This window comes from Pseudoliparis swirei, chromosome 2 (genome assembly GCF_029220125.1).
Source record: "Pseudoliparis swirei isolate HS2019 ecotype Mariana Trench chromosome 2, NWPU_hadal_v1, whole genome shotgun sequence".
Taxonomy (NCBI): domain Eukaryota; kingdom Metazoa; phylum Chordata; class Actinopteri; order Perciformes; family Liparidae; genus Pseudoliparis; species Pseudoliparis swirei.
In genome coordinates, this window is record NC_079389.1 from 16,310,330 (window position 1) to 16,381,248 (window position 70,919).

General features: G+C 42.4%; 4 protein-coding genes and 1 long non-coding RNA gene across 6 annotated transcripts in view; 2 read left to right on the forward strand and 3 right to left on the reverse strand.

Moving 5' to 3' along the window:
* Positions 1-2,322: 2,322 nt before the first annotated feature.
* On the reverse strand, positions 2,323-9,708 carry umps (uridine monophosphate synthetase). The gene is made up of 10 exons (XM_056437365.1): positions 9,496-9,708; positions 9,131-9,284; positions 6,998-7,122; positions 6,659-6,846; positions 6,481-6,578; positions 5,055-5,215; positions 4,183-4,300; positions 3,906-4,081; positions 3,691-3,805; positions 2,323-3,339 (listed from the first exon to the last, which is right to left on the reverse strand). The coding sequence occupies exons 1-10, from the start codon at positions 9,643-9,645 to the stop codon at positions 3,161-3,163; spliced, it is 1,464 nt and encodes a 487-aa protein (XP_056293340.1). The 5' UTR covers positions 9,646-9,708; the 3' UTR covers positions 2,323-3,160.
* Positions 7,831-9,119, forward strand: LOC130208329 (uncharacterized). Its single transcript, XR_008834399.1, has 3 exons — positions 7,831-8,306; positions 8,443-8,493; positions 9,106-9,119. It is a non-coding gene; the product is annotated as an uncharacterized LOC130208329 (long non-coding RNA).
* Positions 9,709-10,488: 780 nt separating the features above from the next.
* On the reverse strand, positions 10,489-40,882 carry LOC130202043 (fibronectin-like). Of its 2 annotated transcripts, XM_056427336.1 has the most exons (49): positions 40,618-40,882; positions 39,446-39,571; positions 39,207-39,344; positions 38,758-38,889; positions 38,391-38,528; positions 37,558-37,716; positions 36,768-36,965; positions 36,386-36,568; positions 35,509-35,685; positions 31,880-32,035; positions 31,364-31,492; positions 30,938-31,081; positions 27,652-27,773; positions 27,349-27,517; positions 26,999-27,184; positions 26,647-26,775; positions 26,332-26,421; positions 26,027-26,221; positions 25,317-25,595; positions 24,909-25,172; positions 24,676-24,770; positions 24,136-24,304; positions 23,900-23,986; positions 23,501-23,692; positions 22,605-22,877; positions 21,853-21,967; positions 21,605-21,681; positions 21,434-21,523; positions 20,967-21,233; positions 20,749-20,865; positions 20,493-20,657; positions 20,227-20,382; positions 19,991-20,104; positions 19,627-19,896; positions 19,187-19,398; positions 18,811-18,898; positions 18,421-18,606; positions 18,199-18,288; positions 17,781-17,972; positions 17,572-17,661; positions 17,140-17,248; positions 16,782-17,001; positions 15,978-16,148; positions 15,749-15,887; positions 15,326-15,493; positions 14,308-14,433; positions 14,005-14,111; positions 13,712-13,831; positions 10,489-11,803 (listed from the first exon to the last, which is right to left on the reverse strand). In XM_056427336.1, exons 1-49 carry the CDS (start codon positions 40,745-40,747, stop codon positions 11,708-11,710), a joined length of 7,545 nt encoding a protein of 2,514 aa, XP_056283311.1. In that variant the 5' UTR covers positions 40,748-40,882; the 3' UTR covers positions 10,489-11,707. The 2 variants fall into 2 exon arrangements, with proteins under 2 accessions (XP_056283311.1, XP_056283318.1); XM_056427343.1 differs by lacking the exons at positions 10,489-11,803; positions 13,712-13,831; positions 14,005-14,111; ... (9 more) ...; positions 18,421-18,606; positions 18,811-18,898 and having other exon boundaries at positions 19,306-19,397.
* A 23,947-nt stretch (positions 40,883-64,829) lies between these two features.
* Positions 64,830-68,956, reverse strand: LOC130207423 (melanoregulin-like). The gene is made up of 5 exons (XM_056436031.1): positions 68,817-68,956; positions 68,511-68,721; positions 66,033-66,123; positions 65,753-65,919; positions 64,830-65,585 (listed from the first exon to the last, which is right to left on the reverse strand). Exons 1-5 carry the CDS (start codon positions 68,882-68,884, stop codon positions 65,451-65,453), a joined length of 672 nt encoding a protein of 223 aa, XP_056292006.1. The 5' UTR covers positions 68,885-68,956; the 3' UTR covers positions 64,830-65,450.
* Positions 68,957-69,796: 840 nt separating this feature from the next.
* Positions 69,797-70,919, forward strand: part of LOC130202207 (carboxypeptidase O-like) — a 5,397-nt gene continuing 4,274 nt past the window's right edge. Inside the window, exons 1-5 of the mRNA XM_056427580.1 lie at positions 69,797-69,843; positions 70,201-70,264; positions 70,450-70,551; positions 70,696-70,806; positions 70,887-70,919. The exon at positions 70,887-70,919 is cut by the window's right edge and continues 84 nt beyond it. Coding sequence (XP_056283555.1) covers positions 69,797-69,843; positions 70,201-70,264; positions 70,450-70,551; positions 70,696-70,806; positions 70,887-70,919 — 357 coding nt within the window. The remainder of the gene's footprint in view (positions 69,844-70,200; positions 70,265-70,449; positions 70,552-70,695; positions 70,807-70,886) is intronic.

Below are 70,919 nucleotides of genomic sequence, written 5' to 3' on the forward strand. Positions count from 1 at the left end.
AGCACCCTCCCTCTTTCCCTCCCTCCCTCCTCCTCCTCCTCCTCCTCCTCTGTGCCAGGCAACGTGTCTGACCTTTGTGCCTGCGTTGATCTGCAGAAAGCCGCATTGTAAGGTCGCTACCTGTCGACTCAATTTGTTCAGAGCCTGTTCAGACGTTATTTCCATATCATATGCCTTGCAAATCACTCGCTGCTGATGGGTGGCTCAGCTTGCCCGACAACTTTGTAGGGGAGAAAGAAAAAAGCTCTCTGTGGAATCTACCAGGTGTTGTGGAAGCGAAATGCTCCGGGTTCAAACTGCCACTGAAGAGATGACGAAACAATGATTTAGCCAAACGCACGCATACTTACCCAAACTACTGTGTGACGTTCAGTTGGCAGTTTTGGGAGTTGGCCTTGGTCCAACGACAATGCATCTGACTCTGTGTCCACATGTTCTTTCACTGAATGGCCTCTGAATAAGTCATGGAATCATGGAATCTGGATGTTTTTTCATGGTTTCATAATTCAGGAGCCTATGTATGTATTTAATGATTCAGAAAACTATTGTAATTGTAATTGTAAGGCAAAGGTTATTTTCTGACGGACAACTGAACGTGAACAGTGATAGCCAACCAATCAGGATCTCTCCCGTTACTTACTGCAAGTCTTTGAATTAAAGTTGACATATACAACGTGTAGCGACTCTTTATTAGTCAGAGTGAGAGCTGCGCAGCTCATAAAAGCAGATGTTTAATGTCTTTTTTTTGCTCCGGTGGAGTTTTGTCAAGTCATCAGGGTCATTTATTCTAAATTGGGCTTTATGAAAAATAAAACGATAGAATTAAACAGGCAAGGGAGGTCTAATAAAAGATCCAATCGAGTTGCATTATGGAAATTGTAGGTTCCACATTTGGCTAATGCTCAGGACTGAAAGTTTGGATATTTCAGCCTGTGCTGCATTTGGACTGTTCCCACAAGCCCCACCATCATGGAGGCACAACACAGAGAAGATGAAGGATAGTTTAGAATTGAAATGTGAAAGAGACAGAACATAAACATTCAGCCAAAGTTTTAAAGGAAGAGTAATTACATAGAACTACTTGATTTTACAATGTTGAACACATTTTCTTTATTTCATGACATATACTGTGGATCAAAAACAAAATATCCTCGACAATATTGTTATATTAAATTCAACCATTTGTAGTGATCACAAGACAAGGTCTTTGTGAGACTAATCATCCACGTTGACTGTTTTATTGTGATTGTTTCACACTGGATGTGTACTCTGGCTCACTGTCGAGTCAAAACAAGTTTTTTCATTCATAATACACAGCTTAGTAGACTCTTCTCTCATATAACTTTGATGGAGCCTTATCTGGAGTTATATGTCAACACACATTGGTTCACAGTCACACTTGTGTTAATGGAGCAGCAGAATACGATTTGAGATATCATAGAGAAATGAAATCCGAGTGTTTGCTGTGCTTCGTTAGTGTGGCCGGCCCCCCCGCCCCCACGGTTAACTGACACCATTGTTTGCACTGCTTTTTCTGTTAGCACTGTTAGCTACAAGCTGCTGGCTCAGTCCCACAATCGATACTCTGAATTTAGAATTGAACACCTTGTAGGCTATACGAAAGAGGAAACCAACCCAAATGAAATGTAATAACCACTGAGGTTATGTCATGGTTTTTTTAGTTTTTTTTTTACGGAAGATCTATTGAAGAATTCAGTCTCACTTAACAAAAAGTATTCTCAGTGCTAATAGGAATGCACTAGGAGGGGAAAGAGCCAAACAGGATCTCTGCTAGACATCTAACCATTAAACCAAGTCTGAGGAAACCATTAAGAACGTTATGAAATGATAGAAGTGCATGTAGGCTTAGTAGTAACAGCACAACTGTCGTGGCTCCGGGACATGCCGTTGATTAAAAATGTGTTTGCTTTTAAAGGGAGTTGTCACAAACTGAAGGGAATTTTCTTGTCTTAAAAAAACATCTACCTTCTTGGAGACACCGACATTAAAATGGAGAACTGAGATCACCGATCACATTATGACTGAATCTATATCTCTTTACCCGAGTGTTTGCTATTTTAAGCAATATGGAAAGCAGACATTCGACTCAATCAAGACAGTTGCATTTCATCATCTTGTAATATAAAAATCGACGGTTGTTGAAAAAATATACATCCCGCATGTTAAATATGGTCCCAATGGTCTATGTTTTTATGTCATTGCCTCTAAAGGCATTACAATCAAATCAGGCGAATAAAAAGCCATCATTTAGGAGCTTATTTCTGTAATTCATTCTAAAGTGTTTCTCTAAGAATTTAAAAAAAAAATGTTTAACCATTACTGAAGTGTGAATCAACCCAATACTGCTACTTGGTGAAGCTGGAGTTCATTAATGACTAGCAGAGATTTGGTATATAAAGTTTAAAATTCTGATATGAGAAAATTATGCTTGAAACCCAGATTGGAGAATTCCCCAAATTTCAACCTAAAAATGACACAACCACTAAAAAGGTATTAGCCATACAGACTCTTATTAATACAAAGAATCATGGTCTAATGTTGCAACAATTAGATGAAATCATACACAGGAACAGCAGCATTGTGGCAAGGAAAAACTTCATCCAGACAGGAAGTCTTCCTCAAAGGAATGACAACTCGTCATCCTTCTTCAACAAACACATCCTCAGGGGACTTCAGGAGTTAGGCAGCAAATTCATTAAAACAACTTTAAAGAAAACTAACATTTCAGGATAATCCACATCCCATCTCTAACTCTGCACGGTTTGACCTACATAGGAGGAATGAGCCATTTAAAAAAAGATTACTGAGACATTTTCACGAATCTGGTCGGGGCTACGGCAGCAGACGGACTTCAGGTCAAGACGAGCAGTTTATTGATACGAGGGAATCAGAAGAACACAATTAAAGCGGCTGATCAATACGAACGAATCAAAAGTTGGCATTTTCACATGTTCGACAGTAAAGTGTGCGGTTCCCCATACCCGTCAGGTAACTCCTGCGAATGACGACATACGCATCTATGTATAAAACAATGTGCACACTGGTGAAGAAATTAATTCATAAAGGTCATTCTCAGACGTCCTTATCAAAGTTGTAGATTCAATTTGAAATGAGACGCAATGCGGATGCCACTCCCGACCTATTGGCCACTCCGGCACAGTCTCTTTGTGTAAGACTCCCAGCCTGATTTTCTGTATAACTCGGCAGCTTTCAGCCTATCAGGGGCCTCCAGGATACCCCGACCGACGATGATGACATCAGAGCCTCTGTTGTAGAGGACTTCCTCTGGGGTGGTGTACTGCTGGCCCAACCCATCACCTGTCAGAGAGGGATGGGGTGAAATGGGTGAGGAAGGTAGACTGAGAAAGGGGAACTTGTTGAGAAGCAAGAGGACTAATATAGGTGCCCAGGAATAATGAGTTATACTATAGCTCCCCCTTGTGTTAAAGAGGAGCCACAACACCAACAAGACATTCAGTTGAAAGTCATCAAACTATTGAAAGGACAGTTTTGATGGTAGTTACATTACAACTAGGCGATGCATGCGAGAGTAAAAAAATATATTACTAGGTGACGACGATAGCGTCATAAGACCAATTCAATTTTAATAATCTAGAGACTATTTAAAAATCAGGACCTATTCCTTCAATGTTCATTACAACAATTTACCTCCGGCCTGCAACTGCACCCCAGGGGTCATGTGGATGAACTCTGGCCTGTTGGTGATCTTAGAGCCACAGATAAACCCAATCACAAAGTCGGACTGCTCCTCTGCCATCTTCAGCTGGGAAGGGAACAGAAAAGGGAGATGAACTGTAAACTCACAACAATGAACCGTGGACTATATATCTGCGTAAACAAAGAACATGCAGAGACTTGCTTACCACAGCCTGTGTGTATTCACCAGTAGCCAGTGACCCCTGGGAGCTCATTTGTGCGATGAGCAAACAGCCGCGGCCCAGAGGCTTTCCTACAGCACTCAGGCCCTTCACAACGCCGGGCCCCGGCACCGCGTGGGCATTGACTATGTGGGACCAAGATGAGATCTGGTACAACCCACCTGTTTAGGACGAGGAGGCTCAAAATACAAACAAAGCACCGTTTCTCAAATGTCACGATGAAGACGGGGGCATCTCATACATGATCTTTAAATCCTCTCACCTTCATACTGACGCTTGACCGTGTTCCCAATGTCGGCAAACTTGCGATCCTCGAAGATGAGGAAGTTGTGTTTCTCGGCCAACGCCTGCAGTTCCTGGCCGAAGGCCGCGGTGTAGTCCTGTTGGCAGACGCAAGAACCTGACATGGTCAACGAACACAGACACTCTGGTGAGAAAGGCAAGGCAGCGCCTCTACCACCTCAGGCAGAGGAAAAAAAATTTTTTCCAGAGGATCCTTCAGTCCTCTTCTCTCTGGAGGCGGAGTCCTGACAGGAAGCATCACAGCCTGGTTTGGCAACTGCTCCGCTCAGGACAGAAGGGCTCTGAGAGAGAAGTGCTGCGGCGTGAGCTATTGAACCACTCTCCACTCCCCTGCTGCAGGAGGAGGAGGGAGGGAGAGGAACAGAGAGCAGGCAGGATCATGGCAACAGACTGTTTCAGCTGCTGCGGTCAGGCAGGCCCCTCCGTCACACGCTGCAGAACAAGAGAGACTGACGGGTTTCTTTCCTCAGGCCATCAGGACTGTGAACTCCGACCTCACCAGGACCCCCATAGACCCACACCAACTGCCTCTCACACACACACACACACACACACACACACACACTTACTGTAAATATTGTGTTGTTTTTTATTGTAAATGTGTACTGTTTGCTGCTGCACATTCCTCTGAGCATTTGCACTTTCACTCTCTGTTTTTTATTGTAAATAGTGTGTACTTGTTGCCTTGCACATTCTGAGCATTGCCACACATTTCACTGTGTGTATGTGACAAATAAAACATCTTGAATCTTGAATCTTGAAGAACAACAATCGGACAATCGTCCCGAATCGGCGTCATTCTCGTCAGACGTGAACCGGTTCCACTCCGACCTGCAGGATGTCTACGTGGGTCTTCAGCAGGCAGACGGAGGGACCGAGAGAGTCCGCCAGCCGCAGGAGCTCCTCGCTGCTCGTCACATCGGCGGACACGCAGAGGTTGGAGCGCTTCTCCTCCATGGTCCTCAGCAGCTTGGACGCCAGGGGGTGAACGTCTGCAGAGATGTTGGGTGAAGAGCTTCACCTCGCACACGCAATATTCACGATTCACTTCAATGCGTTGGACTAAAGCGCTCAAATCATGCCGCTGGGCCACGAGAGGGGAAAGTATTGTTGTGAAGTCTTTTAAAAACACATGACGTAACTAGCAGGGTTCATACCCGTTGTGATCAATAGATTTACATGACTTTAAACCAAATTTACGTGACAACACATTTTGTGAAATCTTGGTGTATCCATGAAAAAGTGAGAACATTTAGAATCTAAACTAAGAATGAGAATTCCAATACAGTGACGCAAATGAATGAGACAATATTTTGATTAAAAGAATAAACATTTCTATAAATGTTGATTCATTTAATCAAACTATTGTCCCTTAGGTGCAAATCCATCTGTTTGGAGTGTGCTTTGGTCAGCTGGAAAGACATCGGGCCTTTGCTTCAACACAGTGACAACGTGAGATTCTTGAAGTGAAGGAGCCTGAAGGAACAGAGGTATAAGCATCTGCTTTTCAACAAGCTATCGGGGGAACATTCGTCAAAATAGCAGGCTGGCATCTTCGGATGATTTAAAACAATAATGCGAATTGGCAACCTTCAGTGACCACATTACCTCCGCAGTTAGCACTTTTCGTTTACAGCGTCGGTTATCGACGCCTGCTTGTTACCGAAGAGAGTGACGTGCTGCTCGGCGAAGCAGTCGCCCTCGCTGTGGTGAGACAGCCGGTGATGGGGGTAGCTGTAGCATCGCTAGCTGTAGCATCACTTTGATGTCGGCTTCCTTTAGCATGGCTCGATAATGTCGCCTCTCCCAGGTTTGAAATGTTGAATCTTTTGCCACCAAACAACCCACATTGTGCTTGTCCCAGGTCTTTAACTTCTAACCCATGACATGTACTTTTCCATATGTAGCCACGCATGGTTCAATCTACACTTCCCTGGTGTAGTGGATTATATCCCGACCGCTCCTCTGAGCTACTGTTGCTACGGCCACCGAACTTTTCAGTTACGGTGCGTTCACTTGCAGCACGACATCTTTTTTGTGTATGCCTGCTTGTATTTTGAGCGTCTTTCTTTGAAAAGCATATTAATTATTTCAAACTCAGTGTAGATGAACATATGAATACAACACATCTGGGGATTTTTTTTTCTTTTTTTTAAAGGACGTTTGGAAATAATCATTTTAAAATGTGATGACTTTCCCAGGTTTTCCATGACCGTAAGAACCCCGACGAGTGCTGTGAAGTCGGAAGACTACATACTTGGTAGTTTGGCTCTGTCTGCGTAGCTCAGCTCAATGTTCTTCTCCCCACACACCTTCTTGGCAGCAGGGACCCCGTTTCCATTATCATCCTTGGGTCTGAAAGAGGAAGGTTGCAGTGTTACTATGCATTTAGACTCACACACACACACACACTCACTCAGACTGTGCGACTGTACCTGAACGTGTTGTTGTCCAGGATGAACTTTTTGGTGTTCTGGGCGGTTTTGGCGTCGATGCGTTCGGCCGCCTGCAGCACTTCTAGCAGCTTGAACATGGAGACGATGGAATGGAGCCTGATTCCCCGAGACGCCAACATCTCTACGGCGCCTTGCTCTCTGTCCATTAGCACAACGGCATCGGTCACCTACAACAAATAAAAGATTTCAAAAGACAATTACAGCCACGGTAACATTACTCCAGTACTTAATGGGCTCATATGACCTTTACAGTGATCAAAAGCAATCCACGCTATAACATCATCATCATCGCCACTGTCATCTCTTCTGGTAAAGCACCTTCAGGCCCTCTTTGTAGAGCACTTCAGCGGTCTCCAGGATGCTGCTGCCGGTGGTCACCGTATCCTCGATGATCAGACATGTGTCCCCCGCCCGAAACGAGCCCTCCACCAGACGCTTGGTTCCTAGAGGGGGGGGGGGGTCACATAAGGAGTCTCATCAGTCCATTTTCCTGACAAACTTTCCCTCCAAATGCGGACATTTCTGCTGATTCACAAGAACGCGTAACCAAATATGCATAGCCAGGTTTAAAAACTACCCTTTCAGGACATTTTCTAGAATTTGCCTGTCAACTCTGAAGGACTCGAGATGAGTCTACGGTGGTCGAGCAGGTTTGCATTGCATGGTCAATGTCCACTGTTCTTTAAGAGAAACAATTCACTTATCTGAAGGCAGTTGATATGTTTAATCAGCTCTCGATCACACGGGTCAGAAAACGGCTTTGTCTTAGATGTTGCCACTTGTGTATCTGGTGTGAACCGGCGCTGTAGAAGTTACGGTCTTTGACAGCTGAGAGAAAAGACTTGCTATAACATCAGATAAGAGTTGTGGCCCTGGTGACCATTTAAACTCATATAGGCTTCATCATGTAGTGTCAAAATGTCCTACAGGGAGAATATCATAATCTGGATATGGTCTATAATTGAGAAATAGATTATTTAAGTGAATATTATTTGTGCTTTTTTTAATGATCTTAGGGCTCAGATACATATCACCATCCTGATTTAAGAGCTACACAATGGGACAATTAACCACACCCAGTGTTGCCAGGTCCGCGGTTTTCCCGCGGAATTGGGCTACTTTTGAAGTGTTACCGCGGGTTGAATTTCTTGTCCGCTGGTTCGGGTAGACCTATTTTGCATGCAAATTACATGAATATCTTTAAATAAAAATCCATATTTTAAATGAAATAATTAATTTCTACCCAAATCCTACCAAACTGACTCCAGATCAGCACGTACACACATGGACATGGGACACGCCCACATACACACACGCACCTAAAGCTCTCGCCGCTCTCAGTCTCCCGCGACCCGCTCGATCCCAACTCTGGTCTGGTAGTTAGTGTAGCTAGCTACACTGGAGAAACATGCCACCCGGTAAGTGGGCTAAATACGGGAAGAAATATACAAAAGAATGGGAAAGTGAAAACGGAATTAAAGAATGGATAGAACGTGTGGCTGGGGATGATACCAAAGCTTTTTGTCGGTACTGCAAAACCGAGATTCGTGCGCACCACAGTGATCTCCAAAACCACAGCAAAACGGGGAAACACATTCGAAATGCTGCTCCGTTCTCCAGTTGTCGAGTGCGTACATTGTTTGAACTATAAGTATATGATACAAATATAGTGAAGCAACATAAGGTGTTTCAGTTGAAATAAGGTATTGCATTAACTACAGTAAATGCATATGAAGTCAAAACAGTACATTCATGTTGTCCAGGCAGGGAGGAAGAGAGAAAAGGGAAGAGAAAGCCTCAAGACAAAGCAACAGGTTAGTTTGTCCGTCAGTGAATTGGTCTACACCAGGGCTATTCAACTTCAGTAGCAAGTGGGCCGAATAAGAAAATCACGGGGGGTGTGAGGGCTGCACAGGAGGGGGGGGGGGGTGCTAGTGAGAGTCGCGCGCAAGCCGAGAAGGATTGTTGACGGGGGAGGGGGGGAGTGAAACTCGATGGCTCTGGGTTAGATGTCTCAATGTATAAAAGAGGCGTGTCCGTCAGTTTTATTTTTTCTTACCAAGCTATAGTGATTTGCAGGCAGTCTTGCGGGCCAGAGTTAAACTCAAACAGGCCGCTAGTTGAATAGGCCTGGTCTACACCTTCACAGAGCTATATTTTATTTATGATAATATACTGTATCTAATTACACAAGGCCATTTTAGGACCTAGGTGAAATAACTGTTTCGGGAAAACTGCTTTTAATGCTGGCATACTAACCATTTGTTGTTACTTTGTAGATATTACAATACATTTGGAAATGATAGCAATGTTGTTGGACTTTAAAAGCAGTGTATATGGTTTGGCACGGGCATATTTTGAGTTCTGATATTGGGCTTGTTTTTTGGGCTTGTTTTATTGGCCATTGGGCTGGTTTTGTCACACAGACCTGGCAACCCTGACCACACCCACCATAGTCCTTCGCCTCCTTCCTCCTGATGAGCATGGGCAGTTCGTTCCTAGAGCAGATGATCGTGGCCAAAGGCAGGGCTGTGTAGGGAACCCCACACACGGTGTCAAACTGTAGTCCCTCGTCTTGCACCCGCTGGTAGAGAAGACTTGACACCTGCGCATTAAAACCAGAAAAGAACAGAAACTTCAATGTGGCAGACTTGTAGGTGAGGGCCAAGCGACAATCACGCGTTTACACCCTATGAATGAGTGGTTAATGACTGGTTTATTAAGGAGATTAACGCTGCAACTTCTCAGTCGCTCCTCTATCGCACGTGACGTCGTTGGTCCGGTTGCGGAGCGAGGCGAACCGCGCACGTGTGTACCTGGTTCATGAGCGCGGGGTGGGACACCAGGACCCGCAGGTCGATGTAAATGGGCGTCAGCAGGCCGCTCTTCAGCGTGTACTCCCCGAACTTCACCCCGTTCACGTCGTGGAGCTTCAGGACTAAACTTTCGATGGGTATGTTGTCCATGTCTGTATTCCGGAGTTCCGTCCAAGTTGCTGGCTGGTCTTACCCGGGGAAACAGCACTTCCGCTCTGATATCGTCAGAATAAAAGCATCACCCACCGCATTCGGATGTTGTTACAATATACAGGTTTTTTTTTTATCTCAATAATAATCAACCCCGGGTACTAAATCAGATGTAAGTTCAGCAAAATTGTTTAGGGCCTTTATTGTTTTGTTTTTAGGAGGTCTGTATAGGCTAATACAGTGCAAAAGTAAGCTAAAGTGCTAGCCTGCAGAAACTGGAACGTCAACAATCCGTTTAAAGAGGAAGGTCCTCAATAGTCGACACATTACACATCATATAAATATACTATAATTGGGGGTTATGGTGCCATGAATAACAGTACCACCAGAAGAGAAGCAGATTGGTAATGTGTTATTTCCCTGCCCTGGCATTAAGTTAAGCTTTTTAGTGCCCATTTCTACTCGAAAAATATGTCCTGCAAATCCTATTCTGAAGGAAAGACGGTTAAACCGGAAACCAGGCAAAACCAATAAGAACTGGGAGAGTGAATTCCGTTGTATGATTCATTTTGATTTTCAGAATAAAAGCGCAGATCTTTCATTTGTCAAGGACTTGTGAAATCGAAAGCAGTCTAAAATCCTTATTTTATATTGTATGTGAGGTTGTTGCAGGTTATGATCGACGTATATGTTCTGTCAATCAATTCAGATTTAACAAAAATCACAATGTTGTTTCTTGTACACCTGTTCAAACCTAAAGTCTGGATATGAGCTTCACTTAAGAACTAATCAGGAAAATATTCATTATCTCGACAAAAGAAAAAAAATCAATGGACATTTGGCTTGTGTTTTTCAGTTTATTAAAAAGATTCAGTCCACAGTAGTTCAGAATTTGGCAACAACAATATAAAAACAAGTGAATCAAAAATAAAGTGTACACCCCAAAAAAGCATTGAACAAAATGCCTGAATAAAAGGGATAAATAAAAGAAATTAAAAAAGAAACTAAAAATACAAACATGTATGCAATTGAAATACATTTCACTTGGAAATAAAAAAGGCACATTTTCCAATCGGCCTACTTTTGTTGTTGTTAAAAAAACAGTTTTACTATTGGTCAGTCAGATTTGACTTTATAGATTTCATAGGTTCTATACCAAATCTATTTTTAAATTATCCACACTACAGATCACATAATCACATCTACATGTTGACTTCAAGAGCCTACTGCAATAATAGCAAGGCACGTTTTGTCATACCAGCTCAAAAGTAACAGTGCTTATCTTTTTTAGGAAAATGTTTCTTTTGATAATCTTGTAATCTAAAGAGAACTCTTGGTGACCCGTTGCTCTGCTCATCAAAATAGCAGGACACTGATGGCGGAGAGGCAGACAGGACACTTGCAGTATTGTACAGCTGTTACCACTGTAATCTCTTCCATTCCAAAAAATGTTTATTCAAGTTAATAAAAACTGTCTCGTGAAAATCTGACTGTCGTATCCATCTCGGGCAGACAAGCTGAGAAAGGACAACTGTAAAAATACTATATGGCATGGAGCTTCTCCATAATCTCCCACTTTGCTGATTTGGAGATGTCTAGAGAGCCAAAAAATGCATTGTACCATTCGCTAAATTTGTTCTTAATTTTCATTAGTCACAGTAAATGTTTTAGAAATACTCCAGACAGTCAAAATACACAACAACACTGCATATGGTATGTGTGAGTGTGTCAACAGTTTGTTCAGGGGTAGGCAGGTATGAGGTGATAAAGCAGCAGGATTTGTGCTCTAGATTTGATGTAAAAAAAGAAGAATTCCTTGGATGAAGAAATACTTTTTTTCCAATGAAGAAGAAGAAACACAACCAACGTGAAAAAGTTGAACACATCTTTGAAAAGGCACAGAGGTTGGTGTAGAAAAGTCGTGTTAAGGCACTTAAATTTGGTGAGGGGAAAACTTTACGGCAAAGATCTGATGGAAATGTCTTCTTTTATGAAAACAGGAGTAAGCTTCCTTCTTAAAGTGATATCAACGCTGTCATGGTTCTCACTTCTTCATCCTCCTTTACTCATGGTCGCCTCTTCTATACTCCAAGGGGTTGATTTTGATGGCGTCTGCAAGCAGCTCCGGTCTCAAACATTCAATCGGACATTGGATGTTCTGGAGAGCAGAGAAGGGCAAGTCGAGAAGAGATGGAAAGAGAGATGTATTAGTTTTGACTGGATTTAAAGCAACATCTTCTCAATCAGTCATTCCCAAAGACTGGCTAGGGACCCACAGGTGGTATGCAGGACATTGTATTGGGTCACCAAATAAGTTAGCAGAATTTATTTCCTGGTCTTTCATTTAACATTTATGTCTGCAGTACACATTTAAGCCACATGAGGGAGCGTGAATGTTAATATTGTACTGATATTTGTAATGTACTCATAACATTGAATACAACTAGAACGGGCACTCGGTAGAGCGCATACCTTCGCATATCACAAGATTGGGCATTGAATTATGAACATTGTGGCATTAGTTGCATGCCAATTGGACAAAAATGTATCGTGCTATGGTAAAAAAAAGATGTTGACCTTTCCATGACCTTGACCTTGACCTTTGACCCGATTGATCCCAAAATCTAATCAAATGGTCCCCGGATAATAACCAATCATCCCACCAAATTCCATGTGATTCAAGAAGATTTGACCTGTTCATGACCTTTGACCTTGACGTTTGACCCGATCAATCCCAAAATCTAATCAACTGGTCCCCGGATAATAACCAATCATCCCACCAAATTTCATGCGATTCGGTTCAATACTTTTTGAGTTCTGCGAAAGATTTTGACCTGTTCATGACCTTTGACCTTGAGTTGATCGATCGATCCCAAAATCTAATCAACTGGTCCCCGGATAATAAACAATCATCCCACCAAATTTCATGCGATTCGGTTCAATACTTTTTGAGTTTTGCGAATAACACGCATACAAATAAATAAATAAATAAATACACGGCGATCAAAACATAACCTTCCGGCATTTTCAATGCGAAGGTAATAAGCAAGCACATATTCTGTTTGTTTTACGGATGAGAGGAAAATAGCATTTTAAATGCATTAGTCTCATTACCTTCACATTGAAAATGCCGGAAGGTTATGTTTTGATCGCCGTGTATTTATTTATTTGTATGCGTGTTATTCGTCAAAATCTTTCGCAGAACTCAAAAGGTATTGAACCGAATCGCATGAAATTTGGTGGGATGATTGTTTATTATCCGGGGACCAGTTGATTAGATTTTGGGATCGATCGGGTCAAAGGTCATGAACTGGTCAAAATGTTCTTGAATCGCATGAAATTTGGTGGGATGATTGGTTATTAACCGGGGACCATTTGATTAGATTTTGGGATCAATCGGGTCAAAGGTCAAGGTCATGGAAAGGTCAAACTCTTTTTTTACCATAGCACGATACATTTTTGTCCAATTGGCATGCAACTAATGCCAAAATGTTCATAATTCAATGCCCAATCTTGTGATATGCGAAGGTATGCACTCTACCGAGTGCCCATTCTAGTTTATAAAGTATTGAACACGTTTCTATGTTTTATATAATACGTGCATAAAAACAAGTTGTGATTCAGTACATTTGAAATGGCTTTTTAAGATAACATACAGTAATGTGTAATTGGTCAGGAATGTTCATTTTTGCAAGAATTCGCTCTTCTCACAAAAAGTGTCTCTCGAAGAACTGTTTGGGAAAACCTGCTGTAAATATATATATTTTTTATATCACCCAAACGATGTTGAATGTCATACTTAATGCTTATGGAACAAGTTTAATAGTAGAGAGTAGATATTACATTTTCAGTTCGCGGAGAACTAACATACATTGGCATTAAATTCAACAATATCTGGTTTATCTAAACATGTGGAAGTGGAACAGCATATGCAAAGGTGAGGGCTCAGTGGAACATCTACGGTGTGTATAAATGTGAAACTAAATTATAATATCAATGTCTAGTATTTTTTATATTCCAGTTAAGAGCAGATTATTAGTAGTACAACTCATAGTGAGACACTCACCAGTTTGCGTAGGGCGTTTTCTCTGTACCGGTCGAAGACATCTGAATGAACGGGTTGAATGAGGTCAGCGTCCATATCCGCATGTCCTCCCGGCCTTCTGCAGTTCTCACAACGCCAGCCCTGAGGAGGTGGAGGGAGACGACGACGCACAAATAATCTGATCACAAGGACTCCATAATGCAGTTCTGATGGTACACATTACCCAGGAAGCAGCAGTGAATAGGTTTGAGTGCACGCACACACACACACACACACACACACACACACACACACACAGACGCAGTGTTACACACCTGTTGTCCTCCATAGCAGGTACAGGTACAGATGGCGCCCAAGTATTCCTTCTGCCACTGATTTCCCACATGGTACATTTTCCCATCATCATAACATGTAGACTCATCTGGAGGGTGAGAGTTGCATATTAAAGATTTTAAAATCTTTAATAATGTTGAAGCATTCTCAAGTCTTTTCATAATGGGCAGGTGAAAATCCTTTGGAGCGGATTTAAAGAATAAATATACTAAACATAACTCCTGAGAGAAAGTTTAAGTGTACTTGTGTGTGGGTGTTCACATACTATATAGGTCTATACTTACGAGGTTCACATTTGAATTCTCCCTTGCCATTGCCCAGGCAGGTGCAGCTCATCATGTGACCGTTCTCAGCCTGGCGATCCCACTTCTCTCCGATGCGGTAGTTATTATTGTTGTCATGACACCACTCTGGAGGGGGGCAAAGAAGTAGCATGAGAAAGAGAGCAAAAAAGAAGATTCAGGGAGCAAGAGTGTAAGAAATGCAAGAGGACAGTATGGAGAAGGTGGAAGTGGGATTGAAATGGCAAAGATGGGGAAGAGCAAAGAGAAAGTGAAGTGGATATGCGAGAGAAGTTCATTCGAGAGCGCCCCAGCAACATTTCCAAAGAGGTCAAACTTTCTCTCTTCAGACTGCAGACAAAGATTCACTTAAACAGACATTTCACATTTACAACCTCTGTAAAGCGAGCATAAAAAAACCGGGAACAAAAAATTGTATTTCAAACAACACGTGATCACATCCTTTAAGACAGTACCCCAGTAAGTGTACTGGTTCCCAGTTGAATAAAAACATTGTCCCAATGGGGACACACAGGCATATACATACAGACAGCGTAACGACATTGACCTTTGGTGAGTGGGTGGTGATCTGCGTTTCTGGTATTGTCGTGTTAGCTCTATGGACAATACATAAAACTGAGATCGCCGCTGGCCAGTTAGCTTAGCTTAGCTTTTTGCTGTCTGTGGTTTTCACAGCAGGGAGAACAACATGGGCAGACTACAAACAGACTTACATTGTAAAGCAATCATCCTCTTTATGATTATTTCATAAAGTAACTTGCAGTAAATGATCTAGTTACACTGCTAAGGCTGCCCATGCCATCAGGTGCATAGGTAGCTAAGGAATTTATAAAGTGCACAATGTAAAATATAGTTATGATCGTCTGTAGTCTTTTCAGTTTTCATCTATGATATATTGGTTTTGTCTTATAAATTCCTCTTGAGTAAATCACATAGAATTATGTATAGCATAATTCCATGGTGTGTTTGCAAAGCATGCTGGGGTTATTAAGCCACTCACTGGATGAATCGCATCTAAAATGGCCGCTGCCCAGCCCAAGGCAGCTGCACCACAGCTTGAAGCCCGTCTCAGACATGCGTTCCCACTCTGAGCCCACCTCGTGGTACGTCTGTGTGAATGTGTCGAAACACACATCCCGGTTGGTGGAAATGGGGATGTCACCTGGAACTAAGGGATGGACACAAAAATATGTTTAAAATTGAACCGACTCATTGGTTGACCTCGAAAAAGACAGACGATACACACAATATGCTCAATTTTTCTTCAATGTTACATTTATATCTAAACATTATTATTAAAGTGTCTCGATACAATTACTATTCATTGTGATATTTTATATAATAATGACTCTGTGTGTATACATGTGTAAGATAGGAATGCATGTTAAACTTTATTGTCATTGTGAAGTGTGGACTACTGTACCAGCATTGCCAACGGTCACGACTTCTTCCAAAACCTTCTCTTTAGACCCGCCCCTCATGGCCTCTACTACGATGTTATAGGAAGCTCCGGATGTCAATCCAATCAGTGTGGCACTGTTGGAAGTGCCGGGAAGACGCATCTATGTGGAGAAAGAGAACGTGGTTCTTACATCTCTAGCAGTAAATATAGATGTGTGTGTGTGTGTGTGTGTGTGTGTGTGTGTGTCTACCTGAAAGCCCTTTTCTTCCAGGTGTGTAATAGGATTACAGGACACTTCATACTCTGAAGTCTGAGGAATGCCAGACCAGGAGATGGTTGTGATTGTCTGTGCTTCTTGGGGAAACTCTGTTTCATTGTCAGGGAAACCAAATGCGAGACCAGGCAGGGGACCCTCGCTCACCTACAGGATCAAACGTACAGTAAGGATGTAATGTTAGGTCATAAAACCACCAGAAAAGTCACACATAAGCTTTAATGTTGAATGTCGATCGACAGCTAATGCATTAGTAAACCTGCCGTTTAGCTTCTTTTTAAGTTCTATATTTCTGAAGAAGAAAACAGAGAATTATCATTGTGGCAGCTAGGGGGTGGGGTCTCAGCCAGCAGCTGACGCTGCACCCATAAAAGAGCAGCAGAGAGTGGAAGTGGGAGGGAGGTGAGCAGAGCAGAGGCTCTGTGGCCTGAAAGCAAATAAAAGATGTTGCCAAGTATCTCTCGTGTGTCGAATCTCTGGTGCTTTGGGGGGAAACCCGCGGGTGACGGTCGCAGGGCTGTTACAATCATGTACCGGAAAGTTGAAGTTACGTGCGACAGAAACAGTGAGATCTGATCAGCTGAGATTTTATGATTCAAACCACAGTTTGGTGTGGCCAGTTATTTGTGATCAGCTACAATCCTAAACTCAAGATTATAGAAATCTATTTTCAAATTTAAATAATATCATGAGGTACATTAGAGTTACAGATAATTGAACGTTTCTTTCCTTTTTCTCCCCGTGAAAGTTTTTTTCTCCTAGAATTTAAGTCTTACACACCTTGACCAAGGGTACTCTGTTTCCATCAGGGCCTGCGACAGGAATATAGATCAGAGGTTCTCCGAGAGTCGGTCTCTGGCCTTCTCTGGGTCCACTGAAGGGCCCATGAAGTCCGTTATTAGGGCCTAGACTCTGGTACTCAGTATAGATGTGCTGGCCCTGCTGGCCTGGTTGGTTCTGGCCCCCAGTGCCAGCCAGGTGAACATAGTTGGTGTCAAAACTGCACACAGAAAAAAAAAGAGGGTTGAGGAAGAAATAACAACAGCGGATGTGAAGCACATCTTAATTGCATAGACATGTTAGGTGTGGTTGGTCGTGCATTTTCCTCTGAATAAAGTATGATTACGCAGGTGCTCACATCTTGTCATTGAAGGACTCTGGAACATCCAGGATGTCCGTGGTGGGTCGGTGAGGAACAGGAAGCTGTGGCAGCTCGGGGACCAATAGCTGATGATCTAGAGCTGGCTCTGTTGAACAAGAGACGTATGTATGCGAGCTGTTATAAGCAAGCAGGGCAAAGCGGATGTAAAGATCCATGATCTGAACTCTCAGCGGTTAAAAAAAGATGGTTGTGTTTCCACTGCACCACGGGAGAAACCCATGAAGCAGTTATTTGTCAAGCACCGTTTCTCAAAAATGACTGAATGTTGAATAGCAACACTCAAAATGTCCCAAGATTTTCAACAAAAAGGAGCAAGCTTCACTTAAATAAAAAGAAAAGTTGAAGTTATAGATCTACGGTGTGTAGGGGCCATTGGTTCTGGCAGGTGGATGATGGCGCTGTACTTACGTGTTTTGGCTTTGCCCACTAGAGATTTGCTTCTCAAAGAATTCTGCAGTGCGACAATCTTAATGACGTACTCGGTTCCTGGTTTCAGACCTATGGCCAAACACAAAAAATACAAACAAAGGTTATTAGCATTTTTTATTTGCCACAATTTGCAATCAATACATTTGCATGTACATATGTGTACAGTAAATCTCATGTGCCACACTCACCATTGATAATGGCATAGCTCTGGCCTGCATGGGGTCTGGGGAGAACCTCTCGAGGCAAACCCCCGGCCTCCTCATAGGTGACATAATACCCTGTAACCCCTGGACTGCGTGATGGCACCCAGGTGAAAGAGATGCTGTTCGGGTTCAGGGAGGTAAATTGGATGTTGGTGGGCGGGATGACTAACGGTTTGGCTGGAAGAGAGAAACAAGAAATAATACTCATATAAACGTAACTACATATCTTAATCTTGTTGTTGTATAATTAAGCTGCCATCTTCATTTTCACGAATAAATGCTGAAATGTCTTCCACATTGATAAAGTATTTTGTTGTCACCGTCACGGCAAAGAAGAAAAATTCCCCACTCAAAGTAATGTCCTACCCTTGACTGACACTGTAGTCAAGAAATGAATAGTTACCTGTGGTGGCAGTGAGTGTGAGAGGTGCGCTGCGTCCGTTCCCTTTCAGTGTATAGATGTTGATCTTGTAATTGGTGCCTGGCTCCAGACCTGAAGTTAAATCAGAATGACAGATTAGTGAAGGGTTGTGAGCTGATGTTATTGAATTATAACAAATATTCTTACGGCTGTGGGTTTACACTATATCTTTGTAAACGCTTGTACATTCTCATATCTGTGTACCTGAAAGAACGAAGGAGCGCGACTCAGGGCCGGTGGTCCTTTGAATGGGTACATAGCCTGTAGAGGAGGTTGTGGGAGTGGCCTCAACCAGGAAGCCAGAGATGGTTTCTGTCTTGGAGCGCCATGTCAGGGTGATGGAAGAGTCGTTAACGTCAGAGATACGGACGCGACGAGGGGGGCTGATATCTTGAGGTCGACGAGGAAAGAGAGTAAGTAAGGGTGAGAAGGACCAAAACCAGGAGTGACAGAGTCTACATTTAGGAAGTTAACTGGGCTAAAACTACCTTTTGCCCAACACATGACATTCCACACCAATATTACAAGAATGCCATCTCTCTAGTTTCATGCATCAAAGCGATCCATTCATTTGTCAGAATTTCACAAACTCACGCTCCAGGGTGGTGATCTCTCCTTGGACTGGCCTGCTGGTCAGAGAGTTTTTCAAGGCATAGACATGGACTTCATAGGCAGTTGCGATCTAAGGGAGATGGAGAAGCGACTTCAGTCTCTCACAGTGTTGTGCAGCTTAATTGTACTTTCTGCAGCTACAATCAGAACTGTTTGTACATGTGTATGCAAGTGTGCAAGTCTGCCTGTATTACATGTTATAAACATTCTACGTGTTCTTACTAATTCTGCTTTTGCTGCAAGGTAATGGAGGTCCAAGACGGGAGAACATTCACTGTGATGGACGTCATACTCTAATGTAGAAGGCACTACATGAATAAGTCCCCCATTCAGACTCACAGAGCCACATGAGACTCACCATGAGACCAGATATGTGGGCCTGTGTGGCGTCTGGGGCCAAGTTGATCTCCTTGGTAGGGCCGCTCTTCTTCTTTGGGTTCACCACCACACGGTAGCCTGTGAGGCCTGTGAGGCCAGTTAGTCGGTTTTCCTGACCTGGCACCGCCCAGCGCATGGTGAAAGAGGTAGGGCTAACCTGGGAGAACTGGAGGTTGGTGGGGGATGAGATGGCTGTGTGGGGGGAAGAAGATTAAATGAGGATGAGACGGAGATGGTACTCACAGTATCAGCACACGGAGGTCCTCATAAAATACTGTCATGTCAGAATAAAGGATATTCACCTTTACACAATGTGCCCAAAATGTGCTTTTGTTTGGTTTCTGAACTTTAGCTTTCACCTTTTCTTGTCTGTATCTCATTTCTTACCATCTTGAATATATAACTGATTTCCTTCCGTACCTGTAGCTTGTGTCCCGACCAGTGGTGTGCTGGCTGTGTCATCATGCACAGCGATGACCTTCACTGTGTATTCAGTGCCGGGTTGCAGACCATAGATAATAGTCGACTCAGCGTCTCCTCGAGGAGCAGGGCGCAGCTCTCTCTCGCCCTCCTCCGAACTGGAATACAAGACCCGGTAAGATGTGACGATTCCCTCAGGACTGTCCCAGGTGATCCGCAGTGAGGTGGAGTCGATGTCTGAGAAGGTCATGTCCTTGGGACGGTCTATATCTAAAAGATGGTGAGAGTAGAGAGAAGCCAGGCAGGGTGGAGGGGTTAGAGAAGTCAGGAGGTTGTTTGTTGTTCAAGAAAGTGTTTCCCTTACTTGTTAAAGCATTCACCACCACAGGAGAGCTCTCTCCATTTTGTCCAAGAGCATACACACTCAAAACGTACTCTACTGTGGGCATCAGTCCTGAGAAAGTAATCTCAGTCTGGTCTGGAAAAAAGGAGGAAAAGGATACAAAAACAGAGTAAAAAGCCGGAACAAATTTTAAATCTAGTCCAGCTGTAAAATACTGATTAACACTAAATACTGGAGTATTTGGTCAAACCCCATACCTGGAGCCACCACCTCAGTGAAAGACTGCCCCTGTCCATTTCTGGGGACCCCAGTCACCCTGTAACCCTTGATTGGACCCTGGGCAGGGCTCCACCTCACGGTGACACTGTTGTCATTCACCTCCATCACCTCCATTTCAGAGGGAGAGTCAACACCTAGAAGAGGAAGGAGACATGAAGAGGAGAATATCATGAGTGGAAATATGGGAAAGCAGGATAATTACTAAAAGTGGGTTCCTGTGCTATGACTCGAAGAGTGTGTGTACCCGTCTTGTGCATGACATAGATTGGAGTGCTGGAGGCGGGGCTGTCTCCTCGACCAGTCACAGCGTAGACGGTGACGGTGTAGTCGGTACCGGGCCTCAGGTTAGTGATTTTGGCGGTGGACTGAGAGCCAGGCACTGTGAACTCCTTAGGATTACTGTGACCTCCTGGATAGAGAACGATAATGTGATGCATGTTTGAGAAAACCAATCCTAATATAATAAATAAATGCATATTAAGCCATTAATACGAGCTCACCACTCTCTCCATGAGTGATCCTGTAGTAGCGCACAGTGACAGGTGGAGCGTCCCAGCGGACGGTGATGCTGGTGGGGGAGGATTCGAGGACTTCCAGGTCTGTGGGAGCATCAGAGACTGGAGGGAGAGAGAAGAGACGGAAATGAATGAACAACATGACGATGATGATAACATGGCGAGTAACTGAGGACACAAAGTATAAAATCAGGATTTCATACTCGTCTTCTGTTTCCCGCTGAGCGGCAGACTCTCTTTGGACCCTCTCACTGTGTAGATGTTGACCGAGTATTCGGTGTCTGCAGTGAGTCCCGTCAGGGTGAAGTGGTTCCTGGACGGGGGCAGCCTCTCGTCCTTGGTCCTCCCGCCGCTGACCATCTGGTAACGGATACGGTAACCGGTGATTTTGCTCTGGGGAGCGAGCCAGTGGAGGGTGAAGGAGTTGGTGAGGATCTCAGAGAAACGCAGACCAACTGGGGAATCCAGAGCTGAAAAAGGGTCAGGAGACAGAGAAAGAATCATGAAGGTCCTCCTTCAAAAGCCATCAAAACACATTTTGAAAAAGAAAAGAGCACCTAAATAATAACATTTACAGCATCAGCACCATCAAAAATAAGCCGTTTTCGTTTGGACGGACATTTGTGGACTGATTTACACCCGTTGTTTAATTAAAGCACACCAGACTCACCTGTTGTCTGGGTGCCGACGAGGGGCGAGCTCTCTCTCTGCTCGTACACACACACCACGCTCACCAGATACTCTGTGTTAGGCAGCAAGTCTGTGGACAGCGAAAAAGACATGAATAGTCATTTGTGTGCCAGGGTGTTGCTGTGTATTTTAGTTTTTTGCTGTAACTTACTCCTTAGCACCACGTTGTTACTCCCGCCTTCTGCACTGGTTTCTGTAATGTCATCTTCATCATCAATGGGATGATATCTGAATAATAAGGAGACCAACAGAGGAGTCATTTGTGCTCTTTTGTTTTTTTTACATGTGGCTGTATTAAAATCTGTGTGTCCTCCAAATAACATTTGAATCAGAAATAATAACAAAAAACAACAACAACTATATATAAATATGTATATATGTGTGTGTTTCTTCTCGTACCTGATGAGGAAGCTGTTGATGTCAGCTATGTTAGGGACAATGGGATTGACCCAGGTGACTTGCATAGTGTCTGGCCCAACCTGGGCAAAGCCCAAATCGGTGGGTGCTGGTACAGCTATTGAAAAGAGAGCAGCTTTGTTCAGAGTGTGTTCAAAAGGTACAAGTGGTGTGCAAGTAAAAAAGGGGGTCAGAGAATTTAGATGGTTTTGTGAAAGAGTAAATTACGGGAGGAAATAGATATGAAGACAGAGAAACAACAAAATAGTGAAATGACTAAACTCGAAAGAAATCCACACGATTTAAGGGAGGAGTCTGTGTTTTATGTGCATGTCAGTGTAAATCCATCTGAAGTTTTACGACATCTTAAAAGTAAGAGAACAAGCAACGTTTGCATTGGGGGGAGAAATTAACCTCAGTATGAATAAACCCCGAAACTAAAACCAGATGGTCCTCACATACACAAAGAGGATTATTAAACTGACAACACAACATGCCGTGCAATTACATCAGCAACTTAAAAGGTTTGCTTCAAAGAGTAATGTCTTCGGGTTAACAAGTACCGTATTACTTTATATAACTCAGCACACACAATGCGATGTGTGACTCCCTCCCTGGCAACTGAGATCACACTATCTGCCTAAAGTGTAGTTTTTTTATTCTTATTAATGCCTGAATGGCTCCTCCAGAAAGAGCATGTATGCACATATCTTTATTGGTCGTAAAATAAGTGTATTTGGTTCAGTGGCTCTTACAGGTCTTCTGAGTGACTGTGGTGGGCTCGCTCTCGCCGTTCTCCGTCACAGTGATCACACTAATGTCATAGTCGATACCAGGTTCCAGTCCGTAGACGGTATACTGGCCGGTCGTTGACAGAACCATGTCTTCAAAGATGGGGACGCTGTCGCCGGCTGCCACCACTGTGATCCTGTAACCGGTGATGGCTGTCGTGTTGAGCGGTGACCAGCTGAGACTGATGGTGGTGTCGCTCACGTCCATGAAGGTGAGGTCCGTCAGCTTTGGGACTTCTGGGGTGGGTGGATAGAGGATTGGAGGGAAAGGGAGGCGACAACAGAAACACCAAAACAAACGACAGGCAGAAGGGAAGGGGTTTGGACATAAGGGCCCGAAAGAGGGAACCAACAGACACAGAAAGACAGGAGCAGTGGTCAGGGCAAGCAACACAAACAGCCTACTTCCAGTAGGGTGAGATATTCAACATATCACACCAATAGAAGGGCTAATGCAAAGCTGCTTTTCCAGGTATATATTAATATCATCAATGAAACGACTACATTGAGGATTTATAATATATACACAGGAAGTATAGCATTAGTGTTGCAAAACAGTCTTATTGCTGTTTTGGACAGTGCTTCAGCAGCTGGTGTTAAATTAGAGCAGTGATGCTAACACAGCGGCGCTAGTACCTGTTAAATGTTGAAAGCTATTGTGTGATGTTAACATATTAACTTTCAATATAATATGTTATGTATAAATGGGGACAGCTGGCTCCTACCGGCCACACAAATGTTTCCCTAATAAAATGATCATGAGAATCAGAAAAGAAATAATGGTTAATTTTGCTTTCGCATGTTAAATATCCAGAATTCATGGTAAAAAAAAACTCCTGGATTATGGGTTGTCCTCTCACCTGGCGTAATGGTAGTTGATATCGGAGTGCTCTCCATGTCGTCCTTTACAGTTACCACACTGATGTTGTATTCCACTCCTGGACTGAGATTCTCCAGGGTGCAGGAGTTCTGACCAGCCTCCACAAACTCCTCCAAACTGTTTCCTTGCTGCCCATTGGTGGGAGTGCATGTCACTTTGTAGCCAGTGATGTCTTGGAGAAAGAGAGAGAGAAAGGAGAAAGATTTACATGGCGTGGAAAATACGAAAATGAATGATGCTTCAATGTGGAACAATAAGAAGCTGATTTAATTAAAAACACAGAAAAGAAGCTTTCTCTTAAGCTGTTCAGTTTGAAGTGTTAAGTGTGGCTAAATCCTTTGTGTTTTAAGCACACCTGGGTATGTAGGTGTGTGTGTACCTGGTGTACTGGCTCCGTTCCATTGGACTATGAGCTCTCCGGTGCTTGGGTTAGACTGCAGGTTGAGGTCAGTGGGAGGAGACAGAGCTGGAAACGAAGAAAGAAAGAAGAGGTTTCAGAGAAAAAGGAAAGTGTAAAATAATCAAAAAGAAGAGACGTTGGAAAAATAAACAAAATAGCAGGCAAAAAAAAAGACAAGAATGAACATGTGGCAGAGTCACTATTCTTATTCTTACGTGTGACAACACGCCGTGTGATTGGGGTTCCCTGCTCGTGGCCGTTTATAACTGGCTGGACGCTGTAGGTGTACTCCACTCCCGGAGTCAGGCCAGAAACGTAAATACTTCCTGAGTCAGAGGTCACATCTCTGGGGGCTTCTCCGCCCTGACTGGGGCGTACCGTCAACTGAAAGATAAATTCACCCAATGTCAGAAAGAGAGACATGGACTGGGGGTACAGGAGGTTAAGGTCAGAGGTCAATGTTTTCCCAAGAACATGCAAGGCAGTAGAGCATTTTCAACTCTGGTGTGACATATTCTGACCAATCAGATTTAAACCCCGAGGTCTGTAGTTCCTATGTCATTCAACTCCAATGGGGCCGACACTAAATTAAGAACAAGTGCACTTTCCACAGCAAATGTAAAGAAACGGTTTGCATCTGAAGATGATCGCACAATCCACACAATATTTTTTCAAATATATTAAAAACATTTATACATTTGTGGTTGGTGGGATATTAAAATATGTTGCATTTTGTGCATTAGCAAGAAGTATACCTTGTATCCAACGTTGGGAACTGGAGTCCAGGAGATAATAATGGAGGTGTCGGTCACATCAGTGCTGAAGTGAGGGGCGTTGCCCATTGGCAGATCTACACACACAAGGAGAGGAAAAGTGTCTTCTGATCAGTTTTTGGGTCGACTCAGATTCCAAAACACTTGCAGCCGTTGAGCACATCCACAGTGACCACAGTGCTATACACTCATTTGTATATGCATCAGACACTCACTCGTGGTAAACACGGCGCTCTCTCCTTCACTCAGTGTATTCTCCTGCTCTGCGTGCAGCGTAGCGGTGTAGTCGCTATCAGGCTTCAGGTTGAGAAGGGTATACTGAGAAAGGCGGGCAGGCAGGCGCAGCTGCTTGGGGTTAGAGCCCTCAATGGTGAGGAAGAGCCGGTAGCCGGTGATTTTGGCACGAGGGGCAAACCACAATATCACAGCACTGTCCTCAGTCACATTGGCAAAATGAATATCTGTGGGAGCATCAGGCTCTAAAAAGGAAACAATCATACACAGTTAGATGTGCACCATTTGATTTGAAGGTGGAAAACATTGTGTGAAAATCAATCTTCAGAGACAGATTTGTGCTCGTGCAGTCATTTCCCTGAAGGGCTGAGGGCTTCCATCATACTCACTTGTGGTTTGCTCCCCGATGAGTGGTAAACTTTCCTCTCCATTGTGAATGGTGTAGACGTTGAAGCGGTACAGTGTGCCAGGCAGTAGGTGCGACACTTCAATGTAGGAGTTTTGACTGACGGGCAGAGTCATCTCCCTCTGTGGGGAACCAGACTCATCGACTGGGAAGGCGGTGACCCGGAATCCGGACACGGCGCTGGCTGGGCCGGTCCAGGTCAGAACAATTTTATTATCTGACACCTCGAAGAACTGCAGGTCTGTGGGAGAGGAAACTTCTTCTGTTGACAGGGGGAAAGAATGCATTTAGTTTAGTATCTATTTCGAGAAAAAACTTCTCACAGTGCTTTAGTGTCTTACTGTGTAACACAAAAAGCTGATGCCTCTTACCACTATAAACAGACTCATTGAGTCATATTTTTATATATTGTATGCTAATAAGGTTAAGTAGGTGGAAATTAAATTCAGTTTCTTGACCTCATGGCTGGATATATATATATATATATACACACACAAGCCTTTGTTCATTTGTCATAGTGTACACGTCGACAGAGGGGGGTTCACTTGTCTGTCCGAAGACGGCAGCACACACACCGAGTCTCATCTAGGTCATGTATCCATGTGCATGATTCCAGCACACAGACTGTACAAACAAGTATACACACACACACACGTATACACACACAATCTGACTGACGTCTCAGTCTCTTACCTGGCTGTGGAACTCCAGCAGTGTTGACTTGTACAAAGATAGGCTCGCTCTCCAGGCTGTCCTCCACCGCGTAGATACTGATGTTGTACAACTTCCCAGGTAGAAGGTCACTCAGAGTCACAGATGTTGCCGTGTCAGGGAGAGTCAGCTCCGTGCTTTCGCCTTCCAATGATGGCGTGTAGACGACGCGATAGCCTGCATGGAGGAAGAGACCGTGCGGTTCGTTGTCTCAGATGAATACGTACAGGTTCAAATCAGCGACAGACTGATGATAGATTTTGGCTGTGAAATGTGCCATAACATACCAGTGATGGGAGCCAGTGGTTTTTCCCAGCTGATCACTATGGAAGTTTCTCCCACTTCCTCCACGTCATGCTCAAGGGGAGCATCAGGTGCTATGGAACAAATGGGGTGTAGAAATTACAACCACTGCTATTTCTTTACTGGACCACTTGATTTATAGTCCCTGGCTTGTGCTCATTCGGCCGCATGCAGGTCTGGGATTCAAGACAACATTTTAATTTTATTCTAGCAGCTGTAATTTTTGTGCGAACTAGAAAGAACATCAGAGAAGAGACACGTGAATATAAACTGGAATGAGTGTGGATGTGCCTACTAACCAGTAGTTTGTGAAGTAGTCAGAATGAGATTGTCATCGCCGCCATCTGTAACCTCAAAGACGTTAACAGTGTACTTCCTTCCAGGTAGAAGCTCATTAATGTTCACCGAGGTAGCTGTATGGGGCACGTCTGATTCAAAAAAAGAATAAAAAAAGATTGTATTAACAAATCGGTTTTCATACGTTGAAATATTTTAAAGACCTTTTATTCTCTAAGAGTAGTCCGTCTTGGTAAAATCTACATTATTTTGAAATCAGGCCAAAATAGAAGGCACAAAATGTTTGCCGCAATCGGTACAGAAGCCAACATTGTGAATGTATTCATCTTTGTAGAAGTGTATCTCTGCACTTACCGACCACCAGGGCATGTCCAGTTCCCTGCCCATTCTCACTGAGCTCATACTCGACTCTAAAACCAGAAACTGTGTCGGAGGCGGATACCCAGGAGATGACAAAGCTGCTGGAGGTAATTTCGGTCACCGACTCTGAGATGTCAACCACAGGCGGAGGTTGAGTGGTTTCGCCTTGTGATGTCGCCACTACAATAAAAACAGAGATGGAAAATAATAGAGTTGGTTACTTGAGATCAGAACTGGCAACACTGTGCAGGAAATGTTTTTAAACCTCAGCGAGGAGATTCTGGTTCATTAAAAGTTTAATTTTAAGGAGCTAGCATTGAGATCCGTCAACGCCCTCAACTCACGTGATCCATAATTGGTGGTGAAGTCAAAGCGTGTGAGCTCTTGGCGTCCAAACCGCAACACGCTGATGAGCTGACCCTCGTAGGTGATGCCCGGCTTCAGACCAGAGATGGTGTAAGAGTTCAGATGTCCAGGGATCATCACCTCTCGCCATGAGCTACGAGTGTTTTTCTGGAAAATGTCAGAAAAAGAGAGAGAGGCCAACGTGGCATGCAGAGCAAGGGTTGAAGATTAGATAGGTCGATAGAGGTTAGTCACCAAGTCGAGGCATCATTTCTTTGTTAACCTTGAGGCAGAAAACTCACCACTTTCCACTTGAGGATGTACTGGGTGATGTGAGCAGATTGAGGGGCGTTCCACTGAATAGGGTGGGAGTTTGTTTGCTTTCCAGATTCAGTTATGATCACCTGGACAGGACGATTACCACCTGAGAGAGAGAGAAAGAAAGAGAGAGAGAGATACAGAAGAGACCAGGAGATTCACTTTGTATTCTAGAGTCATCATCATCATCATAATGGTATAGTGTACACAGAGAGCAGGATTACTAACACATCATATATCTCAGTCAGATCTTAGCTTTGGGAAGCTGACATCATGAGATACTGGCTGTTGTATTTCAGTTGTACAGAACCCACCTCAACAGTGAGAGAGTATAAGGGAGTGTGCAGCAGTATTTTCCTGAACAGAACACATAGAGGGAAAACTAGCACGTCTCTGTGATATTCTAGCCCAGATGTCAACAGCTGGAGGGGAGGAGTCCTTGACTCTACGTTTCTTCTCTTTAACCTTTTACATTTCATACATGTTAGAAAACCCTTTCAGAAGTACCACAAAACGGTATATGACACGTTTCTACAAACAACAAGCGTTCAAGAAGGAACGTTTGCAGAAACAAGACAAAGAGTTTGAAGCACTGAAGAAGCATGAGAGAAAAACATTTTGAAAACAAAATCATGGAATTTACTGTGTGTATACGCCGCTTTCAGTCCTAGAAACGTGGGTTTTGCTGTTTAACTGAGCACCTTGAGTTTAGGTACATGCTGCCAAACAACCTTTAACAAGTTACAATTAACGACGATGCACGTTTTTTGGTAGGCTTCCTTGGAAAACCTTGCGGTGGTGAGTTGTGCCGCTGAAATGAGATTAAACATGTGTATTGTGTCATTAGTGCGTCTGACAGCACATCGACTTCAGTTGGTTCGGTGTTGCAAACGGTGGCGGTCCAGGCTTAAGAGTAGCTTAGCAGGGAAAGACAAATTATATCTGAACAACTCAGAAATATTGTAATTCTACTGGTTTCGGAAGTGAACAAAGGAGATCAAGTCGTCTTTAATGTCAACATAAGTCATGTGGCAAGCAGACTTCTGACATAAACTGTGCTGATAGAAACTGGTAGCTTCTATAAAGAACTGAGGTTTTCTAACCACTTTTTCAAAGAAGCAAACCTGTAATCAAAGTTTCTGAGCAAGTGGCTCGGTTAACCAGAAGTTGCTTGCAGATACACCAACCTCAAAAACAATCTGGGACCAATTACGGCCTATTACAGACCCACAGGCCACAGGCGAGGGTAAGGGTTACATAGAATCAGATGTGGGAAGCAAATGAAAACAGATGCACACTTGCAGTGGATAAACTGCATGTACACAAAATGTCCCAGCATAACACACACACACACACACACACACACACACACACATCTGTGTAACATACAGGCACGTTCATGCAGACATCCCCCTTTACTTTCTTTACACAGACACAACATTCATGCATGCTACAGACGAGAAAGGAACAGCAAGGTGGTGATAACGACCACATTAAAGGGAAGTACTGTTGAGTCTTCCCAACAATAAGAAATACCCAGAAAGAATAAAGATTACATTACACTCCAGACAAGGGGAGATAAACACAGCGGGTACAAAAGAAAACAAACTTTTTTCTTTCTTTTTTAAGATTGTATCAATGTGGGCTAAATCTGAGACTTGTTAAAACCCTTAAAATATCCTTCACTGGGATTTTCCATTTTTACCTTTTATGGTGTTTTCCCCAGTAAGCCAACTAACACGGAGTCTGGATTTGCTTCTTGCTACCCTTATATCTGAGCATGTTGTATTGTGTACGCCTATTACAGCCACTTAGGGAGGAAAAGTGCCCTAAATTTAGTATCTCCCGACAACCTGCTTCACACACAGGGCAAACAAGTAATCGTTCAGACGTTCCTTTCGACAAGACTTGTCAAACCTCGTGTTCTATCACCTCGAGGATAGATTCACAGCCTCACTCGTTTTAAAATGCAATGTTAAATACAACATAAAAGCCTGTCATACTGTACAAGTGCATCACTATCTTAACAATCAGCGGAAATGGGAAAGGAACGGGAACAACGGTGCATGATTTATTCGGGGGTTGCCATGCAAGAAGGTGAAGAACGTGATTAGTTGTAATGAGGAAGGGGGCAGAATACTAAAAGGTGAACACCAACGGCTGTAAAGAGAGTCTGATATGAAGGAGAAAACTTAAAAAAGTCAAGACAAGACTGTGACAAAGCTTTTGTTTGTAAAAACGGTGTGCAGCGTTGCCGTCCAGCCCAGCTCGCTTTCTAGTCAGCAGGAATGAAGTAACTTAACCATCACGGCTGCATACTGTTGTGTAATTAAGCAGGACTTTATTCGAAATAATGCTGACTAAATGATCTAAGACACAAGGTTAAATTTAAAGTTTAAACCACATAATCGAAAACTGTTGTTCAACAGGCTTTAAATGTGTGTATGCGGTAGGTGTGTGTGTGGGGGGGGATCTATACACACACACAAGTGCACTGTGATGTTGTGTACAGCTGTGGCAAAAGCACAGGGGATGTACCACATGCTGGCAAGAACAAAGGCTCAAAGTAGAGGCTGTATCTCTTAAAGAGGAAATCACACCCCCTCCAACCGCTGTCTGTTTCACATCAAAGTCAAGGGCCTCATTTTCAAGGTGACTTAAACAAACACATTTCCCTGCAGGCGATGGAACGTAATTTTCCAGCTCATATTACCATCACTGAACACTAAATATATACTTTAAGCTACAGTGAAAACTTCCACAATTCATGCAGGCATCAACCTGGCTGCACCATTTTAAAAAAGACCCAGAGCCTCAGGGAGGGCCGCATCAAACTCTGAAACCGCAGTCAACTAAATAAAATAGTACCAGGAACTGAGACAGGATTGGGAGGTTTTTTTTCTCCTGACAAAGGTGACTAAGTGGAAAAGGATGAACAAAAGAGACAGGAAGAACATTTCCTCAGTGTATATTTGGAGTTTTGCGTTCGGAATAAATTCTTGCAACATCGATGAAGGCCAGATGGCAGATAGATATAATGATGTTTTGTCATTAGTGTGCAACCCTCCTCTGTCATGATAAATCAATACAATAAGGATTATGGACTCATTTTTTAGAGCAGGGTGTAGACTCTACATGCTAATTGATTTGCAACATTTCCCAGCGAAGTCTTTAAGAACCAAATACTGCAAAAGGCACAGTTTCCAAAGACCGGTGTCAATCTCTCAGTGGTGACAAATGAATATTGTCTTAATGCGTTTCAGATCTTACCGGGGTAAGACTGCTGGGGCTCGCAGCTGAGCTCTCCGACGCCGTTGCCATAGCAATAGCACTTGTACATGATTCCTTGAATGACTTTATCCCAAGACTCTCCAATCTTATAGAAGGCTCTCGTCTCCGGCTCCTGGCACTGATCTAAAGGGCAGAGTCAGAAAACCAGGTGATGCAACAGGGACTCTCTGCAGTCAAATGTAATTCACTGTTGTGAATTAATAACATGTAAACAAGCTACGCAAGCCAACGTGGTGCATGTCTACGTATGTGTGGAAGCGATGCAAACGTATAAAGATCGTGAATGATCAAATAAGTTAGCAATTGCAATTTCTAACTGGATTTGGAGCGTTAAACACGATCGAAGTTTGCATGTCATGGGAGACTGAATGAACACGGATCAAACCTGTAACGCGGTAAACTCACCGATGGCGTCACACTTCCAGCGACCACGGCCCTGTCCAAAGCAGGTGCAGTTCATCGTGTAGCCCTCCTCGTGTTGTTTGGTGAAGGTTTGGTTCACCTCATAGTTCAGACCGTCCACAATACACTGGTCTGCAACAGACAGACAGATATGCATTGGCATGGAGGAGAAAATGATAAATGTAACTTATTTTCTAAGCACCTCCCGGCTTCGGCACAGCTGCTCTTCTAAACACTGTGTGTGTGTGTGTGTGTGTGTGTTTCTCTGGGATGCAGGTGCAGCTGGAGCCCCATAAAGTGCAAGTGTACAGCCTTGCTTTCAACCTTTTGGCAGGTGAGCAATTATATCACCATTGACCTTTCACCACTTCACTCAGAGTATTCTAACATCACTAATTATTACGCCACACACAAGGACCAAAACACGGCCAGTTCAGCAACTCTGAATCGCCTATTCTTCCTCCATTTAACCTATTCCGCCTGTCGCTGTTACACGCAGACACACACACAGAAACATACCTTTAAGCTGGGAGTAAGCAACACAACTCCATTCTCCTCTGCCATTGCCGACGCAGGTACATCGCATCATGTGCCCCAGAACATCGTGCCGTTTGTCCCACTGCTCTCCCGTGCGGTACATCACCCCTTCACTGGTCGTACACACTTCTTCATGGTCTAGAAGACACATAAGACAAAAGAAAAGTTAAATGAAGCGCCAAAGTAAACAAAGTACACAACACACAATAATCAGATGCACAGACGTGCTACCAGACACATCACACACCTTGTTAGTAACACAAGCAGTGCATACAGAGTATAAAAACACACACAAACACAAACGCACTACGATGAATGATCTTCCTTGGAGATCCTACACTACAATGACTGCACATGGCTGTATAGACACAACAAACACCTGTGGCCAGAGACAAAACTATGGACTTTCCTGGATTTTAAACAGCTGTCTTGTGTCCTTGTGTGTATGAACGACTGTGTTCACCACATGTTCCCCCGAAATTAAAAAGAGTCAGTCATTTTTATTCAGGAGAGGTAGAAAGTTTGTTTCGTAGACACTTCTGCTCGGACTGCACGCCTGGTGCAAAACTGATTTCAGTCGTGGGAACATGTTTGTGAGTGCTGACCGGTATCCAAATTACACAAACGGAGCAGCTGAGCTCGAAAGGAAACTCTTGAGTTTAAAATGGTGGCAAAATTGCATTCGCATTGCATTTATTGTTGAAACGCACAACTCCGTTGCAGACTAGACGACTGCTTCAGTGGAGACGCTGTAGACCAGGCTGATGTGCATGCATGCCCACGTGCATAACGCTTCAACACTCCCTACAGAGGAGGGAGGTGGAGGTAGAGATAAAAAGGGCAGATCTGTTGTCTTGGAGCTCAGCCCAATTTTTCTGGACCAGAGACAGACCATCTGGTTCCTTGGACTAAAGAACATTTGGACTTGGTTTGGTGGCTATGCACCAAGGCTGTGGCTTGGGGCAGAAATGCAGGGGCTGGAGATTTTTTGGACATGGTAGGGAATAGTCAAGTACCTGGGCGGTGGTTTGAGATGTGCAGCAGCCAGGCCTGGGGCGCAAACTACTTTAGCATTTGAATGATCTGAGCAACAGCTGCTGAACAAGGTTGAACGGTTATTGTATTGCCATTGTACATTTAATACGTTGTAAATTGTCACTTTAATTGCTGTACAGTGCTTCTCCTGTGCCATCAGTATGGCATTGTGTTTCACATGATTGGAGACAATGTCTGGATGCATTTTCACCCCATCCTTCCACATTGTCCACAGCTGGAGGGTAACCTGGTGCTTTACACAAACTCCTACGAACTCCTTAAATCTGGCATCAACTTAATTATCTTTTCAAAACCAGTCGATGTTTTCTTATGGTTATTAAACTACTCTTTTAATGACTGAGAAAGAGCCCATTTAAAATTGAAATGTAGGGCCAATGTTCGCCAGGCAAGGTAGAGCAGGGCTTGATGGCATGTTAGGACGCAGAGGAAAAACCAAAGCTTTGGTGATATTGTTGAAGAAGGACTGAAACTAATAATGATGGTCATGTTTCTTTAATTGAAATTTAATTGAAAACAGTGGACCTAATAATTTAAAGGGTGTAGTTTGCATAATGGTGGTGGAGACCAAGCCCCTACCATCCCAAGAGTACACTACACCAGATTAGGCTAGCCAGTCTCTTCCCGGAGGACTGCCACAGGTGGAGCAGAAGGGGCTTCAGACTATCACCGTTCTTTAAACACCGGCATTAACATCTCAAGTAACATGTTTGTTTTGACAATCCCTGTGAAGCCATTAATGTCAATATCAAAGCCCCCCAGCTGCTTTGATTGCTGGACCGAGTTTAACACAGACAACCTGCTCCGACACTGGCTAAAGGGCATGAACGCAGTTCTTCCCACCCCCTCCTCTTTAAATCTTGACAGGGTGTTGTTAACAACAGGGTGTCGGTCCAAAAGGTGGGTCCCAGGATTGAAGAAGGCATATAAAAGGGCATTCTGGAGAAAAGCATAGCTTTGGAGAAATCAAAGAAATCAGCACAATCCATCAACCCATCACTTGCGATGTGTTAAGTCCAAAATAAAACAAGGGTTACTGTTCTTAAGGCTGTGCACATTCACACACGCCAACTCTTAACCTGCGCACACATCCGAATTAAACAAATTTGATCTTCTTAAAACGATCGGCCATCTTTCTTGCCACAGAGCATAAAAGAATACAAATAATAAGATGTTATGAGATTGTTAAAAATCTAGTGCTCCATTTTTCTTAGAATTCAAAAGACTGCTGTCTCAGATGAGTCTTGTAGATGTTTCCACTTTGCACCGTCTATATTTTAGAGACTGTCCATTTTTATGTAGACAGCAGAAAGAAGGATGTTTTGTTCAAATCAGAGCTAATATTTCTTCCCATTTGTGGATATTGTTTTATATCCGTCTGTACTTAATTCATGTGCACACTAAAATCAAGCAATGCCTGAGATAAACATCAGTGTCCATCTACAATTATGTGAGCTGGCCTGGATCCTGGACATTCACAGCAACGCCAAAGAATGTCATTTGTTGAGACTACGCAGCTATGTTTGGATCCACCAGCTTTGGCAGTACTCAACATGACTATGCATTGTTGTTGTTTGTTTGTTTGTTTTTTAAATTAGACTATCAGGCATCTCATTCAGTATCTCTTTGTTTAATGGCATGTTGGTGTCATCATTACCATACCATTACTCCTTCACAGACATTAGTGCTGGGTAAATTACCCCCTAGTGTTTCAGCCTCCTTTGTTACCCACAGAGACCTAATTGACACCTAAACAACACAACAACACATTTCTCACAAGGCAGTGACTTCAATGTGAATTTGACTCGGCTACAAATAAAAAAGGTGTAAGAACTGTAAATTAGATGTTGTCTGCGCCATCAGCCCTGGCTCCCTTTTGAACATCAATCTGATTATAGCTTTTATGTAAATTAAATAAGGTTTCCCATCTCTTCATTGCCAAAGAATAGTCTTAAAACAAAAGGCTATGCGCTGAATCAGACTGGGCGGAGACACATGTGACTTCAGAGTGGGAGGGACTTTGTAATTAGCTGTGCTAATCACATTAGCAGCCCCTTTGGCGAGAAAACACTTCTGGCTTGCAAACATATACTTTGGAAACTAATGTGTGTATAAAATAGTTTTTAAAAGGTCTTTTGTATCGTTTCCTTTAAAAAAATCATCTATAGTGTGTGGCCGACATGTGCTTTCAGTACCACAACGCCACCACCTCAACCCACAACATTTGGACTGAATTACAAAATCCCATACCTTTTTTTACTTTCAGTATATCCTGCAGCTGTCCTTACAAAGAATGGATCTGTTGCATGCAGTATACATACAATCGGGACATGCTACTTCATCATATATCTGCTGCACAAAATAGGAAGAATTCCGCTTGCTTGCAAAATTCAACCTAATGCCAAAGACATCCTGCATTTGACATACTATGTAGTGGGACATACTAAATATTTTCCTGGCATACTAAATATTATGGTCGTATGGGTATTGGAACACAGAGTTGGAGTCTCTGTCCCCCTTCCTCTCTCTCCATCACGCATCCACACACACAGACTTACCAGCCATAGGACAGAATCCAAAGCGCTGTTCTCCATCATAGTCCGTTGTGGTGCCGCACCACTTCATGCCGTCTCTACGACCATCTGCAGTACAGTCGGTGTAGTTTCGGCCATTATAGAGGTAGGGGAACTGGCACAGAGCACCATTCGAGTTACCGCCTCGTGTCCCCATAATTACTGTTAAAAGAGAAACACAGCCATATAAATTGCTATCACTATATAGTTATAAACATCCCCCCCCCATCACAATTCCTTATACTACCCTAATCACACACTTCAGAGAAGAAGCAGGTGTTTGTTGAGACATTGCCAGGGTTCTCTTTTAAACTTGTTTTATATCGTCTAATTTAGCTCACATTGATTTTACGGTAGTCATATCCTCCTTTACTTTGCAAAATAACAATAAAACAATTATGTTATTCTTCTGACAACATATAAACTCACTGACAACATGCAACGTTAACGTAGGCTACTTATGTTAGCTTGTGTCACACATGTTAGCTGACAGGGCGAGCTAGTTCACGGCCCTGAAGATAACAGGTCTTGTTTTAACTTGAACTGTTGTTTCATGTGTAGAAAAGACTTCTGGACATAAGTGGGCAGTATTTTTTTTTTAACTTGTATTTCCACACAACTAATATCACCACGTGAGGCTAGGGGCTTCCCCCCCCCATGCTAGATGCTAGCTAGCGTTAGGCATCTGCAGGAGTGAATTGAACACTTTTTCTGGGGAAAGACATCAGCATACATTTTTAGGCACTCTTCTCAATCAAGGTTGTGAAATAAAAGCAATTGTTCATCTCTTGTTCACGACCAATTTTACCCCAGCATTCCTACACATGTACCGCATATAATAACATTCAACACGTCTGCTCACCATTCCTTTCTGTACAGAAAGAATATTTCTGGTCCGTCTCAAAGTCAGAGGAGATGGAGCACCACAGCTGTCCATCACTGCGTCCATCAGAGATACAGGAGTGGTAGGTCTTCCCCTTGTAGAGAAAGGGAAACACACAGGGCTGACCATCGGAGTTGCCACCATACACTGGAGCCGGTCCATCTGTATGAAGACAGAACACACACACAAAGACATTAATGACAAAACATATGACAACAAAGGAGGTAGGACCAAGAGCTCATCACCTTAGTTGCAGGTTGTTTTTTGTCCTTATTCATACTGAGCTTGCTGTACACCAGTTCACAAAATTCATAATAAAATGATGGCCACTAATGTTGAATGCCATTTATTTGTCTCTTACCCCATTGTTCGCAGCTGACTCCATTGCCAAGACAGGTACAGATCAGCTGCTTGGTTCCCTGGTTTCTCATCCAGCGCTGGCCAATAAAGTACGAAAGTCCTGCGTCCGTCCGACAGGGACCGTTCTGGGTAAGCTCAGGAACAGTGGCGGGATGGTAGACCGCAGGGTGGATGTTAGTGACCACACGAGAGCCAGTGCCTGGAATGAAACATTGGATCAAGGTCAAGGGTGACATCACATTAAAAAAACTTTCTATATTAAAAGTTTCCAATCAAATGATCATGCCGCTAAAACATAAGAAATTAACTTCATCTTGGAACATGCAACTGTCACTGGAGTCGGGGTCTATGCATGAAACATATTGTTGATGTGTCGGACTGTATAACATACAACATCAAATAAATGTATGGGTTTCATTTCAACTTTAAGAGGACTGTACCGCGTTAGCTCCAGTGAAGCCTGAGACGATTTTACTGTCCCCAAGTCACGACAACCGGGTGTTGCCGTCTCACATCCAAAAATCACCTCAAACCACTTCAAGCACATTTCCCCCACTCAGTTTCCCCATGTTTCATTTCTCCCTCTCCGCGTTTCCTTGTTCACCTTCTCATGAGGTCATGGGCATGAGTTAAAAGACACGTCTTTCTCACTTCAACACTTGGCACTTCTTATCTCTCCCTCCTCACAGCATCTGTCTCTGGTATACATTCTTCTCTTCACACACACACACATATCAGGAGGGGGAAGAAAAAAAGAGAAAGGGACAGGCATATTATCATTAATTTCTCACCCAGGCCAGTGGTACGAAGTGAAGCATGTCGCTCACACTTCCACTCCCCTCGGCCGTTCCCAGTGCAGAGACACTGGAGCGTGTGGCCTTGGGTGTCTGTCTTGGTCCAGGTATCTCCAATACGGTAGGAGGTCAGAGTTTCCTGGTCGTTACAGCGATCTAGAAGAGAAGTGAACGAGAGGGATTCATTAAAAAATAGATGGAAACTGTGAGACAGCATTGTGGTCCATTTTGGTGGGAAACATGGCGAAGCCTTTATGTTAATGTGCAGTGTTTAACAGTCTGCGGCGATCCTGTAGGGAGTAATTCCTCCTGGCAACCAGCTGTGTCCATGTTTGTCCCTTGAGACCATGTAGATAACTTCCTGAGCACATGCATCACAATTTATTGATAACCTCCAATGCAAAAACATCTAAGGCCACCCTGAAGTCTTGCTTGAGACAACAGTATAATTGGAAAAACAACTGGGAAACATTTCCTCCACAGCTTGTTAAAATCTTCCAACAAATGACAAGTTTTGCTGTTTGCATTTAGCTCTGCCATCACGGCAACAGAGGATATCTGTGTTCCATTAGGATTAAGCTGAACGCAGCACTTCATTTCATTTTCTGCTTGTGTGTGGATGTTAATGATGCAGTTTTCGTGTCTGTTTTGAACAAGAAGAGATACATTTTTATAGATAGAAGATACACATAAGGGAGATCTTCAGAAGTTGGATTGTTGTGATGATGCTCTGTCCCATGCAGGTTACAGTGCCAGGAAAAGAGGAAATAAACAACTATTGTGTAGGTGAAAGTTATAAAATAAAAAAAGGGAAATAAAGTATTTCTTACTTCTGGAAGTGCATGTGATGCGTCCACTTCCCTCTCCCAAACAGGTGCAGTCCACCACCATCCACCCCTGGTACGGCTTCTCCCACGTCTCCCCAACAACAAAGGATGTGCCCGCTGAGTTGTCATAGCAACGCTCAGCTGCAGGAAACAGAAACTTGTGAGCCACTAAATCAATTAAAAAACACTCAATACAAAAATATCCTCAAAATTAGATGTATTCATTTACCAACTGTAAAACACAAGATAATGAATGAATAAATAATAATCTAACCCATCATCCCAAATGTCCTGACAAACTACAACCAGACATCTTTCCCAGCAGGTGAATCCAGTCGTCTGTTAGTCAGTGGCTGTGTGAATGACTCACCGACAGGTTTGCAGGTCCACTCTCCCTTGCCGTTACCCAGACAGACACACTCCAACATGTAGCCTCCTGTTTCGTGGGGTCTCCTCCAGGTGTCACCAATCTTATATGAAGCCCCACCCTCATGACAGCGGTCTGGGTAAGACAGAAGGACACATTACGAATTCAGATTGAGGTCATGGTGCATGAAGAAAGAAAGCGAAAGAAACACGCACACGCTCAGGCATTTCTCCCATTACCCAACCACCCGGCTAACTGCTAACAGCTGTACAGCACCAGTTGATGATCAGCTGAGGAGAATATGGAGATTAACCATTGTACTGCCATTAGACTGGCAGACTGGGATATACAGAGAAACACATGAGCGTGGATGTGTGGTCTGGGGTGAGAACAGTTAATGGCAGCGTGGCAGCTCCTTGTAGAGCTGGCAAACATAGAAAACACAAACTTACTGCCGATGGTGCAGCTGATCTTGCCCCTCCCCGATCCGATACAGGTACAGTCCCAGATCATGCCTTCCTTGGGTCTCTCGTAGGTTGCTCCCACAGTGTAAGACTGCTGGTTGATCTTATCGTAGCACTTTTCCTCTGCTACAAGTGGGGGAAACAATGGGAAAATTGTGTGTTTTGAGCAGTATAAATATGGGCTAATACGGATTGAAAAAATAACACACACACACACACAAACTAACCTTCAGGTTTGCTTTTACACTTGATTCCAGCGACTCCATAGCAGGTACAGACCAGAATGCTGCCCAAATATGGACGGTCCCACTGGTCGTTAATACCATAGAACTGACCATTCTCGAGACAACCATCTGACAGAAGAAAAAAGAGAGAGAACAGAAGAAAAAAAATACAGCTAATGAGATTGTGGTGCAAACTAGACTCGGGCAGCAGGAGGTCGAATGAAACGCACCGCCTCCCTTTGCTCTTACACCAAAAACACAGAGCGTAGGGAAGATGTGAGGGACAGAGAAAACACAGTCCACCCTCACACACCCCAAAAACACTGTACCTGCTCACCATATCATTTTTCAAAGTGGAAAGACAAATGAGGCTAAAGGAAAAAGGTACAGCCTTGACCAACAACACATGTAGAGCAGTGTCATTGGATGAAAGAAACATGTTTTATATATATATATGCAAACCCCATATTGGAATAAACATTTTACTATGGGGCAAGACTCCACCCATGCCTGTGAAATTGACCCTGGATGTGTTAACTCAACTTCAAAAAGGCCCCCAGGGCCGAGTAATAAATCAGTTGCAGAATTATGTCCACCTTCACTGTTCTCTCCCCCACCAGGCATGTCCTTTGTTCAGTCTCGTGACTTCACATGTCAACAGCATCATTTTCCCCACCAACTTTAAAATGTAAGCAAATAGTTTTTTGTTTGTTTTGTTGGGCCTATTGTTTTTATTTCTCTCAGAAGCGTCAGTCATTAGTATTCAAACACAGATAAAGTTTAGGAGATCAGTCACGTATTGTGTTGTTGTTGTCGAGTTTAATAAGAGAAGAGGATCACTGAAGAGTTTTAGTGGCGTTTATCACCCAAATGAACAATGTGTTGCCCGATCTACGGGGCTCAGACATGACAGCAGTGGGACACGACCTGAAAAGATGAGTCTTATAGGAAATGCAGGTTGCTCTCTGTCTCGACAACAAAAAATTCCAAACACATGATCAAAATGAACTGTAATTTCATTATTTTCCCCAAAGCTGATAAGTCCGTTAAGTGACCTCCGGGGGCCCTACTTATTAAGAGGCCATTTACAGCCAGGCAAAATCACTCTTGTGACTAATAACGTTGGGGGGGGCACACACACACACACACACACACACACACACACACACACTTACCCTGAGAGACCGAGGAGCGCTGATGCTGCTGCGCTTGTCGCCGACTCTTGTGCGTTCCTTTGGGCATGCAGTTCACCGCGCTCCCGATACAGAGCGCAACCAGCACCCTGGCGATGGTGCTGCCGGACATTACTGCGCAATGCAAGACACCCGGATATCGCAAAACGTGGGTACAGGTGGTCCTTGTGCAAAGTGGATAGTTCTCCGGAGAGACGGAGAGAAGTCGAGTCCACTGCTATAGGCCTACGCTTGTTTTCTGTCGCGCTCCAACCTCCTCTATCAGTCCGCTCCTCTCCAGTCTGCGGCCACAGTGTGCAGGTTCGCAGTCTGTGGGAGTGATTTATCTGGGCATGGCTTATTCTCAGCCGGAGGAGGGAGGTCCGACCGACTCCCCACGCAGCACGTAGACGAAGAGGGCAGAGGAACTTTTACGAAACAAAGATGGTTACGAATTCCAGATCTTCCTCTTTCTCTTTTTGTTTGTATCCCACGAGACAAGACAGATAGATTATTGCAAAGTGTCTCCATGCAACCCACAACACTGAGGTAAACAAACGTGGAAGTGTGTTTGATATCATGATACAGAGGCAGTGCCCCATTCGCAGATCGTAATGACCCAGTTAAAGATGTAGGGCCCTGGCTCCACACGGTTAGAAACCTGTTGGACACACAGCTGTCCCCATGCTGTCCTCTGCCTGCTCTCTATTTTAATATTCCACCCAAGGACAACTTATATCTCCTCAAAGAGTAATTTTACTGTTGTCTTATAGTCACCTATACAACTGTCTGCCCAGATTGTGTCTGAAGAGCCACAGGTGTGTTGGAAAGTTGATTTAAATACATTGTGTGATAGTTTTTTGCTTGAAATCATGTATTTAGAGACGATTCATTCTGACAGACTGTATATAAGAAAGAAGACAAGTTTATATCCACCATCAAAACAACTTTATTGTTGTGTGATATTATCATGGAGGGTTGACTAGTTCATGTCATCTGAGCAGCACAACCTGGCCACAGCACGCTGATCGTGCAGTATATTGGCCTTTGTGTTTAACACAGTCCTGGTAGTGATCTGCAGGAATTGGGGCAATGGCGTCAGCATCTGGAAAGTCTCAAGTAGCCTAAAGTTTCAATGTCTGGAATCTGTTTATATGTCCAGTCGTCTGGGATGCAAGCTAACGTAATGTAATGTGCGAGTTAAAAGATACATTTTCTTTTCACTCCTACTCCTGTCCTCACCGGCTCACTCTCTGTGCTTTCTTATCAGTTGCAATCAGTTGATTCTTTTCTCCTCTGCATGCTAGAGTTGTTGTCATTGGCTATTTTAAATCTGTCTTTCCAGTTTAAGTCTTCAATGCCAGTTAAAGTAATAGGAGTACTATTCATCTGTCCCTAACTTGCCTTTCGATTAGAGCTGCTTTGTCTAAAGGAAAACATTGTTTAAAGTGTTCTGGCCTTGTTTGCATTTGGACTAGTATAGTTTCTGTAGCAATGTCCCCTTTACCTTTTTGCTCCATGTTGATTGCATTTTCTGTCGATCATGAATCATTGAAAAGGACCACTTTGTGAATGGAAACCTACAGTAATGTTGTTGTTTTGCCTTGTCACTCCGTTTCCCCCTCTCGATGAGTGTGAACTTCCTGCGACGTCTTTAGTCACTTCTAGAACATTTTGAGGTTGAAACATTCATGCATGGTGAGTCCCTGAATGTCTCTTCAAAAACAGAAACAGTTGTTTTGAGACTAGCTTTGAGGCCATCTGGGAATTAATGGATGAGTCAGCCACGCTTTGAAATGCATGTCCATTGTAATGATGATCAGTTCAGTCAAACAAAACGTTTCGCCCGCTACACCGTCGTTGATGCTTGATGTATGAAAAATGGAAAACGGCTCACTTAGTGTCAGTATTTCCTCTGTAACGGCACCAGCTCCAATGTCACGGCAGTAAAACAGATTCACCGGCAGTCAGCTGGTGAATCAAGCCGTGGTGAAGAGGGAGTGCAGACTCTCTCTAGCTGGGGCCTTGTGGGTTATCGTATGTGTCGGGAAATCCTCAGGGGGGCAGACACATTTTCCAGGTGTTAGAGAGATTTGGTGTTGGCATCATTTGTGTCTCCTGTGAAATGTGTGTGAACAATGTCTTGGTTGTGAGGGGGGTTATTTCGATACGCTATATACAGGACTCATCTGTTGCATTTCGGCCCATGCATGGGAAATCTGTTGCCTGGCATGTTGGCTTACTGTAACACAGGCTGTCTGTGCCTGAGGTTTTTTTGTTTTTAAGCAGAAGATCGATAACCCAAAGACTCAACAACTGTATTCCTGTCGGAATGGAGCTCTGAGTCATGCTATTTAAAAAAAGAGGTACATGCAGGTCACCCTGACTGAAGAAGCGCTGCATTCTCATTGTGTGAGGCGTTTAACAATGTGTTCAGCTCAAGAAGTGAGAACACAGCAACAAAGCTCCACATGTGTTTCCAGTTACGGACTAACTGTAAATGCAATCTAGCTGTGACAACGAATCTTCCTGTGATAGTTATCCACACTTTCAGAAGACTGTCTTTTCATTCACCTCAAACCCTCACAATGCACTCATCTATATATGGACATGTTTGTTGAATGGCGATGTCACATGAAGGTGAAGAGGGGAAAAGGTCATCTGATACACCACTGACCGGGAGTCCGTTTCTCTTTATCCACCGTGCTGTTGGCAATTTTATGTTTCTGTTTCGAAATTGAACTTAGAGCTTGTGACAACAGCAAATTACTAAATTTGTACCACGGTGGGACAATAAACTAACTTCATGCACGCTTTAGAAAAGAGAAAAACAATGTGTCATTATACATCCTGCTGTAATAGTCTTGTATGTATACTTACACCTCGGTAGTGAGATACGTAATTAGGTTCTATTAAAATGCAGTTATCCACTGAAAGCACAACACACTCATCTTTTTGAGCACTTTGACTCATTCGTCTACGAGAATGTCTTACTTTTGAATTTAACTTTTTCATCTAAATCCGAACAGTTTTTAAAATCTTTTTTTACCCCTTTCACAAACCACCACAAAGTGAAATCATTCCCCTGTGGTTACCATCGCTACACTGCTTGAGCTTCAAAGCCATTATCTGGTTATTGTGCAAGCTCACTGCCCTATGTGGCTTCATGTAAATATACCAACATTCTTATGGTTATGAAGACTCGTTGTATGTGGGGATTTGCCATGAAAAGTGAATCAGCATGTTCACAATAAAAACTGTGACAATCATTTCCAGTATGCAACTTGGTTACATTGTTGGCAGTCACATACACAGAAAATGACGTGAGACTTCGTGCTGAGCTTATCTGAATTAAACCTTACAATGTGAATGTTCTTCACATTGAAAAGAGAGAAATAAAGTGAGATAACAAAGAGATTTAATGTTAAAAAATAACCATTGTGGAAATATTTGGAGGAGGCTTCAGAGATATGACTAACACTAAGAGACAGTGGGAGTAGTGAGTGAAATGGAGGCAAAGTGGAAAAATGGAGAGTTGGGACATTTGGGAGGTTTTATGCTGATGCGTGAAAATCAAAATGTCACTGTGTGATTGCATGACACAAAATACTCAGAATAACCATCCTGAGAAACAGGACAAGGGTGAGGAAAGAGGTCACAGCTGCAAGGTCTCTGTACAGCTGCTGCACATCTTCATCCAACTTTTTCCTTCTGAGCCCCTCTTTTCTCCACATCTCCTCAAAATGTGTCTCTTTAGGTGCTGCCTGGTCTTTATCTGCTGTCTCTCATCCTCCTCTATCTGTTCCTCACTGTGGCTTAGCATGAATAATTGGTCATTCCTCACATATAGTTGCAACATCCCAGAGCAGTCTCTGCTGGCTTGCTCGTCTCGTCTTACGCTATTCTTTTCCAGCATTCCTTGAATACAAGGTTTCCCATTTAAAAAATGTCTTGCACACCTCTCTATCTGAGGGCCTCACTGCATCTTTAATCTGTGGATCTCACGCTATCCTGTACCACTTGTCTTTGTCCACTCTAATCACATTTAGTATGGGGTTTGCTGTCATGACAAATTGGAAAAGTGTGATGTTTTTAGCATGAATACAAGAAGTGGACTGTGACATCACCCATTGGTTGGCTGATTTCATTTTTGAAAGCCTCAAGTTTGGCATTTTGGCAAATCTCCATCTTCGTTTTCTGCGGTTGCCATCTGAACGTTGAAAGATAAAATTTTAGGCAGCAAAAATGTTCCGACTTTACTTAACTTGCTTAACTTACATGAAATGAAAACACACTGTGAAAGGGTTAAAGTTGTAAAACAAATACCAAGACAGCTCCCAGCCATGGTAGCGACCTGTCAATCACAAGGTCGCCGCACGTCCTAAAGAGTACCCCTCTTTATTGTCTAGTTACTCGAAATAGGATGATAGTTAACTAAATGAACACCATGCTGTATTGAAGAAGACAACTTGAAACTAGCCATGAGACCATAAACTCATCTTTAAAATGTTTACAGAGGTAATAAATCCGGGATACAATCAGACTTCTTTTTGTAACCAGGGGAGACGCCATCTGAAGGTCATTAGAAATAATGCAAGTTTCTGGCACTTCTTCATTGGCTTTTTTTTAAATTGTCTCTCAACAACAAGTTCAACTGTGGCTCAAGTCTTGCTGGTGTTTAGTTGTAGCCAACTTATAGTACAAATACTAATGTTACAGGATGATGGCGTAAGGGGAAAAGTTATTGCACTTAACCCTTGTGTTGCCTTAGGGTCATTTTGACCCGAATCAATATTACACCCTCCCCCCGCCTTAGGATTAATTTGACCCCATTCAATGTTTAATGTCGGTGTTCTTTCGGTAGTCAACAAACAAACATAAAGTGCCTTACACTTAAACTTGGAAAACAATATTAATTCTAATAATTTTCTGGAGGTTTTAATTGCTGGCATCAAATTGAACCCAAAGGGTAAAATATGTCAGTAAATATAAAGGTAACAGGAGGGTGAAACATTGAATCGGGTCAAAATGACCCAAAGGCAACACAAGGGTTAATCCTGAGGGCTCCATGAACGCCTGAACAGACCTTTGTTCCAAACCATCTAAGTCCAGGAAGGATTCTTTGTATGTGTTATAAAAATAAAATAAAAACTCCTGTTAACATCTCTTCTGTTTCCCTCCCCCTGTTTTCCTCTGTTCCCCCTTCAGCCTCCCCCTCCTCCAGGGAGATGAGGTCACAGTCTGAGGAAATATGAAGTGATTAGAAGTTCAGACTCCACACTTTTCTTAACTGAATGAGTTCTGAGTAAGTTCTGGTTATCTTCAAAAACATCTCATATTTTTAGCTGGTCAGATCTGGTTTGAAATGTGTCATACATCATTGTGCAACTGTTATCCTTCATCCAGTCAGTAGCCGCAGGAACACCTACTCCCAGCCTTTTGTATTCCAGTATCACAGATGGTAGGTTTCACAGAGGCGGCCTGTAAAAGCTTAAGTTGCTCAGGAGGCTCCAATTGTCATGAACACGTTATTATAATACACACAGAGGCAATGAAAGTCTCCATTTCTGTTTAGATGTTGAATTTCTAACTTCAGTTTATTTGTACTATATAGAATTTGTTTAGCAGCATATACGATACAGATTATTTTATTAATATATTATTGTTGTACTTTTAACTATCAAAAAGCTTATACATACTACGTTTTTCTGATGTCTGCTCCATCTGTGTGACTTTACTCACAGCCATTTGCTTCAGAGACATGCAAAGAAAAGTCACGAGAGCCCAAGAGAGCGTGAGAGAGAGCGTGAGAGCCGCATGCCCCCATAACCACCTCCACAACCATTAGCTACAGTACACCACAGATATGAGTGATTCAGATCTCTAACCATTGACTTGTTACGGATAGACAGGAAACTTCCAACGGTGTCATGTACACCTCATGGAACACTTCCACTGTCATTGTCATGGGAATAAGGACTGCCTTTATGTTGTTTAACTGTGTGGGAAGTGTGACAATCGGGATGTTGTCGTCTGTCGAGGTAGCTTGAGAGCTGAGTCTTAACTGCTATGGCAATGTAAAAAGTAAAATATTCAATCTCTACATTACAATACATTACAATATAAAAAGTTAATCATTGTATATTATATTCCAGTCTCAGAAATGTTCATTTAGAGAATGTGGTGATTGAGACTAATTGGTATTTTAGTCAAGTAATGATAATATACCACGTATCTACTTAATTTGTACTTGTTTGTTTTGTCCCAATTTATTTATTCCTTATTTCAGACACCAAGTTCCATAAAAATAACAGACATACAACTATAAAAAAGAGAGAAAACAAGAAGATACAACATACATAATACAGTTCATTGGAAAGTATGAAGACTTTTGTGCCAATGTCGTCTTATGTTCGAAGTAAATCGATAGCAGCTTTTTAGAGGGTTGACCAGAGCCTCTACTATACAGTTCTCAGATTTGTCCAGTCGACACATGAAACCATACATCAATGGTCTCAAGAGTGCCTCACAGGTTGGTACGTGCTTAGACACAAACAACTGACTAGCACTATGCCACCTAGGCACATGAAGCAGCAATCTAAAAGCTTCATTGTAAGCTACTTTCAGTCTCTGAATACTCCTTTTCCTGTGATTAGACCACAGCTGACCAATGATATTTCTGCATCTTTTAAAATCAAAACCTTTACTTTACACAACATATTAATTTTATTTGTAGTATATTCTCGATCCCGGTCGTGATGCCAAATATGTAGTATATTCTCGATCCTTTTCGTGACACCAAATATGTAGTATATTCTCGTGATACCAGATATGTCGTATCTTCTTGTCGACCGTGGAAGATTGAAGAAATGAAATGATGATGAAGAAGGAAAGTTCGAGCGACTCCGCACTTGATAGGAACACAACGTTTATTCTACAAGATACAGGTCAACAACAGACGCCTAGAACGACTGGGGACTTTCAGGAGCCAGATGAGTAAAAGTCCGAGAGATGTACATTATATAGGAGAATATAGGGCGGAAGAAGGTCACAATCTTCACACACAGCTAGGGCCACGTCAGTTAGGGCTAAAAGTGTCCTTCTGACCCCGACCCTACATGGTCATCTTCTGCACCAAGGCCTTCACCCCAGTGAGCTTCTATTCTCAGGTCTTCCCCCAACCTACAGCATTGATACTTGATACTGTTGTACACCACAAATTCCCCACATATTATTGTACCTTATATATTCTTAAACCCAATGTGACATTTAGTTAATAATCTTTGTGTTGCATTCGTTGCTTGTAAGCTTTTTTTTCTATACATAACATTCAATTGGTAATGTTTCTTTTTGTATGTATGTTTGTTGTTTGTGTTGTGTGTTCTACTTGTATTTTTGTAGACAACATATACAGTGAAACATGTATTTTCTGCAGGGACCTCATACATAACATTTTACCAATAGCTGTGCCTCACGAGTAGACAATATTTCATAACCTTTCCCCCAAACCAAATCATTAAACCAAAGGAGAATCTGTAGATCCTGAATGAGACGGCTTTTTGGAGATACTTCAAAGAATAATACACAGATGGAAGCTCCACTGAATTGAAACGCTCATCGATAGACTAAGCAGCTGTGTTCTGAAAGCAAACAGCCAGCAAGAGCAAACTGAGTGTTTGATTATTCAGTGAGTATACGGCCGGCTAAACAAACTGAGGAGGCAGAGTGGGTTACATGTGCTTCACCAGGGTTCATCGTGAATGCATCCTGTTTCATTCTCTCCATGTCAGCTTCTCTCCCTTTCTCCGTCTTTCACAACACCCCACTTTCCTCGAATGTCCCCGATGCCCCCCGCCCTCCCTTCCTTAGTCCCATCTCTCCATCGCCCCCCCTCGGCTCCCCGTAAACAAACAGACAGATGATGTCATCACTGCAGCATTTGGTTTATCTCCTGGTGACAGACCATAATGCACTGGGCTGTCGACCCCCGCAGGGAACCCAGGAGGAAGTTAGAAGTTACAAGGGGGTGTGGTGGTCTCCCTGTGTGTGTGTTACAGCCAACAGATCTCACAGCCCGATGTGAATTGTGCTGTATCCTAATGGTGTCCTAAAAGTATATTCTCCACCTTTTTCTCCCAGCAGCCCCCAGTAAGGGCCGTTGAACACACCGATAGGATCTAATAAGGAGCAATTGAATTTACAGCGCCGCCTCTTCGAGCAGCTGTTTTTAAACCGTCGTGCTTTCCTAGGCTGTTGAATTAAAGGGAACTCAAGACCTTAAAGGTGCAACGTGTACGAACTGGTTTAAACACATTAAAACACTATAAACAGGATGTGAAGAGGTTACGGTTCTAACATTATGTCAAAAATGTTGTACTGTGTACAAAAGCCTTTGAAGGTTCAGCAAAAGAAAGGAACATGAGGCTTTGGCAGTCATTCATATACCAAATGTCCTCTGCATCCCACAGAAAGTGTGACCACTGTAGACCAAGGAAAATAAGAGTAAGAGGTTCTTTTAAAGATACTAACGTAATAGGACTGTAAGGTTTAGACTGACTGTAGCTCTGCGTAAAAGAAAACGCAGCTCTGGCAAAAGAAAGTGTGCTCATCATTTGAAAATGAATGTAAACAATGAACTACAGTGCACAGTCCAAGTTGATTACTTGTGATGTCAACAATTTATGCAATGAAAAAATAAAGAAATTGCTGTCGATAACTCTCCAAAGGAGGAAAATCGTGTGCACTGCACTGTGTTTTGCATCTGACAAGCCTTTAAATTTCCCAAATCTGTTGCGGGTATTGACCGGCACGGATCGTATTTAATCGTCTCAGCAGTAACCTCAGCCCAGTGTGCTGTTTTAATGAAGGAATGATTTTGGCATGGACGCACACACTAAGTCAGACTGTTGAAGCTTATTTTAATCTCCTAGATGTCCCATTTTTAGTTCAGACCAAGACTCTGGATAATCACTTTCCTAACTCATGTGCACAGACTGAAAATACGTTAAAAGGCCTCTGAGGCGTCAGCACTATATATGGCAGACATACTCATTTTCACAAGTCTGGAACCTTGATTGAAATTTGGATGCTGGTCTGGTCTGGGCTCACAAATCAACCTCTTTTTTAGTGTCGGTTCCCAGATTAGGTGTCTAATACCTACAAAACACAGAATACCCCCTGGATACGAATGATATGTTGCTCCTGCATTTGGTTATTAAGGAAAGAAAGAGGCGTTGCCTTGTAAACATCTTGGCAGATTGAAAAATGTTTCTGTGCATTCGTGGTTGAATGGACACAGAGCTCTTTGGGCTACTTAAGAAAGATGTATGAGCCCAGACAGTGACCCGTCTGACCCTGCTGTCCCCTGTCTGACCCGGACATACTTAACATCCTCATTTGCATTTGTGCAAGTTTCTGAGGCATTAGCTGTGCTAGACATATTGAAACAAGAAAAATAAAGTAGATAATAATGGCATTTCATTCCAGTAAAATTACTTTGTTGAATTAAATTGTTTGTAGGTTTACAGGTGATCAACATAATATATTATAATATAAGTGGATTTCACACTTGTTACGAAGTTAAAAATCTTGTGTTAGTTACCGAGGGAGATTCAGATTGGGGTTTCCGTGGTTACCACATAACACTGGTGAGCAATTCCAGAGTCATAACTTAAACGTAGAATAGAAACCTCCAAGCAGAAAGAAAGGGGTGGGGGGGGTGAACCATACTGAATGGAAGAATGAGGGGGAAGAGAGAGATATTGCAAGAGAAGAAAACTTTCAATTGCATCGTGCACAAAATATGTTTCCTTGAGCCTTTATTATATCCTACAAAAACAGTCACTGAGCACAGAGGGCATGGAAAGTCAGGACAGCTGGGAAATGATGACTTCCCTCAACGATCTGAGTCATACACAGTCATGTTCTAATTAGAGGGATATAACAACAGATGGAGATGTTTGGGAAGAGCTGCCTGTGCCCTGGACGGAGCAGTGAGGGAAGCTCTTTGCATGTGTGCTATGATGCTCTTGAGGCCGAGTTAAGTGTCATGGCTGCATTATGTGCACTACACTGCGATGTGGCATCTGAGGTTCCACAAGGGAAGACGGAGTTGAAGCACGTTACTGAAATGTGTTGCATGATCAAAGTAGTTTGAGAGGGATCCAGCAGCCTGACCATCAACACAGGTTACCACACGGGCTCAGCGACTTGAATCTGACGCGCCACATGGTTTGTTTGGAAAAAAGGGCAGACACTTTCAAAAAGTGCTGTTTGTATTTGTTTCAGTCCGAAGCAGGGTTGTCCTTCATTCAGAGGATCGGTGGTTGGATCCCTGTCTCTACTTGTCCATGGAAACTACTAGTCCGCCGGAAACTAAAAGCACATCCTTTCCGACTATATCGGGATGAAAACATAGATTAGCACTTCAGTGGCACTTAAATGGCACTTACTTATTGTACTTTTGTAGTTTGAACTTTTTGAAGAAATGTTACTTTCTGGATTCTTATTGTTCTGAGTTTGTACTCTTGGTTGAATGCACTTATTGTAAGTCGCTTTGGATAAAAGCGTCTGCTAAATGATATGTAATGTAATGTGTCGATGTGTCCTTGGGCTAGACACCTAACCCCCTGTAGCTGTGCCTACAGGGGGTTAGGTGTCTCAGCTAAGACGTTCTAGCCGCTCAAATCAGATCTCAAAGGGTGGAGGTGCCGATCAGTGTTACACCACAACCTGCATGATTCTATCTGGTTTAAGTAGAAACAAACTGGGAAATTCTTACACTTCCAGTTGGCTCTGTAGACACTTTGAATCCACTGGAACACCAGTGAGGGATGGGGCAGTGTGTGCTGGACATGTACTAATCCATATTCTCCTTTGACTTTATAAAAAAGAAACAGTTGCTTGTCAGTACTTACTTGTTTTTAGACATGCCATCACCAGTAATAAACTCTTGTAGAAAGAATGAAGACAACGAGGGAAATGAAAGGATTGTGTAAAAAGAATGAAGGGAGAGGGTGATGGAAAGAAGGAAGAACTGAAAAGTAAATGTAAAAAGATTTGATATGATCGTCACACATCCAGTCCTAATGGTGCTTGGTCAAGATTCACCAGTGTGAATTCCTGTATTGTTCAATTTTGGTTTGAAGAGAGGCAGATTTAAATCTACACCTCGAAAGTAAAGAAGTATGCATATGTGTGCGGTAAATAGAAGAGATCAAGAGAAGGTTGAGGCGCTTTCATGTCTTTAGACGGGCTGCATTATTAGAAGAGCCTCTGTTTCTTCGCTACCTGTCCACTGAACCAGGGCAGATAAATCGGGTCAGTTCTTTTGATGCTGCGCAGTGATCTGCGCCCACATAGCTGCTCCGCTATCAGAACAGAAGAGGGATTGTTGGATGAATGACAGGCGGCCCAAAGCTTTTTATTAATCCCTGTGATAATAAATGGTGCAGAGAAGAGAGAGGAACATGAGAAGAGACAAGGGTACAGCTACATAGCAGAGTTGGGGGGGCTAACATGCCATAACCACGCCCACTTAGGAAACAGGAAGTATATACCATTTCCAACCATCGGCAGAGCGTGAAACTTTTTATTTTAACCCAGTTTAACCCAACTTCAACATTTCCCTGTACTGGTATCAGTGGAGCGTTAAAACACAGGCCTCCCTTCCTTTCTCTCGGTCCCAGCTATGTTGTAATCATGCAGTTAAGTCAAGTAAGTTCAAATGTAGTGTTAATATGAAGTCAACAGATATGTTGCAACACAAACAGATTTTCCAATTGATTTCCCCTTTGTCTTACAGTCTTTGTGGTTTTCTGCCTGATTTGAGTTTTTCAGAAATGCCTCCACTTTTATAAATACATATGTGATCCATAAACTGACAAATGCAATTCAATACAGAAAAAAACAATTGGTAACTTCTGTATCACATCTGTGGCTGATGCACTCGGATAGATGAGATCAAGAAGGAAAATGTCGGAAAGAATTAGCCAGAGGCTCAAATTCATACCCCACACATGGATCACAATTAAAGGCACTTATTTTTGAATCATTGGTGCTTTTTTGATGTGCATAATATGATGTCATTCATGTTTTCTTACTGCAGGCTGCAACACTGAAACAATTAGGAAGTAGAAGCTTCTAGACCCTCTCCGATGAACCCCAACTAATACGGGCACCACTTTCTGTCCTGTAGGCGGACGTATTTCAAAGTGAGAACACTTTAACAACCAACACATGAGTCAAAACAACAATGATAAAAAACAGTTTGGGTTGTTAAATTCTAAGAAAATAACAATGATTCACCACTAAGTTTTATATTTTGTAGACTCTTTCAACACTTTCCCCTCCATAGATGGACATAGTCTGCTGTTGTGTGTGTGTGTGTGTGTGTGTGTGTGTGTGTGTGTGTGTGTGTGTGTGTGTGTGTGTGTGTGTGTGTGTGTGTGTGTGTGTGTGTGTGTGTGTGTGTGTGTGTGTGTGTGTGTGTGTGTGTGTGTGTGTGTGTGTGTGTGTATGTGGTTGCCTTGGACATTGCAAAATGATTGCTTAGTTTTTTTTTTACGTAACACAAACTTTTCTCTTTGCCCACCAACTGCGCTTTATCCACATTATTTCACCAATAAAACAAAAAAGGCTACACACACACTGAACCTCCACATTGCTAGTCCAACAATTCTCTAACATTCTATAGAAGAGGATTATCAAAACATTATTTTTGCCGGATGTGAAATTGTATGTGCTTAAAATAGAGTGGTTGTGCAAACAGTCCCAGTGACCTGCTCCATGCTCACTTTCCCATCAGATTCACAGACACGAGAAATACTTCTAGACCAGCAAAGAAAGAAAAACATCATTGTAAAGAACTTTAACTACTTCAATATTGAATATTCTGGAACTTCATTCACGTTGCACAGTGCAATTCAACTTGAACACGCCGCATAAACTGCAGCTTTTCTCCACATGCACACACGTTTAAATTATTATGAACTAATGTTCCGGGAAGGGTCCGCTAACGATGCAGCAGAAGTCGATGCGTGGAAGAGTCGAGATGGACGACGTGAGCTGAAGCGCTTGAACGTCTCCAGGGAGATGTGGGACCGAAGCAAATACGCACGCAGGAGACTCCGACTAGACGAAGCATGCATGTTGTAACAGCTAATAATTATATAATGCTCGCTGGTATCATAAGGAAAGGATTTTCTTTCTCTCATAGATCCAACTTCCAGGCCGGATTCCCGGGGTCCGCTCACATGGTTTCTCTCATTAACTTCTCTTTTTCTCCCACACTTTTTTTTAGCAAACATCCCCCCCTCCATCTGATCCAATGGATATAATGGGCTTCAACAAGCATTTAATAGTCATGCTTTGCTCTGACGGGACTTTTTTTGAAGTTATACTGTATACTTACAGTGTTTAATAACTAGAACTATCTTGATTGTGTTGAGATGCACATCTGGTGCATCTGATGTGTGTTTCAACTTGTTGCTTCGTTGCTCGCATTGGATGGAAACTGCCACCACTGCCAACCACAACACTACACACAGTTACAGTCATCCATAGCCACACAGGAGGATTGCAGTGACTTTTTAGTCGTGAGGGACTGGAAATGAGTGCAAGTCGTCTGGCAGAGGAGTTTGTCTTTTTCTTTCTATGTCTACCCTCTCAAGCATCTGTTTAACCGATCTGCTTTCTCCTGTAAATGCCCTTCCTCTTCTCTCTCTGGTGTATTGCTTTCTTGAAGTTCTTGCTTTCACACTTCTTATTTTCTCTCTTGTGTTTCTTTTAATCACCGTCCACACCCATTCTTTTTCTTATCCATTGTCTCTTCCTCTTATTGCCTGTAATCAGTTGCATCCTCCTCCCTGTCCGGGTCTTCGTTCATTCTTCAGTTGAAACCTCTAATCACTCTATCTGCCTTGCAGTCCCGACAGGAAAGATGCTCTGTGTGGATGTTTCCACATGTATGAGTGTGTGTGTGTGTGCTTTTGTATGTGTGTCTACTGTAACTATGTGCACATCGGAGTGTCACACCCAGTTAATCCATCATCATAACGGCAGGATCGGACCTCCTGATGGAGTTACAGCGAGTGTGTGTGTTTGTGTGTGTGTGTGTGTCTGTGTGTGTTTGTCATCACTTCACCATTTGGCCATATACCAATGAAATAAACACTTAATTAGCCTTCTACTGGGGTTGCTAGGCAGAAAACTGATTTGAGAGTTTCCTCACATCAAAGAGAAAACCGATGCTACTCTAATTTGTCACGTTTTATCTTATTCCTTTCAATCTACTCGTCTCCTCCCCTTCGCTCTCTGTTTCACTCCCTTCTCTGTCTTTATTTATCTCTCTCTTTCATCCTTTCCCCTGGTTCTCTCGATGGCTTCATCTTCTTCTCAGTAAACAAACAAAGACAAACTTTATGTTAGTTTAAACCTAATCTGAAAGTCACATCTACTGGAATCAGTCGTGTAAACACACCAATGTTAATGGATACATTATTTTCTTTCTTTACTTTTTTTTTTTAACTTCATAGACTATATTAATGTGTTTATCTAAGGAGACCTGCAGGGCTTTCATCTGATTTGAAAATGACAACAGGATGCACATGATGACCACCACATAACAATCATCTAACTTAACTAATATCCATTTTTTTAGATGCTATTTACTCAGGATTCGTATTACAAGTAATGTTTGGTGCTCATTATGATGTTAGCAGCAGCAAACATATGCACGCTCATGCACAGGCAGAGGATGCAAGTGTAACCGCCCCTCATGAGCATAATTGCACTGACCTAGAATCATCTTGCAACCCTCACGAGACTCCATTTTCAGATGGCGCAGATTCAAAAGAGGAATGAGATGATTACCAGGCAGGCAAGCAAAATAAAAGAGCTGGAGCGTTGTCGTACAGTTATACTTGGCAACTTTTCTGAGCATGCAGAGGGAGAGGGAAAAGAAAAGAGAATGACAGAGAGTTTGGCTTTCTCCTCTTGTCACAGGGCAGGAAGTTTGCCAGACTATACCTCTAGCCACAATCTGTATATCAGAGTCCCTTCCCTCCCCCTCCTTCTTCTGCCCATTACCGGTCTTTCACATCATTCACCTCCTCTTCCTCCTCTCTGTCTTTCTTTTTCAGACATCTATCTTATCCTCAGTCACTTCCTCTCTCCCTCCTCCTCCTCCTCCTCCTCTCTAATTCCATCTCTCCTCCATGTCAGTCTTTTAAACAAAGATAAGTAAGTCCTGCCAACTGTGTTAGAGAATGTTCTATTTTCCGGAAAATAGTTAGTACACAACGTATAATAAGAGATTTTAATATCACTTTTGGGCGGTGTCATACTTTCTCAAGAGATGCCAAAAAGTAAAGACGGCATTCTAAGTGCGTAAAGAAAAATATACAGAATTCAAACATAATTTGTTTAGTCTGTAAGTACAACGATAAACCTGCCTCAAGGCTCATGTGACACTGATAGTCAAGGCTGAGGTCCAACCACCAATCATTCAGCAGATAAAATGAGAAAGAGATTTTAAACAAGTTGTTGGAAACATTTTCAATCAAAAGATGTTGAATTTACCAAATCACACTTGATTTAACTTTTCATTGTACATAAATCTTCCTTACAGTTACATATGTAAACTAAATCTCTGCTTAGCTTAAGTCCTTGATGATGTCAGTGAGAGTGCGAGGGCCTTTTGAGGGACCTAGAGACAGTCACGGGTCATGTGTGATGCTAAAGGCTTTATGAATCATGGCCAGAAAAAACAAACTAAAGACTCCCCCCTCGTGTTGTCTTAAACACTGCAAATCCCACTGTGGGTCATTAGAGGGGGTTTCATATATGTAAGCCTTGTGTCAACACTGATTTGAGTTCACACAGAGAAGAGAGAAGTTAGGTATGGAGAGAGAGAGAGAGATATGGAAAGGTAGTGATTGAACAACAAAGCAGAGAGAAAAGAAAAGATGGTCTGTTCATAATTGAGAGGTAAAGGGAGATTTTAGATGACTTGCTCCTCACCACACACACACACACGCACACACACACACACACACATCTAAGTTTCCAGCATTGGTAGAATAATGGACCTCCCGTGATTTTCAAGAATAGAAATAAACATAATTGGTCAATGCATGTGTCATTTTGTATTCCCGCAGCTCACTTTAAAAGAAAAAAATACTTCCCTACATGGATTACATGAATTTTCATATTGAGGTGAAAATTGCATTTGGTCATGATAACATGATTTTATTGTTGATACATTTAAAGTGCACGAGAGCCCCATAGAACTTCTTCTCCATCTGCATCTATTCGTCATTTGTTCTCCTCTTGGCTCGCGGTGTGGCTTCTCTCGGCCTTCATGTTGGAGCAGCTCACTATTTTCCTCTTTGCCCTCTGCTCCTCTGCCTAACCACTGCACTCCAGCTCTCTCATCTGTTTAACCATACCATGCTGAGATGTGTATGTGTGTGTGTGTGTGTGTGTATGTTTGTGTGCATGTGTGTCTAATGTGTCCCTCCCAGAGGAAAGGGAGGAGCAAAGTGTTTGCGTCACATCGGATGCTGAGCCAAGTGAAATGTATCCAAAGGAACATGTACACACACACACACACACACACACACACACACACACACACACACACACAGATACAACAGAGAGAAAAGTTGATGCCACATTGAACTCGACAGTCAACAATAATCATTGGATTTATTAAATTAGATCAGATATACAGCAGGTGTGGTTAAGTAGGGGGAAACAAGTGGTTGTGGTGTCAGGAATAAAAAGGTAATATTGTGATTCTTAATGAAGATTCAAATTGGCTCAATTTCTTTCAGAATGCCTCTGTTTCAGCACATCCAGCAGACACATCTTTTTGTGGCAACCTTTTAGCTCTGTTGGTCTACACCAACTCCTATTTGGCCTTTCGGCTACCCAATGGTAATCACTGAGCTGGAAGGTTGCGTGAGTTGCATGATGAGTCTTTGAGTTGGTCATAATGGACCGCTGACATTGCAAATAGTCGTTAGAAAATATTAACTCATATTAATATTGATCCTTGCTAAATACAAGTTTGGTTTGATTTTTTTTTTGGCCATCATATATAATAATGTTGTACTTCCAAAATTGGTAAAAAGACAATAAGAGAGGCAACATCAAATAGTCAGACAGGTATTAAACAAACCCTCATTGGCCAAATGTATTTTGCAAGCTGTGTAAGATCAAAGGTGTACTAAACCTCAATTATTCATCAGCTAAATTCAGATAGAAAGACAAAAAAGGGGGTGAGATACAGTGTATAGACATAAATATAGGAAGAGTCAGATAAGGGAACAGGCAGCTAGTTAGACATACGAGGCTTTCCCCCTCATTTGACCTTTGTGAGCGAATGGCAGCTGTTTTTCAATGAGCTCATAATGGTGCAAGCCCAGAATGTGGTGTGTGTGTGTGTGTCTGTGTGTAGACCTACCAGAGTGAATATCTGGACGGTGAGTCATAGAAAGTGGAGATTGCAGAGTCAGGCAGATACCTATCCCAGTGTCCCCAAGCAGAAATCCCCCACCTCTCGCCGACACAGAGATTTAGAACATTAGTATAGTAATGTGGCGGTGTGTCAACCTTTTTATGGTCGGAGTCTTACTCGTATGCTCGGGGAGGACCTGGCTATAGTATTACAGTCTCTGGAGGCACAGCAAATGTTTCACTCACTGTATTTGCTGATAAAACTGACAGACCGCTTTCTTTTTCAATTTGAAAAAAAAAAAAGACTGATTATGTCAATGGTGTTAATATAATGACTTTCTCTTCACATTTAACTTACTTTTGAATCCATTGTAATCCATTTCCACTAACAAAGGCCAAATCTTTATTGACATAAACACATGGACGTGACCATGGGAAGCCTTTGAAGATAGAGGAAAGATTACAACATTTTTGAGAGATAAAAAGGACCTCACCAGTACGTTCTGGCTGTAGTTTGCTGAAAGGCATAAAGGAAGTGATGGATGTGTAGAAAGATGATTGTACCTTTGATCAGACATCATGATTGATGAATCACCCATGATGTCTGGCAGCTTTGAGCAGACGTTAAGAGCATCGAGGATCCCCAAAGATGCTCATCTCAATCAAGTTGAGACGATGACGTCATCAGTGCCAGATGGCGGAACGATTGCACCTATTGCCGGTAAACAGTTTGAAGCTTTGATACAGGTTCCTGAAATGAAAATAATGAAGGTACACAAGTTGTAGATAATTCAGTGGCAATATGTGTTTTTTAGCTTATTTTATAATACTACTCCTATTAAAGACATTTTGAGAAGTCAAAATATTTTTTTAAATATGAATTCATATTTTTTTAACAGCACTTATTAATTTTTAGACAAGAAAAACTAAAACAAACGAGGTTGAAGATACACAGATGCTGGACATCATCAATGAATCTGCCACGTGAAATAGTCCCCAGGGAATGGAGTATTTTCTCCACTGTTTGCCCAAATGTATCGTGCATTTTTTGTCACACACGTGTTGGTTTTGGTCTTTTCATAGGACTTGCTGACATTAAGGTTGTTTTCACACCTGCGCTTTTCAGTCGTCCCTTGAGAGGAGGTGGTCCCGCACTGGTCCCAAACAAGCTCTGGAGCTGCTCGTTTGTGGTGGGAACATGATCCGACCCGACTACCAGGTTTACTCTGCAGCGAACGGCTCCTGCAGCCAGGTGTGCTTTGCATTCTGGGATGCAGCAGAGTGTGCAAACTGTAGCGGCTTGCATCGGAGTCGCTGCTGGCCGGAGAATGAGCCAAGGTCTCCCAAAGTGCATTCGGCATTCTGCTGGTGAGGTCTTGCCCGGTATATTGTTCAGATAATTACCACGGTTCGGACAAATGCAAACTCTGCAGTTGCACTTTCTTGATCCCGCCCAACACACATCTATCTGACCAATGAGCCCTTCTTTGGTTTTATTGAACTTTTCGAATTCAATTCATAATTATTAGAAGCAAATTACTTGATGGAAATTCAGCGAAAGAGGCAAACATAGAATATGATGTCAGTGCTCTGGTCTGACCAATCTTGTGGTTGACAGACTCCGAGAATCAGAGTTCGGATCCAGAACTGCTTTTGTTTCTATGAGGGGGCACTCCGCCTCATAAGATTGACCTCCCAGCTGCGGGGCATGTATTCCTGTGTGGTATTAAACACACACTACACCCACCTGGTGGGGATGTCTTAAACACTTGGACTGGCTCCTCCACCTGCACCGTCATTACATGACATCATCCACAGTCTGTTACAACACAAGGAGGCTCTTCTCCTCTGCAGTCAGTGTGGATGCGGTCTGTACGCCATGAGGACCGGGTGCTGATCCAGCCGCTGATTCATGTGGAGCGTGAGTGGGTTTGAGTGTGGGGCTGATGTGTGGTTACGGCTGCAGGTCAGGTTCTTTGAGTGAACAGCGGGTGAGTGTTGACAGAAAGCCCAACCAGGTGATCATACGGGGGAGTGAGTGAATCACTGTCTGAGAACCGAGGGGAAGACGAGGAGGACACACAGAATCTTTACTCATTGTCATGTTCTTTCTTTTTATTAGTCTGTCCTGTTTTTTTTCTTCTTCTCTTTTTGCCCACATCCACTATTGTTTACATTTATACTTAGAAAGATCAGTCTCTTTGTCCTTTTTCTTTATTTTCTTCTTTTTCTATACACACGGGAGGATTGATATTGTGACTAATTCATTGTTTGGTAATTGAGAAAGCATTTGAGGCTGGACGTAGTATTTTAATGCTGATTATTGTAAAACATACAGATACTACTATTGTCAGATGCTGATGAGAATAGAAATTACAGTAACAATATGTATGTATGCAACGTTAAATTCAGGACACTCCCATTCATCTCCTTTCATCACTTTTGATTTGAGGGAAATACATCGGGATATTTCAAAAGCATCAGTGGACTCTATTATTATTGATGACCACAGACATTCTGTCGAACACACCCTGCCCTGCCCAACGGCTTGTGTGGTGGGTGTGTGTGTATGTGTTGTGTGTGAACACGTGTGTGTGAGCACATGTGTGTGTTCTGCATTAGTTTCTGCCTGAACCCAAGAAGCTAAGAAGGAAAGTGATTTCAAGAGAAACAGGCCTTCAATGAGTCAGTGAAAGAGCAACGTAGAATCATAAATCTAGAATAGTTAAAAGTATCTTGGAATTAAAGTGTTTTAAAATATTAATTAACCGTCATTGCAAATACATTGGTACATTTTGTTTTATGATTACTGCTGCTTTACGGTAATGCAGTTACAATGGCATAGACTATACCATAACATCTAAAGCTGCTTCATGCCACGGATAATATTAAAATAGCACTTGGGAGGGTTAGACTTGAAAGGGACTTAATAACAATGTTGCCTTTCCTGAGCAGACTCTTGACCTCTGACCTTCTGTCGGGAGTCACACAGGTCAGCACACGGGTCACATGGCCGGGTTTATTTGCCTGGTTCTCTAATCATCCGCTACAAATTACAGGGAGGGAGAGAGAGTGTGTGGTGTGTTTGTTTGTGTGTGGTGTGTTTGTGTGTGTGTGTGTGTGTATGTATATGTCTGTAAAGGGTTGTGGGTTAGGGTGTAGCACTGCTGTCAGCACAGTCTTATCATGAATTCCTCTCTGAGATAAACAGTGGAGGCTTTGAGAGGGGTCCAAGTGGCATTTGCAAATGCATATTTCCTGGTCGAGTAAAATTGAAAGTGACAAAATTCAACCATGTAAATCTCAAACTGAGAATTATAAAACATCTTGTATCCTGGACAAAACCAAACATCACAAATGTAAATCCATTCTTCGTCTTAAGCTCGAGTGAGCCTGAAAGATTGCATGCGTTGCTGATATCTTGTTGTCTATACTAGCAGCTGTTATGCAGGTAAATTATTAATTTCATAATTATACTACTGCCTACATGCGGAGGAAGCAGCTGTTATTGGACACATTAGTGAGCGGTGTGTCCAGCGGCATTATAAGCCCTACAGAGCGACCGTAGAAAGTCACGCTTCGCTAGTCCGTTCTGCACAACTATAATGACGTTGACAGAAACAACTGTAAATGAGCACAGCCTAAACACTTTTACCGCAATGTATGTATTTCACTGCCAAAAGTGCATGATGAGAGGTCCCTGTTTGTGTCGAAGAAGTGGTAATGGGAGTGATAAATAGAGTTTATAACCATGTTTAGTCTTCAAGTGGATGAGAGGAAATGCATTGTCACTGTTATGACCAATGTATATTTGATATGGCTTAATCCAAGGTTATTTGAGTCTGTATAACTTCCAAATTTAGTTTGCACACGTATACGAGAAAAATAGTTTGAGAAGGAAAAAGAAAAAGAATGAAACAACAGGACGATACATTATTACACTTGTATCAAAGACTTTTATTTGATGTCAAGTTAAGCCATCTAATCACATACTTGCTCATTTTCTTCCCTGAAGCTACAGCCAGCAGCCTGGGAAGTTTAGCGAGACGACCGAAAGCAGGAGGAAACTGCTCGCCTTGCTCTTTCCAAAGGCTACACAATCGGACTCCCTAGCTATGTCTTAGATGGAAACACACATTTTAATATTCTTACACTTCAGTTTTTGCATGAACAAATGAGATACAACGTGTTCACATTGCAGTGCTGGTGGGTGGAGTCTGTTACTGGTGTCGCTGTTTCCTCTGGTTCCAGTTGATGCTAAGCGAAGTGTCTCCTGGCCGTAGCTTCATTTTGAACAAACGGATATGACAGTGGTATCGATCTTCTCATTTAATCCTTGGCAAGAGTGTGACTTGGCGTTATTGTCGAATTGTTACGCTATGAAAGAGCAAGGAGTTAAAATGGAATGAAGGAATACAATGGTTAGGACAAAACTTCACTGATTATCCAAAACTATTATGAGAAACCCATGGCTTACACTGTGTGTGTGATTGTGTGTGTGTGTGTGTGTGTGTGTGTGTGCGTGCATGTGTGTGTGTGCCTGTGTGTGTGTCTATGTGGAGGCAACGCCCTACTGGAGACTCAATATAAAACCATTTGCTGGTGCCACAATCTAAATGACCATTGTCTCTGTGAGTGTGTGTGATCCTAATGCACTGCACGCCCAGACCACTTACTGGGCTTTAGCGGTAGGTCCCCACACACACACACACACACACACTTGCACACGCACACCCCCCCCTCACACACACACACACACACACAATAGACACATCACCATCTTCAATCACTGATGAAAGAAGTTCTCAGATCATATTTTTTTATAAAACTACTAATACAACAATGTGTCAAAATAGTGTTACAAGAAAAAATCAGACTAAAGTAACAGTAACCTCCACGGATTCAAACTGTATCTGACAATCTAGTCTTTTTACTCGAAGCACCCTTTTGATTATTGACTTCTTTCTTCCGTCATACTCCAGTCCAACACAACCAGAACATTGATCTGTCTCGCTGTAGTCTCTTTTGGAAATTTAGTAGAATTAGAGACTTTCATTCAAATTCCGAAAGTCTGAAGAAAGATGTCAGCATTACTGGATCTGAAATACACACACACACACACACACATACACACACATGCAGTAGTATAATTAGAAAAAGGTGCAAGCAGCACAATGGCTTTCAGATCTGCCAGACCATTGGTGCTGCTCCCTTCCCCCAATACACCCCCCCCCCCCTTCTTTTTTTGGGTTTCACATCTGTTTCCCAAACTTGGGGAAGGGGCCTTGGAGAGTACAATATCTGGGTCAGAGTAAACTCTCTCTTTCTGTGTGCATGTGTGCGCGCAGGTATGAGTGTGTGCACAACATACCACCATCATCAACCGCATGAAGACTGTCGCACACTCTTTGAACCTGAAGATAGCACAGTGTCCCAAATGTGTGTGTGTGTATGTGTGTGGTTGAGAATTCTAGAAAGTAAAAAAAAAAGGCCAAGATGAGACGTTCATCATCTGCATTCTGCTCCAACGTTGAAGAAAATGAAGTTCAGAAAAGGAAGAGGGGTAAGGATCCTCTCAGCCTTCATCACTGACAATGTGCACCATCACTAAATAATTCAACAGTAAATGCTGAATGTCTTCAACTTGATACAACCTTACCCCATCTGTGATGCAGACGTTTCCAACCATATCCATTCTTTTTTTCTTGCAGTTTAACCCTCTGGAGCGGTATCAAAGTATATGCTGCCACCTTCTGGTCGGAGCAGGTAACACACCCCAGCTGGACTGAGATAATGTATTAAATTAGTGGCAAGAAACTACCCAATAGCACAGAAAACACATACAGTTTGTTATCATCAGTTTTGTGAGGAAATAACGGACATTAGTAAGGTTTGAAGTTTTGGAAGTGGTGAGCATTCGACTGGATTTATGAGACTCAGATTATATAAAGAAATTGTGTAAACGGATGTTTTATTATAGTTTTTCTGTTGTTGAATGCAGCAAAAACAGCAAGAGATCCATTGTGGCACCGGCAAATGGTTTTATATTGAGTTGTTCAATTCATCAAGTCTGTTTTATCATGAGAGAATTACATGAGCTGAATAATTCATATACAAACTGTCCTTGGGTGCGTGAAGTACTCCTTTGATATAGAAAGTGAATACATACACTACCGTTCAAAAGTTTGGGGTCACTTAGAAATGTCTTTCTTTTTCAAAGAAAAGCACTGTTTTTTCAATAAAGATAACAATCAAAAATACACACTATACATTGTTAATGTGGTAAATGACTATTCTAGGTGGAAATGTCTGGTTTCTAATGAAATATCTCCATAGGTGTATAGAGGCCCATTTCCATCAACTATCACTCCAGTGTTCTAATGGTACATTGTGTTTGCTAATCGCCTTAGAAGACTAATATCTGATTAGAAAACCCTTGTGCAATTATGTTAGCACAGCTGAAAACAGTTATGCTGGTGATATAAGCTATACAACTGGCCTTCCTTTGAGCTTGAAGTTTGAAGAACAAAATTAATACTTCAAATATTAATCATTATTTCTAACCTTGTCAATGTCTTGACTATATTTTCTATTCAATTTTCAATTCATTTGATAAATAAAAGTGAGTTTTCATGGAAGACACGAAATTGTCTGGATGACCCCAAACTTTTGAACGGTAGTGTATGTGTACCTGGAGAAGGTTTAACTCTTCACATCGCTACAATACCTAACCAATTTAAACAAACACAAAAAAACAGTTTCAACCATTTATAATTAACAGCGCAGCAGATATGCCAGAAGAGTGAAAATTAATACATTAAACGCATGTTATATTTATACAGCATTATGAATTGAATGTTCCGAATAGTTAGTTCAATCAACAGGACACATTAAAGAGGCTTAATTTGGCATTCAAATGACATGTTTATCTATAAGCGAGTCTGCGGAGACTTCAAGTGGCCGACCATGACGCCATGAGAATGTTGTTGAAGAGACCGAGTGGACTAGTGCAGGTGAGATGTTCGTGGCTGCAGGAGTCAATACATTCAAAGCAGTTTTAAGAAATCTTTTGTACACATTTATTTGCCGGGTTGATGGTTTCGCAAATGAGATCATCATGTTTTTATCAAATATAACAAGCACCACACGCTACCAGTCCCAACTGCGGAGACACTGGTACAGCTGTTTATTTATAAAGCATGTGTAGTTCTTTGTTTTTTGTTTTTCACTTTTGTATGTATTTTATTCTATTTTAATATGTTGTACTATCTGGACCTTGAGTCTGTAATAAAAGTTTGATTGATTGATTGATTATAATTCAATGAATGTTAGCGTGGTTAAAAAGTAAAAATAAAAATGTGACTTGTTTCAACATTTTAACATGTTTCCCTCTCAGCTTTTATGTCTGTTTTTTTTTCCGTCTCACTGTCTCTCAGACTACTTTGCTTGGGGTATTTTTCTTTCGCCAGTCTAACGAAGTCCTCAGCACTGTCCAGCAACACCAGGCGGTCCTAAAAGAGGGAGAGACGAAGACAGATGAGGCGGTGAGACGGGAGGAAGAGAGATAAAACAACATCGGACCGGGAAGATAAAGAGGAAGACAGGAAGGGAAAATAAAGAAACGCACTAAGGCTGTGTGTGTGTGTGTGTGCGTATGTGTGTGTGTGTGAGTGTGTACCATGACAAAGAGGTATTTGCTCTGGTGTCCAGTCTCTGGAGGAAACAGAGAGGTGCGGTCCAGCAGCTGTTTCAACAGCTGGGCCGCTTTGTTAAGTTGGTCCTGATCCCGGCTGAAGCGCCTCTGTTTGTTCACGCACAGCAAGGCCTCCACCTCGCACTGGTAACCTGCCGAGAGACGGAAGGACGATCACACACTCGTAACGGAGCACAACTCATCACGGCAGATCGGACTAAACTAGAACCGATATTATCGGGACAGAATAATACGAGAGTGTCACCGAGATGAAGCAGGATCTTCTTCCATCGGGATCTGACTTCCCGTCTGGCGTAGCGTAACGAGTGTATGTCATAATTCAGCTTCTCCCATTCCTGAAAGCAGACACACACAATAGATGTATTGAAAGCTGTGGATGAACTAATCCATTATTTTCAGCCACCTTCTGGTTGTGAGGTTTATCGTTCTCGACCTGAGAAGAGGCCGAATGAACAGAATAACAGATTCTCTATATCTCTCTTTTTCATTTGTGTGTTGAATTGTCCCTTTTAAGCCATACAACTTAATGATGTTTGAAACTGACTGAACAAGATAAATAATCTCTCTTTAAATTAAACCAAGCAGAGTTTACAGATCAGCATATTCTACTTTATGTCTTGGGTCAGTTTTTCTCCCCCAGTGCTGAATTTCCTTTTCATGTAAGAGACACATTTTCAGTTTCTTTGGCTTAATATTAAAAACAGTCTCCTGACATGAGTGGGATGGTGGGCTGAATATTCTCTTTAAATGGGCAGCCAGGCTGCTGGGCTACATCTCCACTGAGGAACTCAACACAATGTGCCCACTGTGTCCTGCAGCCAACTATTCTCATCACAACACTGCCAGTCACATGTTCGCCAAAGGCAACCTCTCTGCTCAGAGATTACAGTCACTCTGCAGAGAAATGCAGAGAGAAGGTATTTTATGTACTGCAGGGATCATTAAAAGATACAATTAGTACCCCTTGCACACAGAAAGTTACTGTGTGTCTAATTCACAAGTGTATAAACAACCTGTGACTGTGAGAAAGAGTGGGCCACTGATTGAGTACTCTATGAACTTTGTGTGTGTGCGTTTTTAACCTCTCCTAACGTAATACTTTACTTTGGATTCTAGGTCAACTATATTTACTGATGGGAGTCAACTTTAAATTGAGTTCCTCTGAGAGCTATACCTGATTGTGTCCTCTTCCCTTATTGAATAACCACATTAGAGAGCTGCAGGAAAACAGATAAGGGAGCGGAGGAAGAATTACAGAAGTACTTTCTGCTACAAGTGGATGGGTGGAATTTCTCAAAGTTAGGACATACAATCAATCTTTGTTTCATCTTGGTCCAGATGGAAAACACCAGGTCTCTGATTAGTGAATTAGTAAATAACTGCTTAATGTGTAAAGACTCTTTCGATCAGTGATTCTCAACTAGTGGGTCGCGGACCCGTTTTTAGTGGGTTTTTGTCTGGGCAAATAAAAATTGTATTTTATTTTTATTTTTCCATCATGTGATTTTATTTTGAAGGGACTTTTTAATGCAGCGGATTGTCGTTTTTTTGCCGGATCGTCCCTCCATGTTTTCAGCAGCGTATGCCATGTTGGATCAAACCATCCTGATATGTGGGAGACTTTGGGTTTTTAGGATAATTAAATTATTAAACATCCTACTGAATAAAAAATTCAGCTTCTCCCATTAGAAATTCCTCCAGACTCAAGTCTGTCAGGGTTACACCTCAGGTTCCAATTGAGTGCTGCTTAATTTTCTTTAAAGCTCAATGTTTTTCAGTATTTACCTATTGATGAGGTAGTAACAAGAAAAATACATTTTCTATATATGAATCATTTTGAATTGCATTTTTTATGAATTTATTTTGAATTTGTGGAAAATCTGCTCTTCAAGACAGTGACCTTTTTAGTAAATAGTTTGTCATTCAGTGAGTGTGTTTTCTCAGTTAAAGTTAGAGGTCATTTAAGTCTTTTTTTTATACTACTTCTTAGTTGTTGGACTTTTGTGTTTGTGCATAAAAGCTGTTGAGTTTGTTTAAAAATGGCTGAAGATTCTTAATTGTTATGTATGTTGTAATACCTTGTGTCCTGAAGATGCACTTTTTGTTTTTTACTTAAAAAAGGCAGCTTTTATAGAAATAGATCATTTTCTAGCATCGCCACCAGCTTGTCGTGTGATTTATCATTAAACTTGTTTTTGTGTTGCCATACGCATTCTGTCTCCATGCTATCTCAGGTTCAAACTGCATAGGGTCTCGTGTTATGGTGTTAATCAAACATGAGGTCCCCACCCGCAGAGCCCTCCCAAGAGCTTCAAAAATGTAGTTTTCTAGGAAGTCCACATGAAAGTCATTTTCAAGACAAAAATATGCGTGAATATGAATGCGCCCCAAGAGTTTACACAGAGTACTGCAGTCCTCATGCGGTCAGTTATTCTGGAAGTGTGCATCGCAGTTTGTTCACTCTTTTACCTCAATTGGTCAAAAGTAGTATTAAAGTTTCGGTCGTGCATTCACGTGGTGAATCTAAATAGTGAAATAACAATTGCAAATTTGTCTCCTGCCTGGATTTAATTCTGAGATTTATTTTAAGAGAATGCCTGGTTGTGATTATTCTCCAGGCCAGAAGCAAAGGCGCAGACATGGTGCTGCTTTTGTCTTTGTATTTATGTGTGTTAACTTCCATCTCACATTGTCATGCAAAAACAGGCATGCGTTCTCCCACCTCTGTAGCCGTGTCCGCCTGGTCCCTCGTGCTGATGAAAGCCTGTAACTGTCTGTCCGATCGTCTCCTGCTGGAAGAGCCGGAGGCTCCGCTGGCGTCGGCCCACAGCTTCCTCGAAGGCTGCGGGCCAAAAAGGCTCTCCTCTTCTGTGCCGCTGTCGCTGGACTCACTGGATACCACGGTCTGTCTGGAAGCTGTGCTGGTGCGCATGCTGGAGAGAAGGAAGTAAAATAACTGGTTTAATAAATTAAGATTGGATGCAGATCTTTGGGGGTTTGATCATGTCTTTCAGGGGTTTTGTCTCACCGCATAGCATTCTTCTCCTCGCTGTTATGTTTCAAATAGTAGCAGCAGATGGTGAACTTGGCTCCCATTGGCCCTCTCCAATAATTTGCAACAATCTAAATATATGCTCCCTGATGAAAATCTGAAAACAATCGCACTCTGTCCCATAAGATTTTCCTCTAGACTCCTCTCGAAATCAAAATATGCCCGACCTGAAATGTCCTCATTTGCAAGTGTCGAAGACTCAAAATCTGTCCGTCCTCCTTTTCCCTGAGCCTTGCCGGATGAGAGCCCGTCTTTCAATTACATTATGCACGTGAGTCCAAACAGGGACAACACAAACAACACACACGCACACACACAAACACACACACAGGACAGTTCAGAGAATTGAATGGCACATTTATTCAGCAACTCCTGATGTGCACCATGCCGATTCTGCACGAATGCAGCGTGAGAGGCTTTCTAGCTCTATCGCTGCAAAACACAAGCTCAGTACACAAACTGTAGTTTAGATCTGGAGTTGTCCGATAATGCCCCGCCTGCTTTGTTTCCAGTTAAGTTGAACATCTCTGGAGAAGCATAACGACATATATTATATATATTTATATATATATTTATATTTACATTTATAAATATATATATATATACATTTATATATATATATATATATATATATACATTTATATATATACTGTATATATTTATATGCAAGGTTTACCGTCTTGTGGTGTCAGCCATTATATAATTTTAGTGACTCCTCATAAATGTTAATGCATAACTGATTTGTAATTGTCCCTGCCATGATCCCTCATGTATTTACCTCCTGTGTCGGCCTGTAAAAAAAAAAAAAAATATTTTCACCGCTTTATAACCTGAGATCCAAGGTCACCTGGCTGATAAAAATAAATCCAACTGCTACTTTAAGAGTTGCAGCATTGTTCGTTGGTGCTGCAGGAGCAAGCACTGAGGGAGGCGAAGTCCTCGTGAGATCGAGCAGAATGGAGAAAGAACGGATGCTCGGTTTGTTCCTGGTGATTTTAAGCAGGTGAGCTGTTGTGTTGACTTTAAAAGGCCGATTGTCAGGGTTCACAAGGGGCACGTTAGTCTGAGCAAATGTTTTGCTTTGTTTCGTGGTGGAATTTGTAAATCCATGCATGGATGAAACTAAAGTGATACTACCCCACATTCAGATCAACATCTAGTGCACATATTCATCTATTTTTAATGGTAAAATTCTTAGAAAATATTTTTGGGGTTACTGTTTTCACTTCTTCATACCGGACATTGTTATTTTATTGCCCTTAGGTCTAACCAAAGAATGACTTACTTTCAGATATTTTGTTTTTAAATGCCAATAAACATGTTTTTATGGTGCTAATCTATCTATCTTCTGTATTCACAGTTTAGTGGAGGCTTTTCAATCGACACAGATTTATGACTACACCAAATATCACCCCATGGAAGAGGTCAGAGTCTATTTGGAGCCCTAAATAACCAAGATATCTCATTGTTAATATATATATTGAAGTTTATTGTCTCACACATTAGATTTGCACTTTAATCTTCATGGAATACAGATGGACGTTGGCCAAAGAAAACTATAATTACCATTATCTGAATGAATTCTCTCACCGATTGATTTGCAATACAGATATCCAGGTGGATGGAAGATGTGGAGCGAGGGAACCCAGAGCTGGTCTCCTCTGCCGTCTATGGATACACTTATGAGGGAAGAAACATCACCCTGCTGAAGGTATTTGACACAGTCGTGGACACATGGGACTTGTGTAAACAAAGCCATGAAAATGAGATTTCATGGCTTTGTGTGTCGACCCCCGAAATGCTACACACTGACTCGTTGTGTTATCCATTCACCTAAAATGTTGTGTGACTCCAGTTGGGACTAGAAAACCCGGAGGGCAGAGAGAAGAAGGTTATCTGGGTGGACTGTGGTATCCATGCTCGAGAGTGGATCGCTCCTGCCTTCTGCCAGTGGTTTGTCAAAGAGGTGTGTGCCCTCATTACAGTCACATGGTACACATGTTTACCCCGGTGAGTATATGTTCTGACAGGTGAGCCTTTGTTCAGATCGTGCACTCGTATTCTACCAATAAGAAGCTG

What these genes read in the sequence shown, in the direction of transcription:
- LOC130202043 (XM_056427336.1), bottom strand. Translation starts at nt 40,747, where the DNA reads ATGTCCGGCAGCACCATCGCCAGGGTGCTGGTTGCGCTCTGTATCGGG. An exon ending in TTCCCAACGTTGGATACAAG is followed by an intron (nt 24,305 to 24,675) that starts GTATACTTCTTG and finishes TTTATCTTTCAG; the next exon opens with TTGACGGTACGCCCCAGTCA. An exon ending in CAGCGGGAAACAGAAGACGA is followed by an intron (nt 20,866 to 20,966) that starts GTATGAAATCCT and finishes CTCTCCCTCCAG; the next exon opens with TCTCTGATGCTCCCACAGAC.
- LOC130207423 (XM_056436031.1), bottom strand. Translation starts at nt 68,884, where the DNA reads ATGGGAGCCAAGTTCACCATCTGCTGCTACTATTTGAAACATAACAGC. An exon ending in AGGCGGACACGGCTACAGAG is followed by an intron (nt 66,124 to 68,510) that starts GTGGGAGAACGC and finishes GTCTGCTTTCAG; the next exon opens with GAATGGGAGAAGCTGAATTA. An exon ending in GAAGATCCTGCTTCATCTCG is followed by an intron (nt 65,920 to 66,032) that starts GTGACACTCTCG and finishes GTCTCTCGGCAG; the next exon opens with GTTACCAGTGCGAGGTGGAG.
- umps (XM_056437365.1), bottom strand. Translation starts at nt 9,645, where the DNA reads ATGGACAACATACCCATCGAAAGTTTAGTCCTGAAGCTCCACGACGTG. An exon ending in CTGGACAACAACACGTTCAG is followed by an intron (nt 6,579 to 6,658) that starts GTACAGTCGCAC and finishes TTCCTCTTTCAG; the next exon opens with ACCCAAGGATGATAATGGAA. An exon ending in GGTCAAGCGTCAGTATGAAG is followed by an intron (nt 4,082 to 4,182) that starts GTGAGAGGATTT and finishes CGTCCTAAACAG; the next exon opens with GTGGGTTGTACCAGATCTCA.